Here is a 72,089-nt window from a genome sequence, read left to right as displayed (position 1 = left end):
TTCCTGGGTTAGGTAGATCCCCTGGAGAAGGAAGTAGCAACCCACTCCAGTATTCTTGCCTAGGAGGTCCTATGGACAGAGGAGCCTGGTAGGCCAGTCTATGGAGTCGCAAAGAGTTGGACATGACTGAGCAACTACCACATGGTACATTCTTGAAATAATAAAATTAGAAAGGTGGAAAGCAGATCAGCAGTCATCACGTAGTAGGGATAATGGGGGGCTTTGCAGCTGGGTCAATGGTAAACAATCAACCTGCCAATGCAGGAGACGTGGGTTCAATCCCTGGGTTGGGAAGATTCCCTGGAGAAGGATGTGGTAACCCATTCCAGTATTTTTGCCTGGGAAATCCCATGGACAGAGGAGACTGGCTAGAGTCCATGGAGTCACAAGAGTCAGACATAACTTTGTGACTAAACAACAAAAGGAATAATGGCAGATCTTCACAGTGATGTAGTGGTTCTTAATCTTAAGAAAAAAAAATTTTTTTAATGTAACTTTTTTTTTGGCTCACTGGATCTTATTTGTGGCACTTGGCATCTTCAGTCTTCACTGCTGCATGTATGATCTTAGGTGGCAGCATGCAAACTCTTAGTTCCAGCATGTGGGATCCAGTTCCCTGACCAGGGATTGCACCTGGGCCCCCTGCTTTGGGAACGAAAAGTCTTAGCCACTGGACCACTAGGGAAGTCCCCTGGTTCTTTATCTTTACTTCAGTGGTGGTTCAGTCCATTCAGTCACTCAGTCGTGTCTAACTCTTTGCGACCCCATGAATCACAGCACCCCAGGCCTCCCTGTCCATCACCAACTCCCAGAGTTCACTCAGACTCATGTCCTTCGAGTCGGTGATGCCATCCAGCCATCTCATCCTCTGTTGTCCCCTTCTCATCCTTTTTTTCGTTTCTTTTTAAAATTTTTTATTTATTTTTAATTGAAAGATAATTGCTTTACTGAATTTTATTTTCTGTCAAACCTCAACATGGATCAGCCATAGGTATAAGTATATCCCCTCCCTTTTGAAGCTCCCTCCCATCTCCCACCCCATCCTACCCCTCTAGGTTGATACAGAGCCCCTGTTTGAGTTTCCTGAGACATACAGAAAATTCCTGTTGGCTATCTATTTTGCATCTGGTAATGTAACCTTCCATGTTACTCTTTCATACATCTCTCCCTCTCCTCCCCTCTCCCCATGTCCATATGACTATTTACAATGTCTGTTTCCCCATTGCTGCCCTGTAAATAAATTATTCGGCACCATTTTTCTAGATTCCCTATATATGCATTCAGTCAGTTCAGTCGCTCAGTCGTGTCTGACTCTTTGAGACCCATGAATCACAGCATGCCAGGCCTCCCTGTCCATCACGAACTCCCAGAGTTTACCCAAACTCATGTCCATCGAGTTGGTGATGCCATCCAGCCATCTCATCCTCTGTTGTCCCCTTCTCCTCCTGCCCCCAATCCCTCCCAGCATCAGGGTCTTTTCCAAAGAGTCAACTCTTCTCATGAGGTGGCCAAAGAATTGGAGTTTCAGCTTTAGCATCAGTCCTTCCAAAGAACACCCAGGACAGATCTCCTTTAGGATGGACTGGTTGGATCTCCTTGCAGTCCAAGGGACTCTCAAGAGTCTTCTCCAACACCACAGTTCAAAAGCATCAATTCTTCAGTGCTCAGCTTCCTTCACAGTCCAACTCTCACATCCATACATGACCACTGGGAAAACCATAGCCTTGACTAGATGGACCTTTGTTGGCAAGGTAATGTCTCTGCTTTTGAATATACTATCTAGGTTGGTCATAACTTTCCTTCCAAGGAGTAAGCGTCTTTTAATTTCATGGCTGCAGTCACCATCTGCAGTGATTTTGGAGCCTCCCAAAATAAAGTCTGACACTGTTTCCCCATCTATTTGCCATGAAGTGATGGGACCAGATGCCATGATCTTAGTTTCCTGAATGTTGAGCTTTAAGCCAACTTTTTCACTCTCCTCTTTCATTTTCATCAAGAGGCTTTTTAGTTCCTCTTCACTTTCTGCCATAAGGGTGGTGTCATCTGCATATCTGAGGTTATTGATATTTCTCCTGGCAATCTTGATTCCAGCTTGTGCTTCTTCCAGCCCAGCATTTCTCATGATGTACTCTGCATAGAAGTTAAATAAGCAGGGTGACAATATACAGACTTGACGTACTCCTTTTCCTATTTGGAACCAGTGTGTTGTTCCATGTCCAGTTCTAACTGTTGCTTCCTGACCTGCATATAGGTTTCTCAAGAAGCAAGTCAGGTGGTCTGGTATTCCCATCTCTTTCAGAATTTTCCACAGTTTATTGTGATCCACATAATCAAAGGCTTTGGCATAGTCAATAAAGCCAACATAGATGTTTTTCTGGAACTCTCTTGCTTTTTTGATGATCCAGCAGATGTTGGCAATTTGATCTCTGGTTCCTCTGCCTTTTCTAAAACCAACTTGAACATCCGGAAGTTCATGGTTCACATATTGCTGAAGCCTGGCTGGAGAATTTTGAGCATTACTTTACTAGCATGTGAGATGAGTGCAATTGTGTGGTAGTTTAAGCATTCTTTGGCATTGCCTTTCTTTGGGATTGGAATGAAAACTGACCGTTTCCAGTCCTGTGGCCACTGCTGAGTTTTCCAAATTTGCTGGCATATTGAGTGCAGCACTTTCACAGCATCATCATTCAGGATTTGAAATAGCTCAACTGAAATTCCATCACCTCCACTATCTTTGTTCATGGTGATGCTTTCTAAGGCCCACTTGACTTCCATGAATCTAAATATGTGATGCACTGAACTATACACACACATTGTACCAATGTCAATTTCCTGATTTTGATATTTATACAATAATTACTTAAGACACAATCATTGGCGGAAACTAGGTGAAAGGTATGAGGGAATTCTCTATTTTCTTTGCAAAGTCCTGTGAAATTTTAATTATTTCAAAATAAAAACTTTAAAATGTACATATATAGAATGTAAAATGTCCATGCCATTCTACATTTTACAACTTCATTTTTAATGGTTACCTACTCCTGGGTCAGGAAGATCCCCTGGAGAAGGAAAGGGCAATCCACTCCAGCACTCTTGCCTGGAAAATCCCATGGACGGAGGAGTCTGGTGGGCTGCAGTCCATGGGGTCGCAAAGAGTTGGACACGACTGAGCGACTTCACTTTTTCACTTTCAGGGACTCTGACACTTCTGATCATTATTTAAAACATTCTGATTGTACTGCTATCTTTTAAATGGCTTGGTAGTAGCAGTAGCCAACAATTTATCCTAGGAAAAGTGGATTATGAGTGAGCCTCTGAGGAGGAGTCTAAGCCCTACATTTTGAGAGAGGGCTTCCCCATGGCCTCAGTAACTGTTCTTAGGGGCTCTGAATGGCTCAGACTAGCTTTTTTCCTGCCCTTTTCCAAAACTTTTGAATATACTTATTCAAGGATAAAAACTGGGGACTGCCTCCTTCTACCTGGTAATGCATTCTTTTTCAGTCTGCTGATGTCAGTTACCAGAACAGCAGTAATTCTAGAGGTATGGAGGAAAACATCTGTCTTTGTCTCTCTCTTGTCTCTTAGTGCTTTACCTTCGCTTATTCATTGAATTAATGTCCAACGTCATGGCTACTGACCAACTGTCACTGAGTCAAACCTGCTTCTCTGAGCCGAGGTGGTCTCTGTTGTCTTTGCTGCTAGAGAGAGTGGCCACTCAGCACTGTCCAAAGCAGCTGTCTCTGTCTCCACTGGCTTCTGCTGAACCAGCTGGAGGCCATTGTCTGTCTTCCTGGAAGCCAATTCCAGGAAAAGAAGATTCTGTGCAGCTTAGCAAGTACTATTGTCTTTTGTAGGGCAGAGAAGAGCTGGTTGCATTTCTCATGTTCCACACACACCTTTCCAGTTCTGTGCCATATCAGATCCCATGCCATGCTGAGGACTAGTGTTGGATGTGGGCCAGTCCCTGCTCAGCACATACTTTGGGTCACCTGTGGTAACGACTGATAGTAGCAGTCTGGTCAGATATCAGAGACACCCAATGCCATGAAAATTGTTTTTGTTTGTTTGATGGATTTAAGGCAACCCAGGTTCACATACACAAAAAACAACTGGATCAAAAAGAAGTAAGCATGCATTAATTCCCTAGCATCAAATAAGCAGGCTTAAAATACAGAATTTTCTGTATTTTTGTGATGTATTTTCTGTATTCTGTGATGATTACAACATCACAATGAATTCAGAAGCTTGTTTACCTGGATTTTCTTTTTTCTTCGGCTTTTTTTTTTTTTTTTAAACGATATGTGATAGAAAATTCAAACATATAAATTTTGTATTAGACAGCAATTTGGAATTGTAATTCCAGATATTTTTCTCTGCTTCATAAATGATATTCCCTGACAACTGTTCTGCCACATGGCCTTAGGCAAGGGGGCAAGTCAGGGACACTGGAAAAGAAGCAGCAGGGGACATCCCATCCCGACAAGAAAGAAAAGTTAGAGGAAGCACTTCCAAGCCAGCCACATGTGGGAAAAAAGAGAGGAGGAGGAGTAAGCAGGTGAGATTCCAGAGTTCTTGGAATCCCATTTCCTTCCCTTGAGGCAGATTCAGGAGGGTTGCTGAACAAGCCCCCTGATAAGCCGAGAGGACTGTGGAACATTAGTGGCTCCATCACTGCACATACACGGGATTGAGGCAGGTGCAGCAGGGGACTTGGTGAAAGCGGGGGCTTCACTAGACAACCTGGGCTACACTGACTGCTGAGGACATAGTGAGCTCCTGGGTGCTGCACCAGCGTGCCCTGTTATTGCTTTATGTTTATTAAGAGTTTTATTCTTCATAGCCACCCAGTGAGGCAGGTACCATTATTACTCCAATTGTCCAGAGGAGAGACTGCTGTCAATCAGGAGAAAAGTAATGAAGTTCTCCACACCAGCATTAGCAGGAGTGACGGGGGTGGAGGGGAGCTTCAGATCTGGAAGACAGTGAGCAGAGGAAGCTGCAGGCCTCAGTTGTGTGCAGGCCTGATTTCGTGGTGTGACGGGAAGGGAGGTGTCCTTCATGACTCCTAGGTTTCTGTCTTGAGTAACTGGATGAATAATCCTACCATGTGCTGACATGAGGACATATACTGATTTTCCCTTTGGGACTGTCTGGACTGAGGTGTCTGGGCAACACCCAACAGGAAAGTCCATGAGCGGCTGGATATATTGGTCTGGGCCTGAGCAAGATGTCAGGTGGAGAATTCAGAGTCATCATCACATAAATCTGCCTGCTTATACACACACACAAGCCAGGAAAGTTCTTTAACTCATTGTTACACAGCCAGAAATTTCAATAACAATTAGTGTCATAGGCCTATTTTTAAAATGCAAAATCTTCAGGACAAAGTTTCGATAGTGCCTACTATGGAATTCGGGAGCCAAAGGGAAGGTGTAAGAGGTGTTACATAAAAAAGCATTCTCTAGGTAAAAGGTTAGGGACATAGTTAGGTCAGAAATTCTGACCAAGAGCATATTGGAAGCTCTGGAGAATTACTAATAAAGGAATATGTCTAACTTAAAAAAATTTTTCTTGTCTATGCACTCATCCATCTCAGTGTGGATTAATTTCTGATTCAAGTGTTGAGGGAGTGGATGTTCTCATTGGCTAGGAGTACAGGCAGATAATTTTGGAATACAGGATGCATGGCTCTTATCCTGCCCCCTATACAGCACAATGCTATGGGGACAAGAGCCCAAGGAAATAGATACAGGATTTAGAGGAGGGTTGCTGCTGCTAAGTCACTTCAGTCGTGTCCGTCTCATAGACGGCAGCCCACCAAGGCTCCCCCATCCCTGGGATTCTCCAGGCAAGAACACTGGAGTGGGTTGCCATTTCCTTCTCCAATGCATGAAAGTGAAAAGTGAAAGTGAAGTCGCTCAGTCGTGTCTGACTCTTTGCGACCCCATGGACTGCAGCCTACCAGGCTCCTCTGTCCATGGGATTCTCCAGGCAAGAGTACTGGAGTGGGGTGCCATTGCCTTCTCCAAGAGGAGGGTTGCGATGATGCCAAAGAGAAGAGAAACAACACTTTGCCTAGCTTTGGCCCCATACCAGGGAAGGACAAGTTTCTTGACTTCCTCTCCTCTCTTCCCTCTGTGACAGGAAACCCAGACTAAGTATGGCCCACAGTTCAGCGGCATGCGTGTATGTTGGGTTAGCCTGCGATCCTGAACACAAAATTTCCTCCCCTTCCATCTGTAAACCCACCCAACTTCTGGGCAGATTTCTCTGTTCTATGTGGCGTGATCTTCCAGGCCAGCTATGTCTCTGCTCCAGGGCACTGAGTAGCTAGCAGAAGAGCAGGCTAGAACTTTCTGGCCATCACACCACCTATAGCACTTAAGACATTGCTTTGCACTTCCGTATTATGTGCCCTTTGTCTTAGTCTGTTCAGGCTGCCATGAAAAAACACACACACACAGGCGGCATAAATAATAGAAATTGATTTTGCACAGTTTTGGAGGCTGGCAAATCAAGATCAGAGTGCTAGCATGGTCAGTTCCTGGTGAAGACTCTCTTCCTGGCTTGCAGATGGCCACCTTCTCACTGGGTCCTCAGCCTTTTCTGGGTGTGCGCTCTTGGAGACAGAATGAGCTGCTTTTCTTATAAGGAAACCAATCCCATGGCGGACATCTCACCCTCATGACCTCATCCAAACTTAATTACTCCCCAAAGGTCCCATCTCCAAATACTATCACATTGAGGGCTAGGGCTTCAACATATAATTTTGGGGGCCACAATTCAGTACCTAACACCCTTCTCTTCACCAGGACAGAATTTAACTCTAACACTTGGTTCAGAGCCTAGCACTCATTAGGCCCCAAGTGATACTTGGACAAATAAATTAAAATGACCGAAGTATAACACTTCATGTCTGTTCCCTGTCAGAGGGGTCAGGTCAGGGCCCACATGCTCTTGAATGCCTGGAGTGGGCCCCAGAGAACTTGGCAAGGCTGAGTGAGGGAGTGAGGGCTCTTTTCCAGGCTTCTCAGAAAACTACCTCTTAGTGTTGAATGAATGGCACGGTATGAGATACAATCTCATTTCATTTCTTATCGTCAAAATGACAGAAAACAACAACATTCTGTAAAGCAATTATCCTTCAATTAAAAAATAAATGAATTTTAAAAATGTCTTTTTAATCTGCAACTTCATTACTTTAAGGAAATTTAGAATATAGATAAGCAAAAATGTACAAAATAAAAGTAAAGGCCACAATAATCCCTGAGAGGCGACACTGATCTGGTTAGGCTATTTCAGGCCTTTCTCTGAACAGAAGCATGTGTATATATGCTCACATAGTATGTATTGCTTGTAATCTGCCTATTTCCACTGAATTTCACATTTCAGGAATAACTGCACTGCTCCAGTAGACTTTTCAGCATCATTTAAAAGGGCCACTTGGTACTTGGTCTTTGTTGCTCAAGGAGAGCAGGGATGTTGCCCCAGCGTATGAAGGTCACAGCTCTCCCTTCAATCCCCTCCCAGCACTGGGTGTGTTTCTCACTTGATGAGAAACTAAGCAAGCTCTGGGGAGGCAGCCTGGGGAATACGGCAACTGACAGAGTGAGACTCTTCATCTATGGATACTTTGTCCGAACGCCCTGAGGGCCTGTGTCTAACCTCTGGCCAGTTAGAAACCCTGTGGGTGAGGGAGACACTTTCGTTTGGATTCTCCTTAAACATGAAGCGGAGGTGAGATGGTTAGGACAAACTTAAAGGTCCAGACACCTTCTGCTTATACTCAGAGGACTGTCTTCAGCTCCTACTTCTGCCAAGAAGACATTGTTTATGCATTCATTCATTTATTCCACAAACTTTTACTGAGTTCCTACGATGATGGAGGTGACACAGACTAAACACATCTCGTCTATATTTTAAGGGTCCTTGACCATCATCACGGTGTAAAGTTGGGATGCCTCAGGGATGGTGAGGGCCCTTCCCTTCATGAGATGGGATGCTTCACCTACTGCCTTTTTTTTTTTTTTAACAGTTATTTATTTGGCTGTGTCAGGTCTTAGTTTTGGCTCGTGGGCTTAGTTGCCCTACAGTGTATGGTATCTTATTTCCCTGACCAGGGATCAAACCCGTGTCCCCTGCATTGGAAGAGGGATTCTTAACCACTGGACATTCAGGGAAAGCCCGCAGCTGCCTTTTTGAACAAGATGGCCTTCAAAGCTAACACTGAAATTTAATGAGTGCTGTAAAAACCCACTCACCAGTGCTGTTCTGACCTCAGAAACTAGCCAGCTTCTTCCATAGTGTCACGACAAACTCTTGGCTTCTTTCCACAGCTGGGTGAGCAGTGAGAAGGAGTGAGGAAAGAATTTATCAGTCTGGGGCCAGTGACTTCCTGGACGGTCTGGTGGCATCACCCAGCCCTGTGGTGAGTCACCACTGGAATATCCCAGTCCTGGCTGCTGCCCTCTCATGGGCCACAGCCCTACAGCCTCTGCCTAACTACGTCCTACCCATCTTTTCAAACTGAGACTGCCATCCTTCCTTTAGTGGGCACGGCACGGCTCCCTTTGTGATACTGAACTGAGACCATGAGGACTGGTGCCATTTGGAGATGTGGATATTTTGATATGCAAATGAAAATGGATATAATCTGAGTCCTGAGCAATCTCAGAACAAAATGGTTTCACAACCACTCCATCATGCTAAATAAAAAAAGCACTGAACAACAATAACAAAAAAAAAAAACAAAAAACAAACGTTTGTTCAACAGAACTTCCAGCTGGTGTATGAATAGCAGGTAATTTCACTCCACCCTTGAGTCTCACTCTGCCCCACTGTACTTCCCCTCCTCTTCCCCAGCTTCCTTGATGCCCCATATCCCTGAACCACACCCAGCAGTGAGCCCTGGGCCTCTGCTTCCACCTGGAGCTCCAGTCCATCCCTGCTTCTGCAGCTCCACTCACTGCTCCCTGTCCTACTTTATCTCTGACCTCAGAGATGGAGGAAGAATCAAAAGTGGATAATAGCCAGTGGGAATTTGTTCTTTGGATGTCAAATGCCCATTCCAGAAGTTGCCTCAGCTAAGCCATCCACTCTGGCCAAGGGAAGCAGTGATTGGAGAGGAAGGAGGAAGGCAATGCTTGAATCAAAACTGGATTCTTTTAAGGGCCAAACTGGCCCTCCAGAACGTTCTTCTTTCTCCTGCTTTTCCTCTGTATCTGCCCATGTGGCTATGAAGCAGTCATGTTAAGAGGAAAAACAAAACAAAAAGCAAAGCATGAGATCTGGGCTTGCAAAGAGCTTCAGGGGTCTTAAAAAGAAAGGGTTATATAAACCCACAGAGTAAAATTTCCAAGGTGTTTTGCCAAGTGAAGAGCAGATTCTCATGACCACAACTGTTAGCTAAAGGAAAGGCCCAGATATGCCCTAAGGAACAGGCAGTATCAAGAAAGGCTGTGGATTGCCACGGAACCAGCAGAAAATAGATTTCAACAGGTGTAGGGCAGGGCTTGAAGGACAGGAGCATGGGATATCTTATTATGCCTAAAAAAGGGAAGGTATCAGAGAAGTAAAAGAGCACACAAGCCAATCTGAAGGGACTTGCACTCACCTAAGATTGAACAGTTTAGCACCAAAACAGATAACAGACTGAAACATATTATAACGATACAAGAAAAAAATGAAAGAACAAAAGCCCTGCGTTTGTCACCACTAAAAGTTACCAGGGCAAAATTCAGTTCTTTGCCAATTGGTAAATAAATAGACAGAATCAAACATTTATCCTTGATGAGATCAACTATGTAGCGGGAAAGGTGGTGTGTGCACAGTCGTGTCTGACTCTTTACGACCTCATGGACTATAGTTCACCAGCTTCCTCTGTCCATGGAATTTTCCAGGCAAGATTACTGGAGTGGTTGCCATTTCCTATTCCAAGGGATCTTCCTGACCCAGGGATGGGACCTGTATTTCCTGCATCATCTGCCTTGCCAGGTGGGTTCTTTATCACTGTGCCACCTGGGAAGTCCTGTAGCAGGAAAACCAAGTAGTTAATAAAGAAAAATTTCCCTTTATAGACAAATTCCAGCTAATAGAAGCAAAAAGAATGATAGAACTAGAAAAATTGCCATCTTGCGAGCATTAATGATGGAGAAGGAAATGGCAACCCACTTCAGTATTAATGATGGAGAAGGAAATGGCAATCCACTATAGTCCATGGGGTCACAAAATAGACACGACTTAGCGACTAAACAGTAACAAACAACCGGAGAAGGCGATGGCACCCCACTCCAGTACTCTTGCCTGGAAAATCCCATGGATGGAGGAGCCTGGTGGGCTGCAGTCCATGGGGTCGCTGAGGGTCGGACATGACTGAGCGACTTCACTTTCACTTTTTACTTTCATGCATTGGAGAAGGAAATGGCAACCCACTCCAGTGTTCTTGCCTGGAGAATCCCAGAGACGGAGGAGCCTTGGTGGGCTGCCGTCTATGGGGTCACACGGAATCAGACACGACTGGAGCGACTTAGCAGCAGCAGCACAGCAACAAGCATTAATGAAGCAATGAGTGTATCTTCATGTGATGAAGTGTATCTTCACATTTCACCACAATGTGAAAGTTGATAGGAAGGTTTATTTTATTTGTTTGTTTTTTGGCTGTGCTGGGTCTTTGTTGCTGAGTGTGCTACTCTCTATTTGCGATGCATGGACTTCTCATTGCAGTGGCTTCTCTTGTTGCTGAGCACAGGCCCCAGAGTGCCCTAGCTTCATCCGTTGAGGTTCCCGGGCTCTAGAGCACAGGTTGAATAGTTGTGTTGCACAGGCTTAGTTGCTCCACTGCATGAGGGTCCTTGTGGACTGGTGATAGAATCCACATTGGCAGGTGGATTCTTCACCACTGAGCCTTCAGAGAAACCCCGATAGGAAACTTCATAATGGAGGGATCAGGCCAGTACCACTTGGACCTGGTAAACAGCTTTAGCGTCACCAGAAACAGCCAGGAGCTCTGTATGATATGCCCCTGCTGGAGAGCCACAGCAAATGCACAATCCCTCCTACCTATTCTTCTCGCCTAAAAAGTTGAATCTGAATCTGAGTAAGGCTCTAGACCTGACTTCTGGTGTACAGGGAGTACAAGTAACAGGAGAGCACCATGGGCCGCAGACAGCACCGCAGGAAGCCAAAAGCCAAACTCAGAGCAAGGAACATACTGGAAGCTAATTGATCCACTCTCCTGAAGAAATCAGTGGCATTAAATCACAAAGAGCAGTAAGGTTGCCACATCCTTCAAGGGACTCAAGAGCCATACAGCCAAATGCAATGTATGAGTTTTAAAAATCCTGATTCCAATGACTAAACTACAAAGACACCTTTAATAATCAGGGAGATGAATATGGACAGGTATTAGACGATACTAAAGGAGTTATTGTTAACTTTATTGAATGTTTAATGGCATGTGTTTTTCTTTTTTAAACTATTTTTATCAGTTAGAGAAGCATGCTAGAGTAGAGTATGAGTAGAGAAAGAGTAGAGTAGAGTAGAGAAATGACATTGTATTTTGGATTTTATTTACGACAATTCAGTACAAATAGAAGAGGGGATGAATAAAGAAATATACTGGCAAAAGGTTGATGAAAGAAAGTGGAAGTGTTAGTTGCTCAGTTGTATCTGACTCTGCGACCCCATGGATGAAGCTCCTCTGTCCATGGGATTCTCCAGGTAAGAATACTGGAGTGGGTGGCCATTCCCTTCTCCAGGGGATCTTCCTGACCCTGAGATCAAACCCGAGTCTCCCACACTGCAGGCAGATTATTTACCATCTGAGCCTCCAGGGAATTTGATGGGTATATATGGAATCATTATGCTATTCTGTCTACTTTTGTATGTATTTTTAATTTTCTGTAATAAGAAGCTAAAAGAGAAGGCGGAAAAGGGAGTAAGGGCTCTGGTTCTGATTCTGTCACCACCAGTTTTAAGCTTCAGTTTCTTCAGCAAATTGGTAATTGAAATGATAAGCTTGCAGTCTGACCTCTGTGTTTTTTTATTCTCTCTTAAGCTTGGAAGCCACTTTTAAAATGCCTTCCCAGTTATGTCCATGAGGGGAGGCATCTGTAGTACAAATTGTGTGGGAAGGGGGATGGGATGCCAGTGGTGGGGGGATGCTTCCAGAAGGAAGTAGAGTGCAGAACCAATCAGGGTTAAATGGTGAAAATTAAGAGTTTTTGTTTTGTTTCAGCTAACCAAGAAGCCACAAAAGGAAAGACAGGTTTATCTGATGCAATTTCCTTCTCTTCCCCCTCCCCCACTTTTTTCTCTTCCTTCCTCCCTCTCTCTTTCTCTTCTATATGCTCTTGTTTAATTACTGTGGAGAAAGCTCTATTCTAAGGACCTGGACAGGAGAACTGCTTATTCACCAGTTGGCCTAATGCAAAGAGAATGCCTTTCATCAGCTGAGGTGATACAGCTAGTTCAGTTCAAAAGCCTCTCACCAAACATTTAATTTTTTTGTAAACAAATTTCATGGAGAAGGAAATGGCAACCCACTTCAGTTTTCTTGCCTGGAAAATCCCATGGATAGGACTGGTAGGCTACAGTCCATGGAGTTGCAAAGAGTCGGACACGACTGAGCGACTTCACTTCACTTAAACAAATTTCAGGCATGTAGGGAAACATTTGCAATGAGGTGGGAGCAACTTGTAAGCATGGTGAGCAGCAGTTAGGAAGCTCTCGAGTCAATAGTAACAGGTCCTGTTTGTTATGAAATGTAGAACACCAGTCCGGCTTCTGGACCCTTGTACCCTCTATCAGCAGGTGTTCAGTGTGATATACAATTGAGTTAAATATCAATAGGAAGATATATCAGGGGAAAAAATAAGCTAAACAATGAATTAGGGGTTATTTATTTCATAGTTATTCAGCAAACTAATGGGAAATAGCTGTAATGATCTAGAATTTTTTGACCTCAGAATTCACATTGTTGTTTTTGTCATTGTTTAATTACTAAGTCATGTCTGACTCTTTGAGGCCCCATTGACTGTAGTCCGCCAGGCTCCTCTGTCCATGAGATTTCCCAACTGGAAATCCAACTGGAGTGAGTTGGCATTTCCTTCTCCAGGGATCTTCCCAACCTAGAGATTGAACCTGCATCTCCTGTACTGGCAGGTGGATTCTTTACTGCTGTGTCACTAGGGAAGTCTCAGAATTCACGTTCCATAGCTTTAAATACAATCTAGATGTTGAAGACTCTCAGATTATCTCTAGCCTCAACTCTTCTGTGAACTGCAGACTCCTACAACTAATTGCCTCTTCAGGATCTCTCCTTGGAAGTCTAAGAGAATCTTTGAACCTAGCGTGTCCCGGTGTGAACCCATGCTGTTCATCACCACCACCCCAACTTTGATTTGCAGTCTTCCCTTTTTGATAAAAGGCAACTCCATCCTTCCAGTTGCCAGATCTTCGAGTCACCCCGACTCCTCCTTTACTTTCATACCTTGAAGAATAGGTTTCCTTCAAAAGAGTTGTTTCCCCTGCCTCCTTTGGCAGAGTGAGTCAGGGTTCCCAACTAGATCTGGTTCACCTTCTTACCTCCAGTCACGGCTTCACCACTGGTTCTTGCTTTGAGACAATCAAGACAGCTCCTTATATTTGTCTGTGTTTTCTCCAGGCACCACAAGAGGCCCAGGACTTTCTGGAGATCCCTCAGTTCCAAGACACCCACAATCATGAGTGTGCTTCTGCCTCTCTGACCCTTTCTGGCCTTTCTACTGTGCCTTTTGGAACATTTGGTCAGTTGTCAGCTAAGTGCCCATTTCTTTTCTAGGAGATTCTTTCATCATTTTTCCCTAAGCTGGTGTTGCCCAATAGAAATGTAAAGTAAGAACTTTACATTAAGTAAGAATTAAATAAGAATTACATGTAATTCTAAGTTTTTTAGCAGTCACATTAAAATAAGTGAAGGGACTTCCCTGGTTGTCCAGTGGTTAAGATTTTGTACTCCCAACTCAGGCAGCCTGGGTTCGATCCCTGGTCAGGGAACTAGATCCTACAGGCCACAATGAAGATCAAAGATCCCGTATGTTGCAGCTCAAACCTGGTGCAGCCAAATAAACAAAATTAAAAAAAAATAATAATAAGTAGAATGAAGCAGACAAAACTAATTTTCTCAAACAAAACAAATCCAACATGCAAAAACATATTTATGTAACCTGTTAATAATATACTTATCATGTGAAAGTATAAAAATATTAACTTAAAATATTTAAAATATTAATATATTTAAACTTATCTTAAATACTGTCTTTGAAATATGGTGTGTTATTTTGCACTTAGAGCATATTTCAATTTGGATTTTCAACAGTTAAGTGAAATGTAGTCCTACCAAAACAATAGATCTGTGATTAACAGAAAAAATTTTATATAGCTTCAGCTTTTAACCTGATTGAAATTAAATTCAGTTAAAGATTCGGTTCCTCAGCCACACCAGTCACATTTCAAGTGCTCATGGCCACTCGTGACTGGCAGCTGGCATGCTAAATCACCTTCCTCTGCTCTCTCAGGTGTGGATGTCTTGTGAACTTTTTGTAGCCCTGTGGACCTGAAGGTGGGGAGAAGGGGTTGTTTCCTCCCCCACCCACTGTTGCTTTCCTGGAACATGCTCCCTCCTTCTCACCAGGAGTTGTTTCTTCTACCATCATTGTGGTGACAGTTATCTACCAAATTCTGGGTGTGTGTGTGTGTGTGTGTGTGTACTCAGTCGTGTCTGACTCTTTGCAACCCTAAGGACCCTGCCAGACTCCTCTGCCCATGGAATTTTCCCGGCAAGAATACTGGAGTAGGTTGTCATTTCCTTTGCCAGGGAAAGTCTGGGTAGATGAGTTTATTCCTTGAAGTTTCACTTCCTGAATCACTGAAACTTTCTCTAACAGTCCCTAGTCATATTCCTTGGTAAGATCAATATCTTGGTAGATAGTATTAACGTTTCCAACACACTGGCCTCTCAGCTCTCCATCAATGACCTTGTCTCCTCAGCTGTGTGTTCCCACAGTCACATCTCAAAGATGTCCTGTTCAGTATTGACACCCTCATAAGCCCATGTGGGCTTAGTTACCCCATGGCATGTGGGATCTTAGTTTCCAGACCAGAGCTTGAACCCTCATTCCCTGCATTGGAAAGCAGATTCTTAACCACTGGACCACTAAGGAAGTCCCTCTGGCCATCTTGGATCTATGTATTTACCTAAAATTCTTTGTGTTTGCAACACATTGTCATAAAAGGATGCCAAAAAGGATGTCATAAAGGTTCATCATAAACCTTTAGTGTAGAGTTTTCCAGGATGGCAGGGGTATTAACAGGGGACAGTTTAATTGCACTGTTCTCTGGATGACTTCCCTGGTGGCTCAGACAGTAAAGCATCTGCCTACAATGTGGGAGACCTGGGTTTGATCCCTGGGTCAGGAAGATCCTCTGGAGAAGGAAATGGAAACCCACTCCAGTATTCTTGCCTGGAAAATCCCGTGGACGGAGGAACCTGGTGGGCTACAGTCCATGGGATTGCAAAGAATAGGACTTGACTGAGTGACTAAACTTTCACTTTTCTGGATGAAGGAACTTCAAATGTTGTGTGCATGTGCTGCCATCTTGTGGTATTTTGAGGAACAGGTCTCTGATGTAGTCTGGTGCCGTTTGCTCACTTGGCGAGGTCTAACATCACTTTTGGAGAAGGCAATGGCACCCCACTCCAGTACTCTTGCCTGGAAAATCCCATGGACAGAGGAGCCTGTTAGGCTGCAGTCCGTGAGGTCACTAAGAGTCAGACACGACTGAGCGACTTCACTTTCAATTTTCATTTTCCTGCATTGGAGAAGGAAATGGCAACCCACTCCAGTGTTCTTGCCTGGAGAATCCCAGGGACAGAGAAGCCTGGTAGGACGCTGTCTATGGGGTCACACAGAGTTGGACATGACTGAAGCGACCTAGCAGCAGCAGCAGCAGCAACATCACTTTGTGTCAAATAGACGGCGAAAAAGTGAAAGCAGTTACAGATTTTATTTTCTTGAGCTCCAAAATCACTGTGGATGGTGACTGCAGCCATGAAATTAAAAGACGCTTGCTCCTTGGAAGAAAAGCTATGACAAACCTAGACAGCATATTAAAAAGCATAGACATCACTTAGCCTGATTACACAGAGGACTGTATAGTCAAAGCTTTGGTTTTCCCAGTAGTCATGTATGGCTGTGAGAGTTGGACCGTAAAGAAAGCTGAGTGCAGAAGAATTGATGCTTTTGAACTGTGGTGTTGGAGAAGACTCTTGAGAGTCTCTTGGACTGCAAGGAGATTCAACCAGTCAATCCTAAAGGAAATCAACCCTGACTATTCACTGGGAGAACTGATGCTGAAGCTGAAGCTCCAATACTTTAGCCACTTAATGCGAAGAGCCGACTCACTGGAAAAGACCCTAATGCTGGGGAAGTTCAGTTCAGTTCAGTTGCTCAGTCGTGTCTGACTCTTTGCGATCCCATGGACTGCAGCACGCCAGGCCTACCTGTCCAACACCAGTTCCTGGAGTTTACTCAAACTTATGTCCATTGAGTCGGTGAAGCCATCCCAACATCTCATTCTCTGTTGTCCCCTTCTCCTCCCACCTTCAATCTTTCCCAGCATCAGGGTCTTTTCCAATGAGTCAGTTTTTCATATCAGGTGGCCAAAGTAGTGGAGTTTCAGTTTCAACATCAGTCCTTCCAATAAACATCCAGGACTGATCTCCTTTAGGATGAACTGGTTGGATCTCCTTGCAGTCCAAGGGATTCTCAAGAGTCTTCTCCAACACCACAGTTCAAAAGCATCAATTCTTCAGCGCTCAGCTTTCTTCACAGTCCAACTCTCACATCCATACATGACCACAGGAAAAACCATAGCCTTGACTAGATGGACCTTTGTTGGCAAAGCAGTGTCTCTGCTTTTTAATATGCTGTCTAGGTTGGTCATAACTTTTTTCCCAAGGAGCAAGTGTCTTTTAATTTCATGGCTGCAGTCACCATCTGCAGTGATTTTGAAGCCCCCAAAATAAAATCAGCCACTGTTTCCACTGTTTCCCCATCTATTTGCCATGAAGTGATGGGACCAGATGCCATGATCTTAGTTTCCTGAATGTTGAGCTTTAAGCCACTTTTCACTCTCCTCTTTCACTTTCATCAAGAGACTCTTTAGTTCTTCTTTGCTTTCTGCCATAAGAGTAGTGTCATCTGCATATCTGAGGTTATTGATATTTCTCCCAGCAATTTTGATTCCAGCTTGTGCTTCATCCAGCCCAGCGTTACTCATCACGTACTCTGCATAGAAGTTAAATAAGCAGGGTGACAATATACAGCCTTGACGTACTCTTTTTCCTATTTGGAACCAGTCTGCTGCTCTATGTCCAGTTCTAACTGTGGCTTCCTGACCTGCATACAGATTTCTCAAGAGGCAGGTCAGGTGGTCTGGTATTCCCATTTCTTTCAGAATTTCCCACAGTTTATTGGGATCCACACAGTCAAAGGCTTTGGCATAGTCAATGAAGCAGAAATAGATGTTTTTCTGGAACTCTCTTGCTTTTCTGATGATCCAGTGGATGTTGGCAATTTGATCTCTGGTTCCTCTGCCTTTTCTAAAATCAGCTTGAACATCTGGAAGTTCATGGTTCATGTATTGCTGAAGCCTAGCTTGGAGAATTTTGAGCTTTACTTTACTAGCATGTGAGATGAGTGCAATCGTGTGGTAGTTTGAGCATTCTTTGGCATTACCTAGGCCAAAGAGTAAAAAAAAAAAACAAACAAACTTTTAGGGTTTCTAGAAAGAATTTGCCAAGCTTATAGGCACTCAGTTCAGTTCAGTCGCTCAGTCGTGTCTGACTCTTTGTGACCCCATGAACTGTAGCACGCCAGGCCTCCCTGTCCATCACCAACTCCCAGAGTCCGCCCAAACCCATGTCCATTGAGTAGGTGATGCCATCCAACCATCTCATCCTCTGTTATCCCCTTCTCTTCCTGCCCTCAATCTTTCCCAGCATCAGGGTCTTTTCAAATGAGTCAGCTCTTTGCATCAGGTGGCCAAAGTATTGGAGTTGCAGCTTCAAAATCAGTCCTACCAATGAACACCCAGGACTGATCTCCTTTAAGATGGACTGGTTGGATCTCCTTGCAGTCCAAGAGACTCTCAAGAGTCTTCTCCAACACCACAGTTCAAAAGCATCAATTCTTCAGTGCTCAGCTTTCTTTATAGTCCAACTCACATCCATACATGACCACTGGAAAAACCATAGCCTTGACTAGATGGACCTTTGTAGACAAACTAATGTCTCTGCCTTTTAATATGCTGTCTAGGTTGGTCATAACTTTCCTTTCAAGGAGCTACATGGATGCAGACTCTGAGGCCCCTCAAAATATAAGGATGGTAAATATGACCTTCATTGGTGAAAGCACCAGATATAAGAAGAAAATGGCAAAAGTTATATGTTGTATTTGGGATGAACACTTCTCAATTGGTAGGTGTTGCTTTTAAAGTGTTGAACAGCAGGGAACAAAGACAGAACCAAGACGATCAAGAAGTAACACCACTTGCCTGGCAGCAGCATTGAATTCCCAGAAGGTATGTAACCTGAAGAGAGGTTAGCCATAACCACTAGGGGAGGAACAATGTGCTTACTGCAAGGAGGAAGGGCTTTGGAAAAGAGTTTGCCCTAGGCTACTATGTGGATCCCAATAAACTGTGGAAAATTCTGAAAGAAGTGGGAATACCAGACCTCCTGACCTGCCTCTTGAGAAACCTGTATGCAGGTCAGGAAGCAACAGTTAGAACTGGACATGGAACAACAGACTGGTTCCAAATAGGAAAAGGAATACGTCAAGGCTGTATATTGTCACCCTGCTTATTTAACTTCTATGCAGAGTTCACCATGAGAAATGTTGGGCTGGATGAAGCACAAGCTGGAATCAAGATTGCCAAGAGGAATATCAATAACCTCAGATATGCAGATGACACCACCCTTATGGCAGAAAGCGAAGAAGAACTAAAGAGCCTCTTGATGAAAGTGAAAGAGACGAGTGAAAAAGTTGGCTTAAAGCTCAACATTCAGGAAACTAAGATCATGGCATCTGGTCCCATCACTTCATGGCAAATAGATGGGGAAACAGTGGAAACAGTGGCTGATTTTATTTTTGGGGGCTCCAAAATCACTGCAGATGGTGACTGCTGCTGTGAAAGTAAAAGACCCTTACTCCTTGGGATAAAAGTTATGGCCAACCTAGACGCACATTAAAAAGCAGAGACATTACTTTGTCAACATAGATCTGTCTAGTCACAGCTAAGATTTCCCCAGTAGTCATGTATGCATGTGAGAGTTGGACTAGAAAGAAAGCTGAGGACTGAAGAATTGATGCTTTTGAACTGTGGTGTTGGAGAAGACTCTTGAGAGTCCCTTGGACTGCAAGGAGATCCAACCAGTCCATCCTAAAGGAAATCAGTCCTGAGTGTTCATTGGAAGGACTGATGTTGAAGCTCCAGTACTTTGGCCACCTCATGCGAAGAGTTGACTCATTGGAAAAGACTCTGATGCTGGGAGGGATTGGGGGCAGGAGGAGAAGGGGACGACAGAGGATGAGATGGTTGGGTGGCATCACTGACTCAATGGACATTAGTTTGGGTGAACTCCGGGAGCTGGTGATGGATGGGGGACCTGGCCTGCTGCAGTCCATGGGGTCACAAAGACTCGGACATGACTGAGTGACTGAACTGAACTGAAGGAATGAGAAAGAAAACAATAAAAGGAAGACAGGAGCCTCTCATACTGTAGAAAGAGAGGAACCCTCTGATGGGGCCCCAAACAGAAGCCCCAGGTAATTCTGATAGTGGCAGAAAAGTCGATTGAGTTTCTGTTAGATATGGGTGCGAAATACTCTGCGATGGGGGCTTCCCAGGTGGCGCTAATAGGAAAGAATCTGTCTGCCAATGCAGAAGATATAAGAGACATGGGTTCAGTCCCTGGATTGGAAAGATCCCCTGGAGGAGGGAATGGCAACCCACTCTAGTGTTCTTTTTTTTTTTATCAATTGAAGGATAATTAATTTAAATAATTTTTCTGTTTTCTGTCAAACCTCAACATGAATCAGCCATAGGTATACATATAACCCCTCCGTTTTGAATCTACCTCCCATCTCCCCTACTCTAGCATTCTTGCCTGAAGAATCCCATGGACAGTAGAGCCTGGCAGGCTACAGTCCATAGGGTCCCAAAGAGTTGGATACAAATGAAGAGACTTAGCACACACGCATACTCCATGGTAAATACCAAGATGGCACAGAAAGCATCTCAGTCCATCCTGGTTATGGGAATTTCTGGAGAAGTACAAAATTGCTCTTTCTTACAAACTCTAGAATCCCAATAAGGGAACCTCACCCTGAAACTCAGTGTTTTATATATACCAGTGTTGGGCTGAGATCTCCTTTGTAAATTAAACACCCAGGTAACCTTTTTGCCAGGACAGCTTAACATCAAGGTCCCAAGAGAGCATGCTGTAAGCCTGAACGTGGCATTCATGCACACTCAGACAGAGCTCTTTCCCCTGAGGTCTACAAAAAGGTAAAGCTGGAAGGGTGGGCTGATGGCATCCAGGGAAAAACACATGACCGATATAAATCCCATTTAAAAGGCACACTGGGATACCTAATCCAAAATAATATCCTCTGAGGCAAGAGGCTCAGAAGGGAATTCAGGCAATTCTCAAAAAGTTTTGAAAACAAGACTGATTAAACCTTTCAGGGTCCCCATGTAACCACCTTATCCTCCCAGTCAAAAAGCCGAACTCAATGGAGTATTGCTTTGTTTGAGACTATTAATGAGAGGACCCCCTTACAGGTACAAGATGTGCACATTCTTCTCACAGCCATTACAGGAGAATACAGCTAGTTCTCAGTCTGGGACTTGAAAATGCTTTTTTCCTGCATTCCTACTGCATAAAAATCACAGCAGCTTGTGAATGGCAAGACCCAGAAACAGAGGTAGTAAAAACTGAGAAAAGGAATTATATATTAAAGAGAAGCACTGACAAAATTTGTCAAGAGACTAATTTAACTTGGGATAAGGCGTCACCAGTTGCCCTGCTATAGATCAGAGCACTTCACAGAAGTAGACCTAAATTAATCAGAGCGCTTCACAGCAGTAGACCTAAATTAATCAGAGCGCTTCACAGAAGTAGACCTAAATTAATCAGAGCGCTTCACAGCAGTAGACCTAAATTAATCAGAGCGCTTCACAGCAGTAGACCTAAATTAATCAGAGCGCTTCACAGCAGTAGACCTAAATTAAGCCCCTTTGAACTATTGCATGGTACGCCCTTCTAGGTGTCTGCCAAGGTGGGAGAATCTATAAATGCTCTGAAATATCTAGCAGTTGCCAATTATGTTAAAACTCTGGGCACTATACTAACCTCTGTTCATGAGTTTTCCTCCAACAGGCCTGGTTAATCAAATGAGATAGCCTTACATTCTTTCCAGCCTAGAGACCAAGTCCTTCTTAAAAGCTGGAGAGAACAAGCACGTGAGCACCAGTTGATTGGAAAGTGAAAGGAACACATATGGGCCTACTTACCAGGCACTCATCTGTGAAGTTAGCTGGAGCAAAGCCACGGATTCATCACACTCGGGGTAAAGCAGCCCCAATGTCATCAGAGAAGGCAATGGCACCCCACTCCAGTCCTCTTGCCTGGAAAATCCCATGGACTGAGGAGCCTGGTAGGCTGCAGTCCGTGGGGTCGCTAGAGTCGGACACGACTGAGTGACTTCATTTTCACTTTTCACTTTCATGCATTGGAGAAGGAAATGGCAACCCACTCCAGCGTTCTTGCCTGGAGAATCCCGGGGATGCGGGTAACCCTAGTGGGCTGCTGTCTATGGGGTCACACAGAGTCGGACACGACTGAAGCAACTTAGCAGCAGCAGTGTCATCAGAAAATAACCCAACTCGTGAGAGGAAAGTGGGTTTGTGAACCTTTAGAAGGGTTAAGTTTGCTCTTCAAAAAGTATAAGTATTGAGGTTAAAATTTCATTGTAGAAGGAATTTTGTCAGATTCAAATAGTTAATAGATAAAGAAAAAGAATTGGATTACTTTCTAAAAATTTTGAGAAGTGTTCTGGACACAAAACTGACAAATTCTATTTCACAGTCACCTCTTCATTACTCCTGTTCAGTAGGATGTAGCCAGAAATACCGTTGCTCCTTTTCCCACATGATTGTGGAATGGACATTGACAGGGGGAACTGTGATATGGTCAGGGCAGGTGCACAGCTGTTATCAGTCTGGCTCAGGCATTGGTTGGAATCACAGCGGACTCCTCCCCCTCCCCTACCTCTGTATAGGAGGAGTTCAAATTTCCAATAAGAGAAGAATTTTTTTGAGACAACAGTCCATCTTCTAGGTCAGCTGCTGCTGCTGCTGCTAAGTCACTTCAGTCGTGTCCGACTCTGAGGTTGGTAGCCCAGATGTGCAAATGCAATGAGCAGAAATACAGAGAAACAAAGCCTCAAGGAGAGTGCCAAGCCTTAGGGACTCAGACAAGGAAGGGTGAGGCACTGAGGTGTGGGGCTCCGGACCTGGGAAACAGAGTGGCAGCGCCGGGAAGCAGAGCAATTCAGGGTCTCAGCAGCTCTGGGGCACACAAGTGAGGTTTGGCTGAGGGAACCCAGATATTCCTGAGTCCATGGTGGCCAGCACTAGGACCAGCCTGAAGAAGAGACACTGGGAGAGGTGGGGGATAACTCTGTCTTTGGAAGACCTTGGTGCTGATGGGGTTATCCTGGAAGGGACGGGGCAGGTGGGGCAGTGGGCGTTCTGGCTGTGTGAACAGAGGTCTGAGATTCCTCCTGCAGGGAACACCATCTGTGAATCAACCCTGGGTGATGGCCAGAAAAGAGGCTCATTTCTTTTCTTTTTCCTTTGGCCATGCTGTCTGGCTTGTAGGCTCTTAGTTCCCTCACCAGGGATTGAACCTGAGCCCTTGGCAGTGAAAGGGCAGAGTCCTAAACACGGGACAGCCAAGGAATTCCCCAAGTCTCCTTTTTATTATTTTCTATTTTTAAAATAAAATTTGTTCATTCAACATAGATTAAACAAATAACTTCTAACAGGTTTTATTTCAGGAAATAGCCACCTCCTCCCCTGGCCTGTCCCCATTGTCTGCCCCCTTTAGGAACCCATTTTTCCTATTTGAACTGAGCCACAAAGATCTTCTCTAATATTCCCTCCCTCTCCCCATGCCCCAGCTCTGCCAGCTTTAGTCCAAGGCATCCTGCTGTCTCCCATCTGCTGTGTGAGCACTTGGATCTCACAATTGCCACATTGCCATTTGTTGCAATGTTTTGGGTCATAGTGTCCTTGCTCTAAGGCCGTGTTTTTTTCTGGTGAGTGTTTTCAGTGAATTTTGATTTGTTCTTTTCCCCCCAAGTCTTCTTTCTGTAGTTTTTTATATTTCTCCCCAGCTCTTCCTTATTTTTGTATGAGGTTAAGTTTTTCCCAAATCAATTTTTAGTAGGAAGTTCATCCAGAGGAGCATTGAGTGCTGTGGCCCAGGTTCTCAGAATTTCTAGAAGCTGAGGTTTTTGTGGGTGTGTGTTTTTCTCTATTTTAAGAAATGAAATACAGTAGCTAACATGAAAAAGGGCTTCTCTACTGGCCTAGTGGTAAATAATCCACCTGCTGATGCAGGAGACGTGGGTTTGGTCCCTTGGTCAGGAAGATCCCCTGGAAAAGAAAATGGATACCCATTCCTGTATTCTTGCCTGGGGAATTCCATGGACAGAAGAGCCTGTCAGGCTACAGTCCATGGGGTTGAAAGAGTTGGACACGACTTAGCAACTAAGCAACAAAAACAACAGGGAAAAAAAAAAAAAAAAACAAATAAATTGCATATGTGAGGCATAAAGAGAACTAATTATGGAAGCATTCCCAGTGTAGCTATCTCTCAGCTCTCGAACAGTTTAGTTCAGTTCAGTTGCTCAGTCATGTCTGACTCTTTGTGACCCCATGGACTGCAGCCAGGCCTCCCTGTCCATCACTAACTCCCAGAGTTTACTCAAACTCATATCCATTAGGTCAGCAATGTCATCCAACAATCTCATTCTCTGTCATCCCTTCTTCTCTGTCGTCCCATCTTCAATCTTTCCCAACATCAGGGTCTTTTCAAATGAGTCAATTCTTCTCATCAGGTGGCCAAAGTATTGGAGTTTCAGCTTCAATATCAGCCCTTCCAATGAACACTTATGACTGATCTCCCTTAGGATGGACTGGTTGGATCTCCTTGCAGTTCAAGGGACTCTAAAGAGTCTTCTCCAACACCACAGTTCAAAAGCATCAATTCTCTGGCACTCAGCTTTCTTTATGGTCCAACTTTCATATCCATAAATGACTACTGGAAAAACCATAGCCTTGACTAGACAGACCTTTGTTGGCAAAGTAATGTCTCTGCTTTTTAATATGCTGTCTAGGTTGGTCATAAATTTCCTTCCAAGGAGTAAGTGTCTATTAATCTCATGGCTGCAGTCACCATCTGCAGTGATTTTGGGACCCAAAAAATTAAAGTCAGCCACTCTTTCCACTGTTTCCCCAAATATTTGCCATGAAGTGACGGGATCAGATGCCATGATCTTAGTTTTCTGAATGTTGAGCTTTAAGGCAACTTTTCACTCTTCTCTTTCACTTTCATCAAGAGGCTCTTTAGTTCTTCTTCGCTTTCTGCCATAAGGGTGGTGTCCTCTGCGTATCTGAGGCTATTGATATTTCTCCCAGCAATCTTGAATCCAGATTGTGTTTCATCCAGCCCAGCATTTCTCATGATGTACTCTGCATAGAAGTTAAATAAGCAGGGTGACACTATACAGCCTTGACGTACTCCTTTTCCTATTTGGAACCAGTCTGTTGTTCCATGTCCAGTTCTAACTGTTGCTTCCTGACCTGCATATAGATTTCTCAAGAGGCAGGTCAGGTGGTCTGGTATTCCCATTTCTTTCAGAATTTTCCACAGTTTGTTGTGATCCATGCAGTCAAAGGCTTTGGCATAGTCAATAAAGCCAACATAGATGTTTTTCTGGAACTCTCTTGCTTTTTTGATGATCCAGCGGATGTTGGCAATTTGATTTCTGGTTCCTCTGCCCTTTCTAAAACCAGCTTGAACATCTGGAAGTTCATCGTTCACGTATTGTTGAAGCCTGGCTTGGAGAATTTTGAGCATTACTTTACTAGCATGTGAGATGAGTGCAATTGTGCGGTAGTTTGAGCATTCTTTGGCATTGCCTTTCTTTGGGATTGGAACAAAAACTGACCTTTTCCAGTCCTGTGGCCACTGCTGAGTTTTCCAAATTTGCTGGCATATTGAGTGCAGCACTTTCACAGCATCTTTTTGGATTTGAAATAGCTCAGATCAAATTGAGCTCTTGAAAAGACCTTGTGTTAATTCTGCAGGCTCCATGCACCCACCATGAGTCACATCCTTGGAAACCACTATCTGGAATTTTACGGTTCTCAATCGATTGCCTTTCTTTGTAGTTTGATCTCAGTTCTTTGCTTGGTCTTCTAACTCACCTCTCACTCACCATGTGTGTGACTCTCCTGCATCTAGTGCTGTAGACAGGTGATTTGTACACTTTGGCATCTGTGAAGTATTCCTTGTATGCAGTGTCTCTACCACATGCAGTGTCTCTACCATAATTTATTTCTCCATTCTGTTAATGTACACTTGGATTGCTTTCCTTTTTGCTTCTTTGAACAGGATTTACCTGTCTTCTGGGACACACAGGCCAAATTTTATCTAGTCGTGGAACTGTAGGTCCAAAGTTCACATTCAACTTCATTGGCTATAAAGCCAAACTTTTTCCAAAGTGGTTGTATTGAGGTAGGAGATAGATGGGCCTCTGGTCTGGACAGCTGGTGTTTGTTGTGGAGTAAAATTGAAGCTTTGTTCTTAGCTAGATACTCCAAGGACAAAGCTAGCAGTAAAAGCTGAATTCTGCTAAAGTAGAGAGATAAGGTGCCCACTATAGAGATTAAGGAAACTTTCCCTGTCTGCATACGTGCAGGCAAGCTTCTCGGAGGTGGAAAAGGGAGGGCCCCCCACCGTATAACAAGTGTGGATGTATCCCCACAGGCCTCTGCGGTGGAATCCATCTTAGCAAAAAGTTGCACATGCATCTTTGGGGAGGGTCTGAGGAAAAGGAAATGGCAACCCACTCTAGTGTTCCTGCCTGGAGAGTCCCAGGGACAGCAGAGCCTGGTGGGCTGCCGTTAATGGGGTCTCACAGAGTCGGACATGACTGAAGCGACTTAGCTGCAGTAGCAGAGGACAATTCAGGTGTGAAAAAAGAAACAGGATAATTGGCCAAATGTAAACAAAGACGTGGAAGGACTGTCCTATGTAAGTGATTTAAATCACCTCTCTACCATGCTCCTCATTCAGGATGCCCACACTCCTGATTGTGTATTTCTGCCTTGTTTCTGTCTTCAGTAAACAAACTGTTTCTCTATGTGCTCTCCCCACATGTTATGCTGTGTTTCTAACAATAAACCTTGTACCTATTTTTACAGTTTTTCCTCCTTGAAATATCCTTGCTTTCAAACAGGGGAAAGAGCCAGGGTCACTTTGCTTCTAGCCTCTAATCCTTAGTTGTTTGATGGCTAGGATTCCTGGTTTTCATCCAGGCTACCCAGGTTTAATTCCTGGGCAGGAAATTAAGATCTCTCTTCAGGACTGCTCACTGCTGCTTCTCTGAGATCAGTACCGGATCCAGTGTAAATGAATTCCTTCTATTCTACTTCCCAGTAAATACATGAATTTTGCATTAAAATTAACCCTTCACTTTTCATCCAGCTGACAGTAACAGGTAACTGTAGGCTATTCATAAAAATAAGTCTCCACTTCCTCCTTTATCAAAATGTTTTTTAAGCTTCCCATGTGTCACTAGTGGTAAAGAACTCGCCTGCCAATGCAGGAGATATGAGAAATGCAGTTTCGATCCCCTTGGTTCGGAAGATTCCTGGAGAAGGAAATGGCAACCCACTCCAGAATTCTTGCCCAGAGAACTCCATGGACAGAGGAGCCTGGCGGCCCACAGGTTGAAGTTGAAAAGAGTTGGATATGACTGAAATGTTTTAGTCATAGCAGTTTTCACCACCCACTGTCACTATATTTATTGCTGTTTACTCCTTCCTCTAAAAATGGAAGTTCCAGGAGACAGGGATTTCATCTGCCTTTTCAAAACTGTTCTTTGGGGGCCTAGAACAGTGTAAGGTACATAGTCAGTACTCAGTAAATATCTGTTAAATGACTGAAGAAATATATGAAATGAATCAGAATTATTAAAGTAAAAACACTAAAATATGTATGACCTTAAAATTACACAAACGCTTGTGAAGAGACCCAGCATCAGAAAGGAGTCTTCATCATTACCTGAAATTATGGTAAATTGGTTTTTGAGAAAGATACCAAAGCAATTACATTGAGAACAGACAGTTTTTTCAACCAATGGTTCTGGGGCAAATGGATAGTCACAAGCAAAATATAAAGTTGGGCCCCTATCCCAAACCGTTTATGAGAATTAATTCAAAATGCATCAAAGACTTAAGTGTAGGAGCTAAACTATAAAGCTTTTAGAAGAAGACATAGGAGTAAACCTTGGAGTCCTTGGAATAGGCTATCGATTTCTTAGCTATGAGGCTGAAAGCACAAGTGACTAAACAATAGTGGACTTGATCAAAATTAAAAATTTTGTACTTCAAAGGACAACACCACAAAAGTGAGAAGATAGCTCACAGAATGGAAGTAAATGTTTGCAAATTATACATCTAATAAGATAATTTTTATCTAGAATCCATAAAAGACTCTTACAACTCAACCTAAAACCCCCCAAACCCAACTAAAATATGAGCAAAAACTTGAATAGACATATCTCCAAAGACAATATACAAAACAGTCAATAAGCATGAAAAGATGCTCAATATCATTAGTCACCAGGGAAATGCAAATTGAGAGCACAATAAGAGTCCACTCCTCCAGGATGAATGATAACATTCCACGAGGATGGCTATAGCTAGAAAGACAAACAGTAAGTGTTAGGATGGGGGAAAGGAATGCTTGAAGATTGCTGGTGAGAATCTAAAATGATGAAGGCACTTTTTAAAAAACCATTGGGTGTTTCCTCAAAAGGTTGAACATAGAGTTACACTTTGGACTTTCCAGGTGGCTGAGACAGTAAAGAATCCACCTGCAATGTGGGAGACCCAGGTTCAATACCTGGGTTGGAAAGATCCCCTGGAGAAGGGAATGGCTATCCACTCCAGTATTCGTGCCTGGAGAATTCCATGGACAAAGGAGCCTGATGGGCTACAGTCCATGGAGTTGCAGAATTGGACACAATTGAGAGACTAACACCCAGAGCCACACTTTGAGAAAGTTCACTTCTAGGTATATATGCAAGAGAAATAAAAACCTACATCCAGGCATAAGCGTTACATGAATGTTCATAGCAGTTTACTCAGCTAGACCAAGGGTGGAAACAGTCCAAATACTCAGCCATGAATTTATGGGTAAATAAAATGTGGCTTATACATAAAATGGAATTTTTCAGCGATAAGGGAGTGTGGTTCTGATACACAATTCAATAAGAACAAACTTTGATAACATATGAAATAAAAGAAGACAGCCACAAGAGGCCACATGTTGTAAAATTCTATTTATAAGAAATGTTCAAGTTGGCAAATCTATAGAGAAAGTAGATAACCTAGACAGAGGTTGTTTAGGACTGGAGCCATCATGATAAATAGAAATGACTGCTAATAGGTACAGTTTTTCTTTGGGGTGATAAAAATGTTCTAAAATTAGATTGTGATGATGGATGCGTATCTATGAATATGCTAAAAACCAGTGTACACTTTAAATGAATGATTATATGGTATATGAATTGTATCTGAATAAATCTGTAAAATGCAAAAAAAAAAAAAAAAGAGAGACAAAAGAAGTGACCAAAAGGGAGTTGCCTGGTCCCTGGGGAATGAGATGAGCTCCCCCCACCATGGTTGCTGCTGAAGATCAGAGTTACCTTGATTTTTTATTTTACCAGATTCCTCCTGGTGGGCACAGATGAAGGTGCCATGGGAACCATGCCCTGAATGAGGCGGGACCCCTGATGCTGAGTGCAAGTTTGGCCTTCAGTGCCCGTCCTCGCGCCCTGTTTTCCCTTGGAGAGTGGGCTGCAGAGACCTGAACATGACAGGCCCCATCCCAGTTCTGTGATGACCACAAGGCCACCCCGAGCAGGTGGTGTCACCTTTCTGTGCCTCTGTTTCCTCACATTTAAATGCCAGGAACAGCTCTTCCCTCAGGGGACACTGTGCATTCAGGACGGTCCCTTTCTGAGCAGCCAAGCCTGATCGTCCTGAGGGGGCTGCCTCAGGGGAGGGACACCCTCCTGCTGATCCATCGGGGCCCCATGATGCCTAAGAGTCCACCCCCTCTCCCCTGGGAGCCCTGGTGAGATGAAGGGCGGACCCAGGGCTGCCTCCTACTCCCTCCTGCTGTCAGCCAGATGCCTGGTTTCAGTTTGTTTTTACCAGAGAAAGACACATAATTTAGAAAACACTGTCACTGTGGTCACTTAAGTCATTTCTTTCAGTTGAGAGAAAAACAGAACCAGTTGGGTATTTTCGTGGTGAAATACCACCCTCCAACTCCATCTGTCCGTCTTAGCCTTTCATTCTGAACAGAAAATGAGGAAGGCAGGAAAGACCCATGGATGAAACCCAGTAGGGAGAGACTCAGTAGGGACCACAGAAGCCCTCCGGCCTCTCACATTCTCCTTTTGAAAATTCACAGGTCTCCAACCAGCTTGGATGCTGAGGGAGCTGAAGGTAGCTGCATGGCTGGCTCCTTCCTGTGGCCTCAGGTCAGGCTCCTGTGCTGAGGGAGGCTGTGGGTGCCCAGATGCTGCCTCCCACCTGGGACAGGACAGGACTTGGCTGATCCAGGGAAACTCTGCTCCTTCTGGTCTCCCCTGGAAACTTCTGCCCAGCAGGGCTGCCCTCTGCCGCCACTCTGGCCTTGGCCCTCACATCTGCCAGGAAAGCGCCTGGACTCAGAGAAACCTGGATTCTGAATGCAGCCCCTGCCGGGTCTTGCATGGTTCATTTCTGAGATCTTCAGCCTCAGCCTTCTCCTCCCCCTCCTCTGTGTCTTGAGGCCCAGGGACAGTCTGAGAGCGGGGTAGAGAGCTGACAGGGCAAGAAGCCCGAAGAACCAGCATTTACCAGATGCCGCTCATTAAATGCTGACTTCAAAGGCCAGCTGGGCCACCTGCTGGCTGTGTGCTCTTGGGCAAGTTTAACTAACCTCGTTGTGCCTCTGTTCTCCTCCCCAGAGGGTGATAATAGGGGAACTGACTCCACTAATGAAATGTGCTGTGGTCGGTTGGGGACGGGGTCTCTACTGATCTCCATGCAAAGACCCTGGGGAGCATTGGGGGTTCTGGGTGAGCTTCACTCCTCATTGCACCTTGCTGCTGGGAGAGACTTGGACCAGGATGACTTCTCAGAGCTCGGCCACCGCTGTACAGTTCATGAAGGTCAAAGGAAGTAAAGGTCAAATACCTTCTTCAACAGCCAGCCAGCAGGACATGTTTCATTCCTCCAGATTCTCCAAGTCGGAGTCCTTCTGATGTGGTCAGTGGGGCCATTTCCCAAGTGAGAATCACCAGGTGAGGTTATCGGTGTGGTTGTTTGGGTTTGTTTTAATCATATGAAACAGACTATGAATCCATTTCATGTACACTCAAGTTGTAATCAAGTTAATCATCAGCTGCATGTGAAGTGAGGCTTATCATCAAACCGGAGTTCCATTCTAAGCCCATCTCTTAAAAGGGGAGAAGGTCACCGCAGGTGGCACAGGACAGGGTGGGGGACCTTGCCAGTGTCCATCTTTGGTCCAAACAGTGAATTTGGGTTTGAAGACCTCTCTCTGGAAGGGTTTCACGACCAGATCATCCCGGAGGTGTTATTACAGGCTTTGGGCTTTGAAATATTCCTCTTGTCGAACCACAACTTTCATTTATTCTCTGTTCTTGTCCATTCCCATTGTCTTTGGAGCTCATTTGCTGGTTGTTCACAGGGTCCTACAGAGTGACTATCTCCCAGTGGCTCACCTCCCCTGAGAGCTTGTGCTCACCTCCTACCAATCTTTTCTGGAGTCTGTTTATTTGCATGAGCCACAGTGGTGTTTCAAAAGATGTCCTGCTAGTTCAACTTCTTTTTATAATTTAGTAACATTTTAACCCTTATTTGCACTCAAACATTTACTCATCAGTTTTCATTTAATACTTTTCTTTCATGATGAATTCTAGAAGAACAAATATGCAAAGAAATAGAGGAAAACAATAGAACGGGAAGACTAGCAATCTCTTCAAGAAAATTAGAGATACCAAGGGAACACTTCACTCAAAGATGGGCACAATAAAGGACAGAAATGGTATGGACCTAACAGAAGCAGAAGATATTAAGAAGAGGTGACAAGAATACACAGAAGAACTATACAAAAGAGATCTTCATGACCCAGATAACCACAATGGTGTGATTACTCACCTAGAGTCAGGCATCCTGGAATGTGAAGTCAAGTGGGCCTTAGGAAGCAGCACTACAAAGCTAGTGGAGGATGGAATTCTAGGTGAGCTATTTCAAATCCTAAAAGATGATGCTGTAAAAGTGCTGCACTCAATATGCCAGCAAGTTTGAAAAACTCAACAGTGGCCACAACTGGAAAAGTTCAGTTTTCATTCCAATCCCAAAAAATACACAATGTTAAAGAATGTTCAAACTACTGCACAATTGTGCTCATCTCACACACTGGCAAAGTAGTGGTCAAAATTCTCCAAGCCAGCCTTCAACAGTATATGAACCATGAACTTCCAGACATTCAAGCTGGATTTAGAAAAGGCCGAGTAACCAGAGATCAAATTGCCAACATCCACTGGATCATCGAAACAGCAAGAGAGTTCCAGAAAAACATCTACTTTTGCTTTATTGACTATGCAAAGCCTTTGACTGGTAGGTCACAACAAACTGTGGAAAATTCTTAAAGAGATGGGAATACCAGACTGTCTTACATGGCTCCTGAGTAACCTGTATGTAGGTCAAGGAGCAACAGTTAGAACTGGAAATGGAACAACAGACTGGTTCCAAATTGGGAAAGGAGTATCAAGGCTGTATATTGTCACCCTGCTTATTTAACTTAGATGCAGAGTACATCATGTGAAATGCCAGACTGGATGAAGCACAAGCTGGAATATAGATTGCTGGGAGAAATATCGATAACCTCAGATTCGCAGATGACACCACCCTTATGGCAGAAAGCAAAGAAAAACTACAGAACCTCTTGATGAAAGTGAAAAAGGAGAGTGAAAAAGTGGGCTTAAAGCTCAACATTCAGAAAACTAAGATCATGGCATCCTGTCCCATCACTTCATGGCAAATAGATGGGGAAACAATGGAAAATAAAGACTTTATTTTCTGGGGCTCCAAAATCACTCCAGATAGTGACTGTAGCCATGAAATTAACAGATGCTTGCTCCTTGGAAGAAAAGCTATGACTAACCTTGACAGCATATTTAAAAGCAGAGACATTACTTTGCCGACAAAGGTCCATCTAGTAAAAGCTATGGTATTTCCAATAGTCACGTATGGATGTTTGAGTTGGACCATAAAGAAAGCTGAGCACCGAAGAATTGATGCTTTTGAACTGTGGTGTTGGAAAAGACTCTTGAGAGTCCCTTGAACTGCAAGGAGATCCAACCAGTCCATCCTAAGGGAGATCAGTCATAAGTGTTCATTGGAAGGGCTGATATTGAAGCTGAAACTCCAATACTTTGGCCACCTGATGAGAAGAATTGACTCATTTGAAAAGACCCTGATGCTGGGAAAGACTGAAGGCAGGAGGAGAAGGGGATGACAGCGGATGAGATGGTTGGATGGCATTACCAACTCGATGGACATGAGTTTGAGCAAGCTTTGGGAGTTGATGATTGACAGAGAAGCCTTGCATTCTGCAGTCCATCAGGTCACAAAGAGTCAGACATGACTGAGTGACTAAACTTAACTAAAAGGTGGATAAACTGTCAGAACTTCCCACCAAAATCTGACTGAGTCTTAGGTCCTCAGGCCACATGGCCTTACTGCTCTGCCTTCTCAGGTGATTGCACTCTCAAGCCTGTGCTCAGATACACTGTAGGGCTTTGGCTTTTTTGAGCTTCAGTAACATCAGTTCAATCATTCCTTCTGTCTTGTCTGAACCTTCTCCAGCCTCTCTCACTCTTTGGTGTTCTTTTTCCTTCACTAGGTAATCATGTCATTAACTTCTCTCACTGGTAATGTTGATTCATGTGGACACTCCCTTCTTGATGAGTGGATGTCATCATGGTGTTTCATCCAAGGGCCCAGTGTTAGTAAGATATTTACCACCCAGAAAAGTTTTGTACCTGATTTCTAAGGCTTCGCACTGAGGCCCTGACCTATCATCTTCCTCAACCTTCAAGTGGTTCATCTTCCTGAAGTAGCCATTTCTTCTCTGGTTACCTGCTGTCGCCACTGCACAAGACAGGAGAGCTGGACTTGAAGAGTGTTGGGGAAAAAGGATTCAGAAGTATCAGAATTTGGAGAATCATCACTTCTGCACAGATTTCTCTCTTCTTGGTCTTAAGACTGTAGAAAGAAAGACATGAAAGAAAGAGAACTCGCTCAGTCATGTCTGACTCTTTGTGACCCCATGGACTGTAGCCTGCCAGGCTCCTTCATCCATGGGATTCTCCAGGCAAGAGTACTGGAGTGGGTTGCCATTTCCTTCTCCAGTGCTTAAGACTGTAACCCATACTTAAATCAATCCATACCTAAATCCCCCTCCCCTGACTACCTCACCAATACGCCTGCCACTTGGTGGGTCTCAGTCTGACCTTCACGTCCTTGCCATCCCAGCCATTTCATGATTCATCCTCAAAATATCCTGTAGGCTGAATGTTCTCCAACAGTCTACTCCAGGGAGAAACATCTCCACAACACTTTCCTCCTCCAAGCTCTGGCCCTTCTCTCCCCCTCCACTGCATCTCCTGGCCCACTGATCTGTGCAGAGTCAGGAGATAATTCATATGTTACAGGTGAAAGAAATGGTTGTTCACAGCAGTGATCTTCAGAGGATCACATTTTGAGTTAGAAATGAGGTAGAACTTTGAAACAGAGGCTCCATGGGGCTGTCTTTTCTCCTGGAATTCCTAACGCCCGATAGTCCCAGTGAGCTGGGATAAATAGAGAGCTTGAGGAGGGCTGTCTGATCCTGCCACCTAAGCCCCACACCCAGTGCCCATGGCCTGAAGTTTCCTTGGGGACGGTAAACAAAACTCACCTGCTGCCTCTTCCAATAATGCCATGTCCCCTCTCATCCCGCTGCATGCTGAATGTCCAGATGTGAGCAACAGAATCAAGGGGGAAATAGAGTCCTGCGGCTATAGGGCAGATCCTGGGAGTAGCAGCATTGGAATCAGAATAGGGGCTGGGGACTCTTGAGTTCTGGGACATCAAACCTTGGAAGCAGAGCACCAGTGCCCAGGGGAGCCAAATTTACACTGGGAAGTAAGGAAATAGAAATGGTTTGGAGAATGCTGGGCATGCAGAGCTAGTCTAGCTGGAGGAAAGACAGGCAGCTAGAAGGTCATATGAGAACAGGACAGACACCTGAATCAGTGGAGGGTCTCCCAGGCACAGGGACCCAAACACTGCTGTGCTGGTGCCAAGGAGACTCAAGTATGGTGTGAAAGTGGGAAAGCATATTATCACTTTATCATATATCATAATTGTACATTCACTTGGTATTGAGCATCAAATAGCTCTTTAGGAATAACTCTTTCTACTCTGTCTGTTCCCAGGAGAAACCATTTTCAACAATTTGAGCGGTCTGCCACCCTGAACCCCAATCTCCATTAATTCTTTTATGCTTCTGTGCTTGTATCTCTTCCCAGAATGATTGTATTTCTACTTTTGCCTCTTGTTTATAGTCATGATTGATTGGTTAAGAGTTTTAATCCAAAATTTTTGTTCAATTTTTGTAACTTGCCTTGTGGACTCACTTTTCTGATGAGTTTTCTTTTTCAGCCATTGTTAATTTAGTAATTTTGATTAAATCTTGTGGTCATCTTTTTTGATAACTCATACTCTCTACATCTCAATTTTAAGAATTCATATTGGAGACACTTTAGGGCTATGTCCCAGGCTCTTATACATTTTCTTATAATTTAAAGTTTTTCATGTAATTATCTCTCATTTTAAATAAAATGAAATAAATGATGGTGTTCTACAAAATAAATGAGAGGTTATATAGAATTTATATGTATAGAGAGTACTAAGAAAGTAAATACTGGTATACCCATCTCTCAGCCACATTACCATTATTTCTGAGGTCTTCTATGTGCCAGCAACAATTATGTCTAATCCTTCACGGTAAGGGTAATCACTATTCTGAATTTTGTTTGATCATTTGCTTTTCTTTATAGCTTTTAAAAAATTATTTGTGTGCTCAAAAATTATTAAGTAGTTTTACATGTTTGTAAAAATATTTATATTTTTATACTATGCACATTGCCCAGTTGTGTTGTATAACTAACAATCCCAAAATTCAGTAGCATACAATGATTAGCACTTACTTATAGTTTTTTCTCGGAGAAGGCAATGGCACCCCACTCCAGTACTCTTGCCTGGAAAATCCCATGGATGGAGGACCCTGGTAGGCTGCAGTCCAGGGGGTCACTAAGAGTCGGACACGACTGAGCGATTTCACTTTCACTTTTCACTTTCATGCATTGGAGAAGGAAATGGCAACCCACTCCAGTGTTCTTGCCTGGAGAATCCCAGGGATGGGGAAGCCTGGTGGGCTGCCGTCTATGGGGTCGCACAGAGTCAGACACGACTGAAGCGACTTAGCAGCAGCAGTAGCAGTATAGTTTTTTCTTGTTGCTGTTTTCTAGTGTTTTCTGGTTGCACCATGTGGCATGTGGAACTTCCCCAACCAGAGATCAAACCCATGTTCCCACAGTGGAAGGGCAGTTTTAACCACTGGATCATCAGGGAAACCCAGCAGTTATTTCTCATTAGGCCTGAAGGAGTTGGTTGGGTTTGACTGAGCCAGATTCAACTGGTTTGCAGTTTGGGTCCAGTCCTGCTTCATGTGTCTCCCAGACCAGTATCTTTTCCAAGCCTGCTCTTCACAAAGCAAAAGGCAAGAACACAAGAGAGCAGGCCCAGTAAGGCAAACACTTTTAGCATTAGCTTGTGTCTTGCCCACCAACAGGCCAAAGCAATCATATGACTTTGCTTGAAATTAAGAGATGAGGAATTCCTCTCTGTCTACCATGAGGCATTGGGAAAGGTTTGGCATTGTAACACAATAGCAGGGAGTCACAAATGGAGGCTGTAAATCTACCACAATGACACAATTATCCCTGTTATATAATTCCATCTAGGAACATGTATCTGTACTTTCTTAACTGAAATGTAGTGCTCATTGTAATGATTGTATTGATCTTTCCATGATCCTCTTTATGATATTTGAGTGGTGCTAACACAAACAATGCTGCTTTGAATGCTGTACATGTCTCCTTGGGCAGGTGTGTGAGAATTTCTCAATATTAAACTATTGTAAGGTAATGCTCAAAAGCTAGGCTTCAACGTTATGTGAACTGAGAACTTCCAGATGTACAAGCTGGATTTAGAAAAGGCAGAGGAACCAGAGATCAAATTGCCAACATCCATTGGCTCATAGAAAAAACAAGGGAATTCCAGAATAACATTTACTTCTGCTTCATTGACTACGCTAAAGCCTTTGACTGTGTGGATCATAACAAACTGTGGAAAATTCTGAAAGAGATGGGAATACCAGACCACCTTACCTGCCTCCTGAGAAACCTTTAAGCAGGTCAAGAAGAAACAGTTAGTACCAGACATAGAACAACAGACCAGTTCAAAATTGAGAAAGGAGTATGTCAAGGCTGTATATTGTAACCCTGCTTCGTTAACTTATATGAAGAATATGGGATGGATGAAGCACAACCTGGAATCAAGATTGCTGGGAGAAATATCAGTAAACTCAGATGGGCTTCCCTGGTGGCTCAGACTGGTAAAGAATCTGCATGCAATGTAGGAGACCCAGGTTCAATCACTGGGTCAGGAAGATCCCCTGGAGAAGGACATGGCAACCCACTCCAGTGTTCTTGCCTGGAGAATTTCATGGACAGAGGAGTGTGGTGAGCTAGTCGATGGGGTTACAAAGGGTCAAACATGGCCGAGTGACTAACACTTTCACTTTCAGATAATACCACCCTAATGGCAGAAAGCAAAGAGGAACTAAAGAGCCTCTTGATAAAGATGAAAGAGGAGAGTGAAAAAGCTGGCTTAAGAACTCAGCATTCAAACAACTAAGATCATGGCATCCAGTCCCATCACTTCATTGTAAATAGATGGGGAAACAATGGAAACAGTGACAGACTTTGTTTTCTTGGGCTCCAAAATCACTACGGTTGATGGCTGCAGTCATGAAATTAAAAGACGCTTGCTCCTTAGAAGAAAAGCTATGAAAAACCTAGACAGTGTATTAAAAAGCAGAGATAATCACTTTGCCAACAAAGGTCCAGATAGTCAAAGCTATGGTTTTTCCAGCAGTTATGTATGGCTGTGAGAGTTGGACCATAATGAAGGCTGAGCACCAAATAATTGATGCTTTCAAACTGTGGTGCTGGAGAAGACTCTTGAGAGTCCCTTGGACTGCAAGAAGGTCAAACCAGTCAATCCTAAAGGAAATCAGTCCTGATTGTTCATTGGAAGGACTGATGCTGAAGTTGAAGCTCTGATACTTTGGCCACCTGATGCAAAGGACTGACTCATTTGAAAAGACCCTGATGCTGGGAAAGATTGAAGGCAGGAGGAGAGGGGGATGACAGAGGATGAGATGGTTGGATGGCATCATCAATTCAATGGACATGAGTTTGAGCAAACTCCAGGAGATCATGAAGGACGGGGCAGCCTGGCGTGCTGCAGTCCATGGAGTCACAGAGTCGGACATGACTGAGCAACTGAACAACAACAACAGAAGAAAGTGAGGCTAAGGGAGCCCAGAGGTTCCTAGGTCTCCAGAGTCAAGAGCTAAGACTAACTGAGGGAATACTCACTGCAGTTCTGGGAAACTCCTGTTCTGGGAACAACCAGAAGACCTTTTTGCTGGTGGCATTGTCCTAAAAGGGAGCAGGCAGGTGGGGCTTGAGCTGAGTGATAATTAAGAATGAGGCTCTTTGGGGGTGGAGTCAAGATGGCAGAGTAGGAGTGCATGGAGTTCATGTCCCCTCACAAGTACAGCAAGAATGCCTCAGAGCAATTCCAGCAGAGAACTTTTTCAGCACTAGTGGGAACCTTGGACACCTAAGGGGATGGGAGGAAATCCCTGCATGACTGGGTAGGACATGGGAGGGAAGGAGGGTGAAAGAAAAGTGGAGGTGGGATGGGACTGGTACTCCTAAGGGGGTCTGGGGGAGAAGAGAGATTCTTACACTCAGAGGGGCCCACTCATGGTGAGGGAATCAGCAGGAAGAGAGAGGGACCTTTAGGGCATTGGGGGATCAGAGGGGAACATGGTAGCCAGTCTATAGAGTGGGATCTATGCACAGGGTCTGTGCCACAGCCTTGCATACCCCAGCTTGAGATGTGTGCCTTCTTGTGGAGAGAAGGGCTAAATGCTAGAGAGTAGGGTTTGGAAGGTGGGCTCTTGGCAATGGGGAGGCAACCTAGGGCAGCAGGAGGGAAGAGCTCCATGGTCGGGAAGTTTGGTGGAGGAAGCCCAGGCCACCAGGTCAGAGAGGTACCGTTGTTGAGTGGCTCGCAAATGGTGAGGCCACCATTGTGACTCATTTCCCTATCTGTTGGCCCAGACTCCTTGGGCAGTGGCAGGGACACACACCTGAGCAGGCTCACTTTCCTTCAAGCCAAGGTCTCCCCTACCTGTTTAGGCCCCAGTGAGCCTGCTAGGGTCCAAAGTATGAACCCCACCCCTACCAAAGCCTCTATGGGCCAGGCAGGTCCTGGTAGCACAGACACCACTGCTGACAGGGCCTCTTCTAGCCACATGGATTCAGGCAGGTCGAGAGAGGCCCCTCTGCAAGGTTTGTGCCCCAGCTGGCCTGCCCAGGCATGTGTGCTCTGTGCCAGCTTCAGGATCAGATGCTAGTAAAATAAAACACACAGAAGTGGGACTGACACAAGAGGGCCAGAGATCTACCTAGAGGTCTTGGAGGCCCTCATGGGGAGGCTGGAGTTAGATATAGCTCACCATGGGGGCAATAACACTGATAGCAGAGATCAGTTCAATTCAGTTGCTCAGTCATGTCTGACTCTTTGCAACCCCATGGACTGCAGCACGCCAGGCCTCCTTGTCCAGCACCAACTCCCAGAGCTTGCTCAAACTCATGTCCATTGAGTTGGTGATGCCATCCAACCATCTCATCCTCGGCCATCCCTTTCTCCTCCTGCCTTCAATCTTTCCCAGCATCAGGGTCTTTTCCAGTGAGTCAGTTCTTTGCAGCAGGTGGCCAAAATATTGGAGCTTCAGCTTCAGCATCAGTCCTTCCAATGAACAATCAGGACTGATTTCCTTTAGGATGGACTTGTTTGATGTCCTTGCAGTCCAAGGGACTCTCAAGAGTCTTCTCCAACACCACAGTTCAAAAGCATCAATTCTTTGGTGCTCAGCTTTCTTTATAGTCCAACACTAACATCTATACATGACTACTGTCATCTATACATGACATCTAGCTTGGACTAGATGGACCTTTGTTGGCAAAGTAATGTCTCTGCTTTTAAATATTCTGTCTAAGTTGGTCATAGCTTTTCTTCCAAGGAGCAAGCATCTTTTAAGCAGAGATACAAGTGTCTTTTATAGCAGAGATAGCATAGATACAAGGGAGTTATTTTTACTTTTTTTCACTCTTTTTTTTTTTGCTGTATAATTTTAATTTTTTCTAATATATTCATTTGTCTAATTTTATTTTGTGTTTTATTCTTTGTTAGTCTTCTGCTTTTTTAGCCTGTTGTCTATTTTTTATTTTTATTTCATTTCAGTTTTGTTTACTTGGTTTGGTTTATTTTGTTTGCTTGGATTTGCTTTTGTTTTCTGTGTTGGGTTATATTTGTTTCTTTTCATTTGTTTTTGTTTGTTTAGCATTGTTTTTATTATTTGCCTGGGGCTTTGTTTGTTTCTGCTTTTTTCTTTTGTTGTTATTTTGGTTTTTTTGTTTGTTTGTTTCTGCTGTACTATGCAGCTTGTGGGGCCTTGGTTCTCAGTCTAGGAGTCAGGCCTGAGCCCCTGTTGTGGGAGTGCTTAGTCCAAGTCACTGGACTAACAGAGAAATTCACCCTTCAGGGAATATGAATCAGTGTGAGCTCTCCCAGAGGTCCTCATCTCAGCACCAAGACCCAGCTCAATCCAACTGTCTGAAAATGCCAACGCTGGACACCTTAGGCCAAACAAACAGCAACACAGGAACAGTCCCACCATTAAAAACATTGAGGTAACAGAAAAATATGTTACAGCAGAAGCAGCAAAGTAAAAGCCTACAAGACCAGATAAATGAAGAGGAAATATGCAACCTACTTAAAAAAAAATTCGGAGCAATGATAGTAAAGATGATCCAAAGTCTCAGAAATAGAATGGAGGCATGGACAGGGAAAATACAAGAAATGTTTAACAAGGGCATAAAAAAAAAAACTAAAGGACAAATAAACAATGATAAACAGCACAATAATTGAAAAGAAAAATACCCTGGAAGAAATCAGTAGCAGAATAACTGAGACAGAATAATGAATATACATGAGACGGAAGATAGAATGGTGGAAAGAACTGCGAAGGAGTAAAAAGAATGAAAAGAAATGAGGAGAGTCTTAGAGACCTCTGGGACAATATTAAACATACCAACGTTCAAATTATTGGGGGGGGGGGGTCCCAGAATAAGAGAAAGAGAAAGCATCTGAGAAAATATTTTAAGAGATTATAGTCAAAAACTTTCCTAACATGGGAAAGGAAATAGCCACCCACATCCAGGACATGCAGAGTCCCACACAGCATAAACTCAAGAAAAAACATGCTGAGACAAATTTTAATCAAAATAAAAATTAAATTAAAAAAATATTAAAAGTAGCAAGGGAAAAGCAGCAGAAACTTTGCAGGCCAGAAGAGAGTGTTAGGATATATTTAAAGTGATGAAAGGGGAAAACTTAAAACCAAGATTACTCTACCCAGCAAGGATATCATTCAGATTCAACAGAGAAATCAAAAGTTTTATAGACATGGTCCAGTGGTTAGAATTCCACATTTTCACTGCCGAGAGTGCATGTTCAATCCTTGGTTGTAGAACTAAGATCCACAACTATAAACTGCACGGCATGGTTAAAAAAAGAGAGAAACCTTTACAGGTAAGCAAAATCTAAGGGAATTGAGCACCACAAAAGAAGCTTTACAACAAATCCTAAAGGAACTTCTTTAGGCAAGAAACACAAGAGAAGAAAAGACCTACAAAAATAAACCCAAAACAATTAATAAAATGGTAATAGGAACATACATATCAATAATTATCTTAAATGTAAATGGATTAAATGCTCCTACCAAAAGACACAGACTGGCTGAATGGATACAAAAACAAGACCCAAATACATGCTTTCCATGAGAGACCCACTTCAGCCCTAAGGACAATACAGACTGAAAGTGAGGATATGGAAAAAGATATTCCATGCAAATGGAAATCAAAGGAATGCTGGAGTAGCAATATTCATATCAGATAAAATAGACTTTAAAATAAAGACTGTTGCAAGAGATAAAGAAAGATACTACACAATGATCAAGGGATCAATCCATGAAGAAGATATAATAATTATAAATATTTATATTGAGAAACACCTCAATACATAAGACAAATGTTAACAGCCGTAAAAAGGGATATTGACAGTAATGCAATAATAGTAAGAAACTTTAACACCCCACTTACACCAATGGGCATATCATCCAGACAAAAAATAAGAAAACATAAGCTTTGAATGACACAATAGACCAGATCACTTAATAGATATTTATAGAACATTCCATCCAAAAGCAATAGAATGCATTTTCTACTCAAGTGCGCATGGAACATTATTCAGATAGATCACATCTTGGGTCACAAATCAAGTCTTGGTAAATTTAAGAAAACTGAAATTGTATCAGGCATCTTTCCCAACCACAACACTATGAGATAAGAAAGCAATTATGGGAGAGGGGAGCCTGGTGGGAGGCCGTCTATGGTGTCGCACAGAGTCGGACATGACTGAAGCGACTTAGCAGCAGCAGCAGCAGCAAGGGGGAAAAACTAAAAAACACAAACACCCGGAGGCTAAGCAATGTGCTGCTCAATAACCAAAGTATCACTGAAGAAATCAGAGAGAAATTTTAAAAATACATAGCAACAAATGACAACACAATGACCCTAAATCCTTGGGTTTCAGCAAAAACAATTCTAAGAGGGAGATTTATAGCGATAAAACCCTACCTCAAGAAACAAGAAAAATCTCAAATAAACAATATAATCTTACACCTAAAGCAACTAAAAAGAAGAAAAAAAAAATCCCTAAAGTTAGTAGAAGGAAAGAAATCATAAAGATCAGAACAGAAATAAATGGAATAAAAATGAAGAAAATAGCAAAGATCAATGAAACTTTAAGCTGGTTCTTTGAGAAGATAAACAAAATTGATAAGCCTTTCACCAGACTCATAAAGGGAAAAAAAAAAAAAAAAAAAGGGAAGGACTCAAATAAATAAAATTAGAAGTGGAAAAGGAGGAGGTACAACGAACACCACAGAAATAAAAGGATCATATGAGACTACTACAAGCAAATAAATGCCAATAAAATAGACAATCTAGAAGAAATGGATAAATTTCTTGTATATAAATTTGTTGTATAGAAAGACACAACCTTCCAAGACTGAACCAGGAAGAAATAGAAAATATAAACAAACCAATCACAAGTAATGAAATTGAAAGAGTGATTTAAAATCTTCCAACAAATGAAAGTCCCAGACCAGATGTCTTCACAGGAAAATTCTATCAAACATTTAAAGAAGAGCTAACATTCATTTTTTTCAAACTTTTCCAAAAAATTTCAGAAGAAGGAACACTCCCAAGCTCACCATCACCCTGATACCAAAACTAGACAAAGGTATCACAAAAAAAGAAAATTATAGACCAATATCACTGATAAACACATATGCAAATATCTCCAAAAAAATACTAGCAAACAGAATTCAACAGCACACTGAAAGGATCATATACCAAGATCAAGTGGGATTGATCCCAGGAATGCAAGGATTCTTCACTATACACAAGTCAATCAATGTGATACATCATATTTATAAATTGAAGGATAAAAACCACATGATCATCTCAATAGATGCAGAAAAGTTTTTGACATCTAGTTATGATAAAAAAAAAAAAAAAAAACTCTCCAGAAAGTGGGAATAGAGTACATATACTCAACATGAAGTAAAGTGTTCGTTGCTCAGTCATGTCTGACTCTTTGTGACCCCATCGACTGTAGCCTGCCAGGGTCCTCTGTCCATGGGATATTCCAGGCAAGAATACTGGAGTGGGTTGTCACTTCCTTCTCTAGGGGACCTTCCTGGCCCAGGAATCGAAGCTGGGTCTCCTGCACTGCAGGCAGATTCTTTACTGTTTGAGCCACTGCATAATACCTCAACATGATAGAAGCCATATATAATAAACCTACATCTAACATCATACTAAATGGTGAAAAGCAGAAAGCATTTCCTCTAGGATCAGGAACAAGACAAGGGTGTCCACTCTAAACACTATTATTCAACATAGTTTTGGAAGTTCTAGCCACAATAATCAGAGAAGAAAAAGAAAAGGAATCCAAATTGGAAAAGAAAAAGTTAAATTGTCACTGCAGATGACATGATATTTTATATAGAAAATCTTAAAGATGCCACCAGAAAACTACCAGTGCTAATCAATGAATTTGGTAAGGTTGTAGGATACAAAATTAATGCACAGAAATCTCTTTCACTGCTATAAACTAACAATGAAAGGTAAGAAAGAGAAATTAAGGAAACAATCCCATTTCCTCTGCAACAAAAAATAAATAAAATGCTTAGGAATAAACCTACGAAGGAAGAAAAAGACCTATACTCAGAAAACTATAAGATGCTGATGAAGAAAATTAGAGATTACACAAACAGATGGAAGGACATATGTTCTTGGATTGGAAAAATCAATTTTGTGAAAATGACTATACTATTCAAAGCTATCCACAGATTCAATGCAATCCTTATCAAATTACTGATAGCATGGTTTTCACAGAATTAGAACAGAAAATTTTATAATTTTTATGGAAACACAAAAGACCCCAAATAGCTAAAGTGATCTTGAGAAAGTAAAATGGAGTTGGAGGAATCAGGCTCCCTGACTTCAGATTATATTGTGGAAATACGGGCATAAAAACAGTATTGGCACAAAAACAGAAATACAGATGAAAGGAACAGGATAGAGAGCCCAGAGATAAACCCACACATCTATGGTCACCTAATCTATGGAAAAGTAGGCAAGAACATACGATGGAAAAAAGACCATCTCTTCAATAAGTGGTACTGGAACACTGGACAGCTTTAATGTGAAAGAATAAAATTAGAACACTTTCTAACACCATACACAAAAATAAATTCAAAATGGGTTAAAGACCTCAGTGTAAGATCAGACACTATAAAACATTTGGGGAGGGGGGAAACCTCTTGGGGGAAAATATAGGCAGAACATTTGTTGACATAAATCACATCAAGATCTTTTTTGCCTCATCTCTTAGAGTAATGAAAATAAAAACAAAAATAAACAAATAGGATCTAATTAAACTTCAAAGCTTTTGCACAGCAAAGAAAACCATAAACAAGATGAAAAGACAACCCTCAGAATGGGAGAAAATGTTTGCAAATGAAGCAATTGACAAGGGCTTAATCTCCAAAATAAACAAACAGCTCATGCAGCTCAGCAACAAACAAGTAAACAAATAACCCAATAAAAAATGGGCAGAAGACCTAAAAAGACATTTCTTCAAAGAAGACAAATGACCAAGAGGCACATGAAAATATGCTCAACATCACTAATTATTCAGTTTAGTTTAGTTCAGTTCAGTTGCTCAGTTGTGTCCGACTCTTTGCGATCCCATGAATCACAGCATGCCAGGCCTCCCTGTCCATCACCAACTCCCGGAGTTTACCCAGACTCAGGTCCATTGAGTCGGTAATGTCATCCAGCCATGTCATCCTCTGTCGTTCCCTTCTGCTTCTGCCCCCAATCCCTCCCAGCATCAGGGTCTTTTTCAGTGAGGCAACTCTTAGCATGAGGTGGCCAAAATATTGGAGTTTCAGCTTCAACATCAGTCCTTCCAATGAATACCCAGGATTGGTCTCCTTTAGGATGGACTGGTTGGATCTCCTTGCAGTCCAAGGGACTCTCAAGAGTCTTCTCCAACACCACAGTTCAAAAGCATAAATTCTTCAGTGCTCAGCTTCCTTCACAGTCCAACTCTCACATCCATACATGACCACTGGAAAAACCATAGCCTTGACTAGACGGACCTTTGTTGGCAAAGTAGTGTCTCTGCTCCTCAATATGCTATCTAGGTTGGTCATAACTTTCCTTCCAAGGAGTAAGCGTCTTTTAATTTCATGGCTGCAGTCACCATCTGCAGTGATTTTGGAGCCCAAGAAAATAAAGTCTGACACTGTTTCCATTGTTTCCCCATCTATTTCCCATGAAGTGATGGGACCAGATGCCATGATCTTCGTTTTCTGAATGTTGAGCTTTAAGCCAACTTTTTCACTCTCCTCTTTCACTTTCATCAAGAGGCTTTTTAGTTCCTCTTCTCTTTCTGCCATAAGGGTGGTGTCATCTGCATATCTGAGGTTATTGATATTTCTCCCAGTAATCTACAGATTCAGTGCAATTCCTATCAAATTACCAATGGCATTTTTCACAGAACTAGAACAAAAAATTTCACAATTCACATGGAAACACAAAAGACCTCAAACAGCCAAAGCAGTCTTGCCAAAGAAGAATTGAGCTGGAGGAGTCAACCTTCCTGACTTCAGGTTATACTCCAAAGCTACAGGCATCAGGACAGTATGGTACTGGCAGGAAAACAGAAATATAGACCAATGGAACAAGATAGAAAGCCCAGAAATAAACCCATGCACCTATGGGTACCTTATTTTTGACGAAGGAGGCAAGAATATACAATGGGGCAAAGACAGCCTCTTCAATAAATGGTGCTGGGAAAACTGGACAGCTACGTGTAAAAGAATGAAATTAGAACACTTCCTAACACCATAGAAAGTGAAAGTGAAGTCACTCAGTCATGTCCGACTCTTTGCGACCCTGTGGACTGTAGCCCTCCAGGCTCCTCTGTCCATGGGATTCTCCAGGCAAGAATACTGGAGTGGGTTAAACTCAAAATGGATTAAAGACCTAAATGTAAGACCAGAAACTATAAAACTCTTAGAGGAAAACATGGGCAGAACCCTCAATGACATAAATCAAAGCAAGATCCTCTATGACCCACCTCCTAGAGTAATGAAAATAAAAACAAAAGTAAACAGGTGGGAACTAATTAAACTTAAAAGCTTTTGCACAGCAAAGGAAAGTGTCAGATCAAATCAGTCGCTCAGTCGTGTCTGACTCTTTGCGACTCCATGAATCGCAGCATGCCAGGCCTCCCTGTCAATCACCAATTCTTGGAGTTCACTGAGACTCACATCCATTGAGTCAGTGATGCCATCCAGCCATCTCATCCTCTGTCGTCCCCTTCTCCTCCTGCCCCCAATCCCTCCCAGCATCAGAGTCTTTTCCAATGAGTCAACTCTTTGCATCAGGTGGCCAAAGTACTGGAGTTTCAGATTTTACTGGAGTTTCAGCTTTAGCATCATTCCTTCCAAAGAAATCCCAGGGCTGATCTCCTTCAGAATGGACTGGTTGGATCTCCTTGCAGTTCAAGGGACTCTCAACAGTCTTCTCCAACACCACAGTTCAAAAGCATCAATTCTTCGGTGCTCAACCTTCTTCACAGTCCAACTCTCACATCCATACATAATCACAGGAAAATCCATAGCCTTGACTAGATGAACCTTTGTTGGCAAAGTAATGTCTCTGCTTTTGAATATACTATCTAGGTTGGTCATAACCTTCCTTCCAAGGAGTAAGCGTCTTTTAATTTCATGGCTGCAGTCACCATCTGCAGTGATTTTGGAGCCCAGAAAAATAAAGTCTGACACTGTTTCCACTGTTTCCCCATCTATTTGCCATGAAGTGATGGGACTGGATGCCATGATCTTCGTTTTCTGAATGTTGAACTTTAAGCCAACTTTGTCGCTCTCCACTTTCACTTTCATCAAGAGGCTTTTTAGTTCCTCTTCACTTTCTGCCATAAGGATGGTGTCATCTGCATATCTGAGGTGATTGATATTTCTCCTGGCAATCTTGATTCCAGCTTGTGTTTCTTCCAGTCCAGCGTTTCTCATGATGTACTCTGCATATAAGTTAAATAAACAGGGTGACAATATACAGCCTTCACGAACTCCTTTTCCTATTTGGAACCAGTCTGTTGTTGCATGTCCAGTTCTAACTGTTGCTTCCTGACCTGCATACAAATTTCTCAAGAAGCAGATCAGGTGGTCTGGTATTCCCATCTCTTTCAGAATTTTGCACAGTTTATTGTGACCCACACAGTCAAAGGCTTTGGTATAGTCAATAAAGCAGAAATAGATGCTTTTCTGGAACTCTCTTGCTTTTTCCATGATCCAGCGGATGTTGGCAATTTGATCTCTGGTTCCTCTGCCTTTTCTAAAACCAGCTTGAACATCAGGAAGTTCACGGTTCACATATTGCTGAAGCCTAGCTTGGAGAATTTTGAGCATTACTTTACTAGCATGTGAGATTAGTGCAATTGTGCAGTAGTTTGAGCATAAGCAAGGTGAAAAGACAACTCTCTGAATGGGAGAAAATAATAGCGACTGAAACAACTGACAAAGGATTAATTTCCAAAATATACAAGCAACTCATACAACTTAATACCAGAAAAACAAACAACCCAATCAAAAAATGGGAAAAAGACCTAAACAAACATTTCTCCAAAGAAGACATACAGAAGGCTAACAAACACATGAAAAGATGCTCAGCATTGCTCATTATTAGAGAAGTGCAAATCAAAACTTCAATGAGACGTCACCTCACACCAGTCAGAATGGCCCTCATCAAAAAGTCTACAAACAATAAATGCTGGAAAGGGTGTGGAGAAAAGGGAATTCTCTTGCACTGTTAGTGGGAATATAAATTGATACAGCCACTATGGATGACAGTATGGAGATTCCTTTAAAAACTAGGAATAAAACCACCATATGACCCAGCAATCCCACTCCTAGGCATATACCCTGAGGAAACCAAAATTGAAAGAGACACATGCATCCCTTTGTTCATTGCAGCAGTATTTATAATAGCTAGTACATGGAAGCAACCTAGATGGCCGTTGACAGATGAATGGATAAAGAAATCATGATATATATACACAATGGAATATTACTCAGCCATTAAAAAAGAACTTATTTGAGTCAGTTCTGATGAGGTGGATGAACTGAGAACCCATTATACAGAGTGAAGTGAGTTAGAAAGAGAAAGCTAAATATCATATTCTAACACATATATATTGAATCTAGAAAAATGGTACTAAAGAATTTATTTACAGGGCAGCAATGCAGAAACACATAGAGATAGACTTATGAACATAGGGAGAGAGGAGGAGAGGGTGAGATGTATGGAAAGAGTAACATGAAAACTTACATTACCATATGTAAAATAGTTAGCCAACAGGAATTTTCTGTATGGCTCAGGAAACACTAACAGGGGCTCTGTATCAACCTAGAGGGGTGGGATGGGGAGCGAGATGGGAGAGAGTTTCAAAAAGGAGGGTATATAAGTATACCTATAGCTGGTTCATGTTGAGGTTTGACAGAAAACAGGAAAATTCTGTAAAGTAATTATCCTTCAATAAAAAATTAATTAATTTGAAAAAACAGACACAGAGAAATCACTTTGATGACAAGGGCCTGGATAGTCAAAGCTATGATTGTTCCAGGAGTCACATATGGATGTGAGTTGAGTTCAGTTCAGTTGCTCAGTCATGTCTGGTTCTTTGTGATCCCAGGGCTGCAGCACGCAGGCTCCCCTGTCCATCACCAACTCCTGGAGCTTGCTCAAACTCATGTCCATAGAGTTGGTGATTCCATCCAGCCTCTCATCCTCTGTTGTCTCCTTCTCCTCCTGCCTTCAATCTTTCCCAGCATCACGGTCTTTTCTAATGAATCAATTCTTGGCATCAGGTGGCCAAAGTATTGGAGCTTCAGCTTTAGCACCAGTCCTTCTAATGAATATTCAGGACTGATTTCCGTTAGGATTGACTGGTTTGATGTCCTTGCAGTCCAAGGAACTCTTAAGAGCCTTCTCCAAGACCACAGTTCAAAAGCATCAATTCTTTGGCGCTCAGCTTTCTTTATGGTCCAACTCTCACATCCATACATGACTACTGGAAATACCATAGCTTTGACTATATGGACCTTGTCGGCAAAGTAATATCTCTGCTTTTTTAATACACTAAGTTTGTTACAGCTTTTCTTCCAAGGAACAAGCATCTTTTAATTTCATGGCTGCAATCACCATCTGCAGTGATTTTGGAGCCCAAGAAAATAAAGTATCTCACTGTTTCCATTCTTTCCCCATCTATATGCCATAAAGTGATGGGACCAAATACCATGATCTTAGTTTTCTGAATGTTGAGTTTTAAGCCAGCTTTTTCACTCTCCTCTTTCACTTTCATCAAGAGGCTCTTAAGTTCCTCTTCTCTTTCTGCCATAAGGGTGGTGTCATCTGCATATCTGAGGTTATTGATATTTCTCCCAGCAATCTTGATTCCAGCTTGTGCTTCATCCAGCTTGGCATTTCATATGCTGTACTCTTCATATAAGTTAAACAAGCAGGATGACAATATACAGCCTTGACGTACTCTTTTCCCAATTTAGAACCAGTCCATTGTTCCATGTCTGGTTCACTGTTGCTTCTTGACTTGCATACAGATATCTCAGGAGACAGGTAAGGTGGTCTGGTAGTCCCATCTCTTTAAGAATTTTCCACAGTTTGTTGTGACCCACACAGTCAAACACTTTAGTGTGGTCAATAAGACAGAAGTAGATGTTTTTCTGGAATTCCCTCACTTTTTCTAGGATCCAACGAATTTTGGAAATTTGATTTCTGATTGCTCTGCCTTTTCTAAATCCAACTTGTATATCTGGAGTTTCCTGGTTCACATACTGTTGAAGCCTTGCTTGAAGGATTTTTAGTGTTACCTTGCTAGCATGTGAAATGAAGGCAATTGTACAGTAGTTTGAACATTCTTTGGCATTGCCCTTCTTTAGGATTGGAATAAAAACCGGCCTTTTCCAGTTGTGGCTACCACTGAGTTTTTCAAATTTGCTGGCATATTGAGTGCAACACTTTCACAGCATCATTTTTTAGGATTTGAAATGGCTCAACTGGAATTCTATAACCTCCGCTAACTTTGTTCGTAGTAATGCTTCCTAAGGCCTACTTGACTTCACATTTCAGGATGTCTGTCTCTAGGTGAGTGATCACACTATTGTAGTTATCCGGGTCATGAAGATCTTTTTTGTATAGTTCTTCTGTGTGTTCTTGCCACCTCTTCTTAATATCTTCTGCTTCTGTTATGTCCATACCATTTCTGTCCTTTATCGAGCCCATCTTTGCATGAAGTGTTCCCTTGGTATCTCTAATTTTCTTGAAGAGATCTCTAGTCTTTCCCAATATATTCTTTTCATCTATTTCTTTGCAGTGTTCAATTAAGAAGCCTTTCTTCTCTCTCCTTGCTATTCTTTGGAACTCTGCATTCAGTTGGGTATATCTTTCCCTTTCTCCTTTGCCTTTTGCTTCTCTTCTTTTCTCAGCTATTTGTAAGGCCTCCTCAGAGAGTCTTTTTGACTTGTTGCATTTCTTTTTCTTGGGGATGGTTTTGGTGACCACCTCCTGTACAATGTTATGAACCTGTATGAATCTCAGTTGTTCAGGCTCTATGTTAAGGATTTATTATGGATAATCTTGTTCAGTCTTCACAATCACCATATGAAGTGGTACAACTGATTTCAAAGAGGCAAAATGATTTTCCCAAGTTGACTTGTTATGGAGAACTAGAGTCAAAATGAAATTCAAGACTGTTGGCTTTAAAGACTACCATATTCTGGTTCTCTTTTTGCATAGACACTAGATATCAACTACAAACAATTGTGATTTGCTCCCTGAGCAAATGAATTCCTCCAAGAAGAGAGACTGGTATTACTTATCAAACACTGCTTCAGCTTACTCCCAGCTCCCCATTCCCACTTCAAATACTTAAGATAAACTGAGCCCACCTCTCCATTGAACTCTATCTGAAGTCAACCCAGGGTTGAACTTGGTCCTTAGTTATTTTCTGATCTTGCTTTAGCTACGGCATTACTTATCCAGGAAGGTGTGAACCCAGATTGCAGCAGCAGGAGAGTCAGTGGATCTTTGTACCTGAGAAGCTATAGGTATGGACACATACAGAACTCAGCCTGGGCTGAGCTGTAGTGGAGGCTTGCTGGCTGCAGAGGGGTATTGCCCAAGGGCCCTGCAAGCCTTGGGGAATTGTGGAGCCCAGCACAGTGCTCTCAGACTTGGGTCACTTGCCTTGTAACACATTATCTCAAGTTTTGTGGTTTAACACAACTGCCAGGTATTATCTTTCACAGTTTCTGGGGTCAGAGAGCCAAACTTGTGGGTCAAGGCACATTGGGGTCAGTTTGCCTCTGCTTCACAATGCCTGAGGCTTCAGCCAGAGGCTTGAAGGCTGGGGAACTGGGATCATCCAAAGGCTCAGTCATGCATATGCCTGGTGGTTGATTCTGGTTGAAATCTTACCTGGGGCGTTTAGCTGTAACACTCACACAGGGCCTGTGTAGTCTGGACTTTCTCATAACATGGTGACTGGGTTTCAGAGGCGAGCACAGAGACAGGGAGAGCACAAGAGCTCCCGAAAGCACCAGGCAGAAGCTGTATCCTCTTGATGAGCTAACCTCAACAGTTACATAACATCACTTCCACAGGACTTCACAGCTTGGAGAAACCACAAGACCTCATCAAAATTTAAGGGGAGGGAACCTAGATCCCTACCTCATGAGGGAAGAGTGTCAGTTACCTCACAAGAAAAGCAGGTGGACTGGAGTAAGAGTATAGATGTGTCTTTCTTTGGAAAATGATATCTGTCCCAGTTGTGTAGTGAATCTCCATGCCAGAGAGTAGGGCTGCAGGTCCCAGGCCCCAGCCCTAGACAGCCTGATTCAGTCAGCTTGGGTTTGGGGCTGGGAACTTGTACTTTTGCAGTGGGTTCTAATGTGGATGACCCTTAAGAATCACTGCCACATGGGTTTAGGACTTGGGTTCTGAAGTCAAATCCCAATTTGGGGACTTTCTTGGGCAACTCACTTTGTCTTAATTAGCCTCCTCATCCCCACCTCTGGAGGAGAAGGGGACGATAGAGGATGAGATGATTGGATGGTATCACCGACTCAATGACATGAGTTTGAGCAAGCTCTGCGAGATGATGAAGGACAGGGAAGCCTGGCATGCTGCAGTCTATGGGGTAGCAAAGAGTCAGACATGACTGAGCAACTGAACAACAACCCCATCTCTGTGACCTAATGGCAGCGGCAGCCTGCATGGGTCACAGTTTGTGAGACCTGGCCCCTGCTGTTTGGAAGGCTTGAGGAGGCAGAGGGCAGTTGGGTCCTGGGCACCTGGCTCCCTCAGTGATGATGGCTGGGTAGGGTCTGGGACCTGGCCTTGAGGGCACTGCCAGCTGAGATCTGCCTCTTTAAATGGGTCTGGGCCATGGCAAGAGGAGCCAAATGGGGTGCTGGACAAATGCTCCCAGGCAGGGTAACCTGTATCCTTTTAGCCAGGACTTGGACTTCAGAGAGTAAAAGTTGTGCCTTAGGACCTTGCCCCTTCTTGTCAGAAAAGACAGTAATATTCGTGTGGTAGAGATTTATAAGAACATCGTTACCTGACCATGACGACCTCAAGAACGAAAGATCTGATGCCAAGAAGTTTGCAACAACTAACCACAACCCTCCTTCATCTTTCCTATAAAAGTGATTTGCTGAAAGTTTTCAGGGAGTTTGGGATTTTTAAGGCATGAGCCATTCATCTCCTTGCACGGCCCTGCAATAAACCTTTCTCTGTTCCAAACTCTGATGTATTGCTTGGTCTCACTGTGTGTTGGGAACACAGACTTGCGTTCTGTAACACCGGGAGAGCTCGTGCCTTGTCACAGAAACCAGTGTGGAAAGGAAACAATTATTTATGGAATGTGCAAAGATACCCTTCATCATGCCACCCTCTGGCTCCCTAAACCCTCATTGGCTCCCCGGGGCCTTAAGAAAACCATCTTTACATCTCATAAAAGACAAATATACCTAAGCCCTCAATCCAGGTAAAATAAGCCAAGTGCCCTCCTTTGAACTTCCTCCAAGCACTCCGGTCTTTGCTCTCAGCTTCTCCCCACCATCCTTCTTGCCTAGATGCTTGCCGTTGTCACTGGAGTTCCAGTTCCTCCTTTCTCCAGCTGCCACCAGCCACCTGGCCCCAGAGTGAACTTCCCACACCCTCGGGTTCTCCAAGGGTAATCCTGTCTGTAGGTCTCACTTGATCCATAGGCAAGGCCCCATTTTGCCTTCCAGGACTTTTCTGTCAGGTATCCTTGCTGCTGCTGCTGCTGCTGCTGCTGCTGCTAAGTTGCTTCAGTCATGTCCAACTCTGTGCGACCCCATAGACAGCAGCCCACCAGGCCCCGCCGTCCCTGGGATTCTCTAGGCAAGAACACTGGCGTGGGTTGATTTTTCTAATTTCCTTCATCTCCTGTTTAAGTACCCTCTTCCCCTTATTGAGCCACAGGGTGCCTAATCTGTACACAGGCCACTGCAGGATTCAGGAACCCCGCTGTTCGCAACCTAGTGGAAAACGTGAGGCATGCACAGCCAGGAGGAATCACAGGAGACATGGAGGGCAACAGAGTGGAGGGCTATTGGAGGAGGATGCTGGACGGGCCCAGATCTCTCCTGGAAAGTGGACGTTTGGGTAGTAGTGATTTGGAGAGTTATTAGGTCTTGGTGAGTGAGGAGGGAGGAAAAGAGATAAGGACTTAAAGGAGGGGAAGAGAGGAGGGCTTAGAGGAGGGCCATGGGCTTCCCTGACAGCCCAGTTGGTAAAGAATCCGCCTGCAATGTAGAAGACCCCATTCGATTCCTGGGTCAGGAAGATTGCCTGGAGAAGGGATAGGCTACCCACTCCAGTATTCTGGCCTGGAGAATTCCATGGGGTCGCAAAGAGTGGAACACGACTGAGCGACTTTCATTATGAGGAGGGAGGAATTGGCCACGCCCTGTCCCCCACCCCCCAGCCCTCCCCTCCCCAACATCAGAAATCCAGTTTCTCCTGGAAAACTCCTACCCTGGCTTTCTCAGAAAGGCCTCCTAGATCTCTGTGGCTGACACTCTTTCCTGCTTGCTCTGCATACCCAGCCCTTTGCCTGCTTCGGTAGATCTTGGCCTCTCTGGCTCTGAAGACTCATCAGCATACCTATTCCTGAGTGGCGTCAACAATGCCTTCTTTTGGATTCTTTTAGCTTCAGTCACACAGAAACGATATTGGCCAGGAGTCAGTTAGTCCAGGGATGCAATAAGAAGTGTCTCGTACAGAGTAGGCAGCACAGTGCATAAATGAGGGAGGAGCAAAGTCCCAAGAGAAGCGACGAAAAAACTTTGGCCGTAAAGACTTCGCATTTATATGGTAAATGAAAATGGTTCCTACCCGATCGGCCACCAGAGGGCGCTTCAGGCAAGAAGCTCTCTGGCCGAGCTTCAGTTCTTTGACTTTTTCCAAACTCTCAAATCAGGGCTGTTCTCCAGAATCAGGGGGCTTCTCTGGTGGCTCAGATAGTAAAGAATCCACCTGCAATGTGGGAGAGTTGGGTTCGATCCCTGGGTTGGGACGATCCCCTGGAGGAGGGCATGGCAACCCGCTCCAGTATTCTTGCCTGGAGAATCCCCATGGGCAGAGGAGCCTGGTGGGCTACAATCCATGGGTTTGCAAAGAGTTGGACACGGCTGAGGGGCACTTGGGGGATAAAGAGCAAGACTGGTAAAACGCTATTTGGTTAGTGTAAATGTACCTTTAGTTGGTCCCTGCTTTACTAATCTCTGAAAGTATCACATGAAGGAAATCATTCTTCCTTTGGGCCTAGTTCACTCTGTAAAGTGGCTGGGCTCCAGTTCCAGCCTGGACACGGGCCTCTTATAATCCTTCTGGGCAGTGCCCATGCTGTTCAGTTCACTTGGGAAATGAGTGCCCTGCTTTTTGCCTCTCTTAGGGAAGGATAGGTGTGGAAATCAGCACTTGCTGCAGTGGAAACAGTTAATGTCCTGGATGGTCTCCACCTTCTTCCTGAGATGAACCATCACTCCAGAGGAGTGAGAGATTCAGAGAAGCAAACCAGCTTGGGCACTGTTCAGAAAGTGAGCCGAAAATGGGTTTATGAAGTGGAAAACTATTTGTGTAAATTCTTCCAAAATACAAAGACAATGGCATAGGATGTATGATTCACTCTTATGTATAATGGGAGAGCAACGTGCAATGGAAAGAGGCACCATTCAAGATGGGGGCAGCCTTGGGAGAGAGACTAGGATGAATGAGGAAGGGGAGAATAAGCTGTTTCTGAACATTTTATTTCATAAGAAATGGACGGATTTCAACCATCTATAGCGAAATGTCAACTCCAGTAATTCTACTTGGTTCTTAAATTGTTTTCTGTAATCCTGTCTCTATTGATCCTTTCTTTTAATTAAAAAGGAAAATGAATTTAATTTTTTTGGAGAAAGAAATGGCAAACCCCTCCAGTATTCTTGCCTAGAAAATCCCATGGACAGAGGAGCCTGGCAGGCTGCAGTCCAAGGGGCAATAAAAGAGTCAGAAATGACTTAGCAACTGAGGACTCAAGGAGGTCTTATTTCTTCTTTGGGTAACCACTAGTTTACACTCAAAAGAATCACAGTTTATAATTATTTTGACCTGTATTTGTATTAAGTTATTTAAATTTTTTTTTAGCAAACCAGTTATTTTGTAATAATAAATGTTCACATTTGAAAACTATGCTACTTGATATCAGTTTTGGTTGTCACTATTTATACAAGCAAACAGAACATTACTAAGCTTGATATTTTCTTTGAAACTTTGCAATAAATGACTGTAATAATCTATTGAAAGTGTTCCAGTTACTATAAATCTCCAGTTTTAGTCTTCAGCATTAATTTATGAGAGTTGGACTATAAAGAAAGCTGAGTGCCGAAGAACTGATGCTTTTGAACTGTGGTATTGGAGAAGACTCTTGAGAGTCCCTTGGACTGCAAGGAGATCCAACCAATCTATCCTAAAGGAGATCAGTCCTGGGTGTTCATTGGAAGGACTGATGTTGAAGCTGAAACTCCAATACTTTGGCCACCTGATGCGAAGAGTTGACTCATTGGAAAAGACCCTGATGCTGGGAAAGATTGAAGGCAGGAGGAGAAGTGGAAGACAGAGGATGAGATGGTTGGATGGCACCACCAACTTGATGGACCTGAGTTTGGGTAAACTCTGGGAGTTGGTGACGGACAGGGAGGCCTGGCGTGCTGTGGTTCATGGGGTCACAAAGAGTTGGACATGACTGAGCAACTGAATTGAACTGAACTGATTAATTTACTTTATATTTAAAATTCATAGGTGGACTTATTTAAGAAAGTAATTTTGAGGGACAGTTTGCTTTTACTACAACTACTCCTACTAAGTTGCTTCAGTCGTGTCTGACTCTGTGTGACCCCATGGACTGCAGCCCACTAGGCTTCTCCGTGGGATTCTCCAGGCAAGAACACTGGAGTGGGTTGCTATTTCCTTCTCCAATGCATGAAAGTGGAAAGTGAAAGTGAAGTCGCTCAGTCATGTCCGACTCCCAGCGACCCCATGGACTGCAGCCTACCAGGCTCCTCCATAAGCTCCCCCTAAATTTGTTGTGTGCTTTCTTTAATGTTACTTTAAAATTTTCTTTCTTTTTCAGTGTAAGTATACTGCTGTTGGTCTTTATCTTGGAAATTAAATTTTTTACAGTATTTGGTATAAAAATTCAGATTACAGCTGTCAACAGTGGCAAAAGAAGTTCCATTTTTTTCTTTCCAAAAGAAATCTTAATGAACTGATACTCAGGGTAGGGTAATGGAAGTAATAAATATATTTATAGTTTAAAAAAAATAATTTTTTATTGACTGTGCCATGGGGCTTGCAGGATCTCAGTTCCCTGACCAGGAACTGAACCTGGGCCATGGCTGTGAAAGCACTGAATCCTAACCACTAGACCATGCAGGAACTCCCTAAAGTAATTTTTGGAAGAGAGCCCACCAACTCCTCAGAGCACCTCTTGGTTTCCTTTTTTTTTTCCTAGCACAACTTTCCATAGATGAAGACATGTTCATAAAGTGTCTTAGGTTTCCCAGGCCCAGGTTAGGCAGGCCAATCCTAAAGGAGGGAAACTTTCTGTGGGGGTGGAGGACCTGCTGAGTCTGAGCAGCCCTACAGTGCCTCAGATCTATAGGGATTTGTTTTCCTCAACCTTAAAATGGGGATGAAGTCTGTCCTATCTACTTTATTAAAATATAATGTGCATTAAATGACATATTTGTGAAAATACCTTGAAAATAATGATACAAGCAGGTAAACAATAATTATTTACTTGTTGAGCAACAAATCCTAGGATCTCGCTTACTGGCAATGTTAGCATCAACAACAAAAAGGGAAGAAATGAAGAGAGGATGTATAAGTGAGTATGAAGGGAAGGAAGTGTGAAGAAGAAAAGCTTACTGATGAAAGCTAAGACCTCCGAGGAAACAGCTGCTCTTGCAAGACCCTGACTTAAGGCCCGCTTTTCAAAATAATGGAAATTATATATTGTGAAAAATTATTTCAGTGGTCATTGTCATTAGAACTTAGAATAATATTTGTGTATCTCATCACAGAGAGTCAGTGGTTATTTCCCATGAAAGCTACAAGGCTTCAATTTTCAGAGTTTAACTAGTAAGCATTGAGATACCCCCAAAGAAATACTTATTAGATATCAATGTAGAATAAATCAGGAGAAAATTAGAAAAACATCAAGCCACTCCCTGCAGGGTTTTCAACCGAGGCTCTGTTCTGCAAATCCCGGAGTTACCACTGTGCTTTGGATTATTTCTTGAGGCTTTGGTTAAACCCAGTAGGTTGAAGGCTTTCTGGTCAGGAACAAGTCAGTTTCTATTCCAAAAAGATGGCACTACCTAAGGAAATCCAAACCTGTAAGTGGGAGCTTTGTAGGATTGTTTACTAGTCTAAAATAGTGCTCAGAGATTTACCCACAGAGACTTTCTGATAGCTGACGCCAGAAGCAAGATGCACAGTGGGCAGCAGTTAATTGGACCCTCCCAGTTTTTCTTCTTGGACCCATCCTCTTCTCAGTTTCCCCCATGTCTCTTACTTTATACCTTGCCCAAGTACCTGGCTTCTCTGCCTCTGTCACAACCTGGTTAATATAATCCATGTATCTGCTGCATGAAGATGCAGGCTTAAAGTGATATCTATTTCAGAAGGACCCCAAAAGTCGAAGAGGCTGCTTGGTAAGGGCAGTATGAGGAGGTACAAGGGCTTTGCCATAGACAGGTTTGAATTTGAGTCCTACCTTCTGTATGTGGTGGTCACTCTCCACAGCAGCCTCCAATGGTCCATGCCTCTTGGCATTCACAGCCGTGTTACTTCCTCATATTGAATGAGGGCTGGCCCTGGCTGACCAAAAGAATAAGGGAAAGGTGACGGCGTATGAATTTTGGGGCTAGGTCACAAAAGGCATTGCAGTTTTCTCATGGATCACTCTTTCTGGGGAATCCACCCACTACCCTGTGATTTCACTCAAGCCAGGCTCTAGAGGGACACATATGGAAACGAAGGAAGGTCTCCTGCAATGACCAGCATCAACTTGCCATATGACATCTGACTGCAGCATCATGAGAGACCTTGAATTTGAACCTCCTGGCTGAGCTCTTTCTGAATTCCTGAATCACTCAGCTGAAACCATGAGAGATAATAAATAATTGTTGTCTCAAATCCTAAACATAACCACGTTAACAAAAGCTGAAACTTTCTAAGTATTAGAACCATTCATATGGGAGATGTCTGTACACCTATATCAATTGTTAAAATATTTAACTATTTCTGTTAAATATTTCCAGATGGCACTAGTGGTAAAGAACACTCCTGCCAATGTAGGAGTCATAAGAGATGCAAGTTCGACTCCTGGGTCAGGAATATCCCTCGGAGGAGGGCATGACAACCCACTCCAGTATTCTTGCCTGGAGAATCCCATGGACAGAGGAACCTGGCAGCTACAGTCCACAGGGTCACAAAGAGTCAAACATGACTGAAATGACTTAGCATACATGCATGTTGGTTTGTAAGTTCAGTTCAGTTGCTCAGTCCAACATTTTGCAACCCCAGGACTGCAGCATGCCAGCTTCCCAGTCTATCACCAACTCTCGGAGCTTGCTCAAACTCATGTCCGTAAAGTAGGTGATGCCATCCAACCATCTCATCCTCTGTTGTCCGCTTTTCCTCCTGTTGTCAATCTTTCTCAGTATCAGGGTCTTTTCAAAAGAGTCAGTTCTTCGCATCAGGTGGCCAAAGTATTTGAGCTTCAACTTCAGCACCAGTCCTTCCAATGAATACGAAGGACCAATTTCCTTTAGTGATTTCCTTTAGGACTGACTAATTTGATCTCCTTGCAGTCCAAGGGACTCTCAAGAGTCTTCTCCAACACCACAGTTCAAAAGTATCAATTCTTTGGCACTCAGCTTTTTTTATGGTCCAACTCTCACATCCATACATGACTAATGGAAAAATCATAGCTTTGACTGTATGGACCTTTGTTGGCAAAGTAATATCTCTGCTTTTTAATATTCTGTCTAGATTGCTCATAGCTTTTCTTCCAAGGAGCAAGCATCTTTTAATTTCATGGCTAGCATCACCATCTTCAGTGATTTTGGAGCCCAAGAAAATTTGTCACGGTTTCCATTGTTTCCCCATCTACCTGCCATGAAGTTTTGGGACCAGATGCCATGATCTTAGTTTATTTAACGTTGAGTTTTAAGCCAGCTTTTTCACTCTCCTCTTTCACTTTCATCAAGAGGCTCTTTAATTCTTCTTCACTTTCTGACATAAGGGTGGTGTCATCTGTGAATCTGAGGTTATTGATATTTCTCCTGGCAATCTTGATTCCAGCTTGTACTTCATCCAGCCCGGCATTTCACTCCACATGTAAGTCAAATAAGCAAGGTGACAATATATAGCCTTTATGTACTCCTTTGGAACCAGTCTGTTGATCCATAGTGAAGTCATTATTCGTGTCTGACTCTTTGCAACCCCATGGACTGTAGCCCACCAGGCTCCTCCATCCATGGAATTTTCCAGGCAAGAGTACTGGAGTGGGTTGCCATTTCCTTCTCCAGGAGATCTTCCTGACCCAGGGATTGAACCCAGGTCTCCCGCATTGCATGCAGACTCTTTTACCATCTGAGCCACCAGGGAAGCTCCTGTTGATCCACGTCTGGTTCTAACTGTTGCTTCTTGACCTGCATACAGATTTCTCAGGAAGCAGGTAAGATGATCTGGTATTCCCATCTCTTGAAGAATTTTCCACAGTTTGTGATGATCCACAGAGTCAAAGGCTTTGCATAGTCAATAAAGCAGAAATAGATGTTTTTCTGGAACTCTCTTGCTTTTTCAATAATCCAATGGATGTTGGCAATTTGATCTCTGGTTCCTCTGCCTTTTCTAAATACAAGTTGAACATCTGGAAGTTCATGGTTCACATACTGTTGAAGCCTAGCTTGGAGAATTTTGAGCATTACTTTGCTAGTGTGTGCAATTGTGCAGTAGTTTGAATATTCTTTGGCATTGCCTTTCTTTGGGATTGAAATGTAAACTGACCTTTTCCAGTCCTGTGGCCACAAGGAGGAAAGGGCAAACTTTTTTTTTTCTACATTCCTTAGTTTTAATCACATAAAATGTTTTTTTTTTTTTTCCTTAAGCCCAGAACTGATGTTTACACAAGAAACAACTCAGTTTAAACTCTGTATTAGGGATTATATAAAAACAATTTAAAGAACAGTTTCTCCTTCCTGAAAACCTTCTGACTAATTTTGATATCTTAGAATGTATATTATAGGAGTGGGTCTGGTAGGATCTTTCTATTGTTAAGTTCTAATCCTGTTATCCTAAAATGTAAATTGTGGGAGTGGGTCTGGTAAAATTTTTACAATCTTGAGACATTCTTTTGATTTATTGTAATAACTAATTTTAAATGTATATAATTCCCTTGCTAAAGACTAGCTAATGGGGCACTGTCTGTCCCCCTTCTGATGTCTATGACAGAAACTTTCTTTGTCCCTTTTTCACTTTAATAAAACTCTGCTACACAAAAGCTCTTGAGTGATCAAGCCTGGTCCCTGGTCCTGAAGCTAAATATTCTTCTTCGGAGATCATGAATCTGACAACTTTCACTGTAAGCTAACAATTGGAAGTGGTCAAACAGGAGATGGCAAGAGTGAACATGGACATTTTAGGAATCAGTGAACTAAAATAGACCAGAAGGGGCAAATTTAATTCAGATGACCATTATATCTACTGGGCAAGAACCCCTTAGAAGAAACGGAGTAGCACTCATAGTCAACAAAACAGTCCAAAATGCGCTACTTGGGTGCAATCTCAAAAATAAGAGAATGATCTCTATTTATTTCCAAGGCAAACCATTCAATATCACAGTAATCCAAGTCTATTCCCCAATCAGTAATGCTGAAGAAGCTGGAGTTGAACGGTTCTGCGAAGACCTACAAGACCTTCTAGAATTACCACCAAAAAAAAGATGTCATTTTCTTTATAGGGGACTGGAATACAAAAGTAGGAAGTCAAGAGATACCTGGAGTAACAGATAAATTTGGCCTTGGAGTACAAAATGAATCAGGTCAAAGGCTAACAGAGTTTTGCCAAGAGAAGGCACTGGTCATTGCAAACACCCTCTTCCAACAACACGAGAGAAGACTGTACACATGGACATCACCAGATTGATTATATTCTTTGCAGCCAAAAACGGAGAAGCTCTATACAGTCAGCAAAAACAAGATAAGGAGCTGACTGTGGCTCAGATCATAAACTCCTAACTGTAAAATTCAGTTGCCTTGTAAAGAGCCCAGCATTTGAATTAATGTGAATTAATGTGAACTTGGATTGCTAGTTCCCCAAGGTCCTTTGCAAAGGGAAATCAAATCCTCTTCAGAGGAAAGTAACATTATTTTTGACATCAAATTATTTCAACAAATACTTTACAAATGCCATGTCCAGCATTCAGCCAAAGATAAACAAAAGCTGAAATTTTTAGCTGCCCAGAAGCCATCCTTTACCCAAGGCTCATGTGATGGAAAAACTAAGGATTTATGAAGGCAATGGATTCAGTATATGATGTGGAGGGAGAAATCAAAAGTTGGGAGGGGTGTATTTATTTTTATTTATTTCTTAGTATTTGTTGGCTGCACCAGGTCTTAGTTGTAACATGTAAGATCTAGTTCCCTGACTGGGGCTGAGCCCAGGCCCCCCACTTTGAGAGCATGAGTCTTAGCCACTGGACCACCAGGGAAGTCCAGGAAGGGTATAAATGGGCCTAGTGAAAGAGGCTTCCGTTGCTGGGACTGAGCTCTGGGAATGGCAGAGAGCAAAGCCTTCTTCTTGTCCCTCTACTTGCAGTGGGTAGCTAGCTGGACCCTCAGATAAGGTAGCCAGGGACTCGTAGAGCCCAGATTCTCATTTATCTAAAAAACCCTCTCCCTAATTCTAGTTAAACCATGGCCAAGTTGCCTCTTCAAGGTGGCCTGAACCATGGACATATGAAAGAGACCAAAATGTTTTGAAGAAGCATCCTCTTCTGGATCTTCTAATGACACCCAGAGACTCCTAGAAAACAGGACTAAAGGAAATGTTCCTTCATACAGAAGGGTGAAAATTGAAACAGCTGTATCAGATTTAGAGAGAAAATGGTAATTTTTGCTCTAAATAATATAAAATAAAATTAAAGTTCACTATGTTTTTCCAGTAGTCATGTATGGATGTGAAAGTTGAACCATAAAGAAACCTGAGCACCAAAGAAGGGATGCTTTTGAACTGTGGTGTTGGATAAGACTCTTGAGAGGCGATCAAACCAGTCAATCCTAAAGGAAATCAGTCCTTCGTATTCATTGGAAGGACTAATGCTGAAGCTGAAGCTCCAATGCTTTGGCCACCTGATGCAAAGAACTGATTCATTGGAAAATATCCTGATGCTGGGAAAGATTGAAGGCAAGAGGAGAAAGGAACAACAGAGGATAAGATGGTTGGATGGCATCACCAACTCAATGAACATGAGTTTGAGCAAGCTCTGAGAGTTGGTGGTGGACAGGGAAGCCTGTGTGCTGCAGTCCATGGGATGGCAGAGTCAGACATGACTGAGTGACTGAACTGAACTGATAAGATAGTAGCAAGATCTTCAGCAAGTTGCTCACTATACTGATGAGGAAATTGAGAACCAGCAGAGTAGAAAGTGAGGCCTAGCCTGCTTGCCCACACTGGGGTGGGTGGCCCTTCCTTACATCCCTCTTCCCAAATGTATTTTGTCAAATTCCATTTTTACCTTACTCTCATGATATTGGTGCCCTGAATTTTACAGGCCAGGTGGCACTTTTTTTTTCGACAAGCTAACCGAAAACTTCAATTTGACATCATTTCTAGTATCCCTTTACTTTTATTTTTCAACAGTAATTCCAACATCCACTGCTTTCTTCCAGGCAAGTGTCCATAAAAGTTCTTTATTCTGACCCTGCCAATTCATCATGGTGTGTGGTTTTGAGTAGTATCATCCAGAATATCTTATTTCTCTGTGCCTTTGTTGAGTTTTATATACTTACATACACTGGCAACTATGCTTTTCCTACTTTTACTTTATAAAGCAATATTGAGAGTTGGACTGTGAAGAAGGCTGAGTGCTGAAGAATTGATGCTTTTGAACTGTGGTGTTGGAGAAGACTCTTGAGAGATCCTTGGACTGCAAGGAGATACAACCAGTCCATTCTGAAGGAGATCAGCCCTGGGATTTCTTTGGAAGGAATGATGCTAAAGCTGAAACTCCAGTACTTTGGCCACCTCATGCGAAGAGTTGACTCATTGGAAAAGACTCTGATGCTGGGAGGGATTGGGGGCAGGAGGAGAAGGGGACGACAGAGGATGAGATGGCTGGATGGCATCACTGACTCGATGGACATGAGTCTCAGTGAACTCCGGGAGTTGGTGATGGACAGGGAGGCCTGGCGTGCTGCGATTCATGGGGTGGCAAAGAGTCGGACACGACTGAGCGACTGATCTGATCTGATCTGATCTGATTGATTAGTGATTTCCTAGTGGAGCAGATGATGTGGTCAGAATTTGTCAAGGGCTACCAGTTCCATGAAGGGATAAGCTCTGTCTCCCTGGAGGTGTTCAAGGAGGGTCTGAATGGCCCTCTACCCAGTCTTGTGAATCAAGGAAGTTGATTCAGGTAACTTTGAAGATTCCTTCCAGTGCTAATCACTATAAATAAAATCTTTTGATTTGTCATTATTTCTGAGGTGCCTTACAAACTCCCCTCCCACCTCCATCCACAGACTGCCACTCTCTCCTCTGCACCTCCATGACAACCTCTGCCGTGGCCTGGAGAGATAGAACTTTCAATCCCAACTCAACCACCAGCTAGGTGGGAAACTTGAGCAAGTTCATTAATTCCTCTGAACCTTAGTCTCTTCCTCTCTCCTCGTATCATGGAATTGCTGTGAGAAAGAGTGGGAATGACTATGGAAGACAAGCCATTATCCAGCACAAAGTTCTCAATAAACAAATGCCTCTGTAGCCTGGTTTCTCTGTCATATGATCACTGATTCACATCTTCCTTTTCCTCAGCCTCCTGGGAGGGAAGGGTCTGTCTTCTGTCTGTATCCCCAGCCCCTAGCCTGGAGGCTTATGGCTGGTAGACTGTGAATTCATTACTCAAACATTAATGAGGTAGAGAAACAGATGCTGTGGATATAGAGCAGCTCAGACAAGATTTAGACTCTCAAGGAAGCCTGAATAAAAACACAGACAAATAAATGCTGAGTTCTTAGAACTAAATTGTAATTTTTAATTTTCCTTGATCTTATAATATGACTGCTACTGCTGTAGCATATGTCAAAATTATTGACCTAGAAGGGCAAAAGCTTATTAAGTACGGAAGCACTTCAATTAAGGGATTTTTTCTTTTCCATGGGGTCTTTGTGGGCTTAGAGAGAAATAGAAGCAATAGTTAAATAATCACAAGCAGACTGCTACAATTAAAAGTGATTTACCAAAAGTATCATTTGCAGATAGTGTCAAATTAAAGCATTTAAGAGGATTGCTGTAAAAGATCTTTTTCTTCTCTAAGTGAAATGCCGGCTTAGGGGGCCTCCAAAGGGAAACTGCCAGATGCTGTTTTATGTGCTCGTCATGTTTGAGCATAATATCTCCTTAGTGTTTTGAATTCTAATTGTCTGCAAAATTGCCACCTCATTAAAACTGACTCAGAAGTTGTTTCTTAAATGACGCAGGTAGCTATCACTTCACACCTCTCGCCTAGTTAGCATTTTAGAAATGCAAGAGTTATTTTCAAGAATATCTTTGCTTAACCTCAAGTTCCCTGTGTTTTCAGGCAAAATGCTAGTTGTTCAATGAAACCACAGAGATTATATTTTTACATTGACGTATTTAATGTATATCTCTATTTAAATTCCTAGGAGCTTAAGAGTCCTCAAGTCTGACCTTGTTGTTGCTATATGCTCTAAATCCTCAAAATAATTTTGGTTTAGACAATAGTCTTTTACCACTTGGGGCTCAATATGCCTTGCATAAGTGTGGGTTATAGAGCTAGAACTGGAGATAGAGATGGCAAGGTAGGAGAAGTATAGTTTAATTTGTAAATTTAAAAAGTGATATACATACACAAACAGAGAGAGGAGAGAGCTTAATAAACTAACATAGTTTGTTCTAGCCTGGAGTCAAGGATTAGTGTAGTTCACTTGCCTAAAATGTATTTCTCGGGAGAAAATAATATGGAGAATCAAAAACAGTGATAGAAGGAGAAAATTTTCCCAGATGGTAGAAGCCCAGGTGAACTAACAGTTGCTGGATTGCATGGGACAGTACTGGACAATCTTGATACAAATAGGTTAAGAAAATCTGTGACCTATGGAAAGTTTAATTATGGTAATTTATATTAGATCTTTAATTTATATAAAAATTTCATCTTTTTCTACAACTTGTTTTTTTCGAAGAAAGCAAAATGTGTATCTATATGTTTAATTATATGAAGTTCCTTTATAATTGATATAGTTCCAATTATTTGTTTCTTGGTTAAAAATTTTAAATATCCAACCTCACTAATGCATGTGGGAGGAAAGATGCTGACCTAAGTAACCCTGGAGATGAGTAGAATCCACAACATTAAATGTGAAAGAAACTGCGTGCCAGCGCTGTACTCCTCTGCAGTTGTTTCCCGGGAGTTGTTTAGTCGCTGTGTTGCATCCAGTTCTTTGGCAGCTCCATGGACTGTTGGAGAAGGAAATGGTAACCCACTCCAGTATTTCTGTTCATGGGAAAATCCCATGGACAGAGGAGCCTGTTGGGCTACAGTTCATGGGGTTGCAAAGAGTCGGACACGACTGAGCGACTGAGCACATGGACTGCAGCCTGCCCGGCTCCTCTGTCCAGTGGATTTCCCAGGCAAGAATATTGGGGTGGGTTGCCATTTCCTTCTCCACGGGATCTTCCTGACCCAAGGATAGAACCCACATCTCCTTCACTGGCAGGCAGATTCACCATGGAAGCCGCTTCCTGCGGATATAGGTTAACAATTCTGATATTGCTATTCACGTATATTGGAACTGAACAATTAAGAAAACGGATGGCAAATAGTGGGAGCTAGATTTCTCACTTTTGTAGTGAAAATTATAGGGAAGCAAGGGTGTTAGGCAGATAGAATGGTTCAAAACTATGAATTCATGTTTAGCTTAATATGGGTACTGATGGTCACGTGTAGAAATACATATAGATATGTATATATAAGCAGGTTAATATAATATAAACACTGATGCTGCTGCTAAGTCACTTCAGTCATGTCCGACTCTGTGCAACCCCATAGACGGCAGCCCACCAGGCTCCCCAGTCCCTGGGATTCTCCAGGCAAGAACACTGGAGTGGGTTGCCATTTCCTTCTCCAACACATGAAAGTGAAAAGTGAAAGGGAAGTCGCTCAGTCGTCTCCAACTCGTAGCGACCCCGTGGACTGCAACCTACCAGGCTCCTCCGTCCATGGATTTTCCAGGCAAGAGTACTGGAGTGGGGTGCCATTGCCTTCTCTGAATATAAACACATATATATGTAAAAGAAATGATACCCAGGAGCAACTAGCACACCTAGCCCCCAGGTCTTGGTTTCTACAGCCATTCTCCAATAAAGAAAAAAGGGTTTCTTGGAGAAATGACAGATAGAACTGGGGCAGGAAATATAAAAGATGACTCTGGATCATCTTGTAATACCTGATTGTAAGGAAGTGCTAAAAAAACAAAACAAGATAAGAACAACAACAACAAATCAATGGGAGCGTTTTGAAGGTTTATAGGAACCAACTGAAAGGTCTCCCAATTTAAAGCTGGAACAATGTAAGCAACAACATAAATAAAGTAGTATTGGATTATAACCCAAAGTGTAACATAAATATCCATAGGTCCATGCTTACATGAATAAATTATTGAACAAATTAATAAATAATTGGGAGAGAAGAGGCAATACAGAAGAATTCCACATAATTCATGTAGATATGTGCCTTCAAAGAGGGGAGCATAAATCCCACTTTTTAAGGGTAGATCGCACAGAGTGACTTCCTTCCAAAGAACACAGTGTGAAAGAAGAGGGAGCAGGGAGAGTAACTTTACAGTGGAGAAATCCGATGAACAGTGCCTCAGTCACGTGATCAAGGTTACCATCAACAGTGAAAGGTCATATTGATGATACATTTCCTTTATCTGGTGGGTTGAAAATGGTGCTTTATCTCATACTTTTCCTCACAAAACCCATCAGTCCAGTCTAATTATGAGAGAAACAAAATTCCAGTAGAAGGACATCCTGCAAAACACTCTTGAAAACTGCCAGGGTCAACAAAAACAAGGAATGCCTGAGAAACTGTCAGTCAAGAGGAGCCTAAGGAGACATGATGACTAATGTAATGTGTCCTGACTGGGAGCGTGGAACAGGAAAAGGACATTACTAAAGAAATCTTAATAACACAAGGACTTCAGCTAAAAGAGACATATTATTGTAATGCAAGATGTTAGCCCCAGGGGGAAACTGAGTGCAGGGCATGTGGGAACTCTGTGTAGGATCTTCTCCATTTTTCTGTAAGCCTGAAACTTTCCTGAAAAATAAAGACTGGTTTCAAAAAAATTAAGCCAAAGTATTATGTGTGTATGTGCATTTGGTTGTGTCTAACTCTCTGTGGCCTCATGGACTGTGGCCCCACCAGGCTCTTCTGTCCATGGAATTTTCCAGGCAAGAATACTGGAGCAGGTTGCGCCTTCCTACTCCAGGGGATCTTCCTGACCCAGAGATCGAACCTGCATCTCTTGTGTCTCCTGCACTGGGGGGCAGATTCTTTACCATTAGAGCCACCTGGGAAACTCAAAAGTATTATGGGCTAGATGCAAACCCAAGGCTATGGAAGTACACGGGAAGAATCACTAACATTGATTTGCCTTATTGGTAGCTGATGACTCAGTGGGTGAAGAATCTGCCTGCAGTGTAGATCCCCTAGAGAAGGAAATGGCAATCCATTCCAGTATTCTTGCCTGGGAAAACCGATGGATGGAGAGCCTGGTGGGCTACCATCCAAAGGGTTGCAAAGAATCAAACACAACTGAGTGATCGAGCACACACATAATTTAATTTCTGAACATTTTACAATTGACTAACTTAAAAACTTTTCATTCTCCAAGTATAATTTAGTCAGTTTGAAAACCATAATAGTAATTAACAACATTTTTTCAGGATTGCAATAATCATCTTCACAACAACTCTATAAGTAATGTGCTGTTAATATTCCCATTTTAAAATAAGGAAACTAAAAAAAAAATAATAAAAATAAAATGAGGAAACTGATTAAGTAAGGTTTGAGGTATTGTCCAAGTTTGGACGATTACTAAGTCGTGAACAAAGGTTTGTCTTGGGAAATATGAATCTTGCACCGTATAGTCCTGTACCCTGTGCTGTACCCACCAACATTAACAGCTGAAAATAATGACTTTGGTTTTTAGACAAGTTGATTTGTAGAACTGTTTTTAGGGGCAGAAATTTGAAATTAGAGACTGTTGACTATTGAACATTCTATAGATCTGTGATTTTAAAAAACTCATAAAACTTCCCCAAAACTTATCATGTCAGTAAAAATTTTCTCCATACTGGAATCTGACATAGTGTTAAAACTGGTTATTGGCTTAAAATATCACATTTTTGCCTGACAAGCTATTTCTACTTATCGAAAGATGCTCTTCAGTGGAAGTGAACATTATGTCTGAGGCACTGACTTCTCATAAAAGGAATTTGGAGAGAAATATCTTTTTTCCCACGGGGAAGTAAAATTAGTAAAGTAAAGTAAAATATCTGTATTCCCACAGGGAGTAAAATTCAGATTAAGATATGATAACACTTCCAAGGAGCTACTTATCCTAACACACACTCCCAAGATACAATCCTTAACTGAGAAAGATTCAGTCTTGCAAATGCTCTTCTCTTCTCCATCATGTGACTATGACTTTCAGAACATGATGGTATCATTAGCTTTTTGCCCTAAAAAGCTTAAGAACTTAATTTTAAAATATTAATTATTCCTTTTAAGGTAAAATGAACCATTTCTAAACTTAATAGAGCATGGCAAGACCTGAGGAAGACGAAAGCGCCCCATGAATTGTGCTTTGAATTCTACAATTATAGAAGAAACATGAGCCCTACTCCTGTAACTGTGACAGCGAGGCTTGGGAAGGAACCCAGGGCTCCAGCTCTGGGCTCCATGTTTCGGTCCTTCAGGATATATCCCTCGGTACTGGGTATATATAGGAGGGGCTCTACGAAGCCGGTGCTGGATCTCCCTGGGTCTGACTTCACCACCTCGTATCTCATTGTTATTTCCATCGTCTCCCCTTTGAGTCTTCCTTTGGCCCTATTCTTCCTCCACTTTGTTCAGAGGGAAAATGCTAGAAGATATATGATGTAAAGTTCATTCTGCCATTATTTTCCTTCTTTTGACAGCAGACAGTTGACAGCTGTGATGAAGAGAAGACTATGGAATGGGGCATGGTTGGCAGAGGTCACTAAGCCACTGGTACAGAGGATGGAGGGGGCCCCGTGACATCTTCTACCAGGAGTGCCAAGTGCTTTCCTCATAATTTTCTGGGTAGTCACGTGGGGGGATAAGCCAGCAGGGGTGACAGGCCTGGCAAGGCCAGAGATAGATGACAACCCGGGTAAGAGCAGTAATTTTCTTAGCACTTGATCCGTTTTATTCCAGGCCAGTATATCACTGTACATATTCTGACCCAGGTGAGTATCAAGACAGGAGGACAAGAGTTTCATGAAGTCCATTCTAAACCTTGGCTCTTTTTACCTTCAACAAGACATGTCACCTCTTTGTCGCACCAAGTAGAACCTGGCCTGCCTTGCTCTTGAGAATCACAGGTCACACACAGTGGGTGGCCTCTTCCCCACAGAGCTGTCAGGGACCCTGTCCCAAGTTCCTCAAACTGCTCTACCTTTTTATCTGATGCTTTTAAATACAGTTTGGGGAAAGGGAATCACTTTGATAGTCAGCAAGTGTCAAGAAGTTGAGGACGCTGTAAAGGCATGTTGGAAAATCAGGGAAAGGAGGCACAAGTCTAATTTCTATTCTGTCTTTCTTTGGCCTCCAGCAAACCCTCCCCTTGTATTAGAGAGGCCTGCTGCAGATAAATGCGGGCTGCCAACAGTGAGATGCAGCTTGGGCAAAACGCCCAACAGATGGCTCAGCTCCATAAGTACCAGCCAAGGCCTGACAAGGCTGAGAGTGGCTTCTTAAGTCAGTTTGTGTCTTTTCAGAGATGTGGGTATGGGATAATTGTGGGGTGGCAAGAATCCTGGTATAGTCCCACCCAAGGTAAACTTGAAACAGAGCCTCCTCTGCTGTCCCCTCAAAGTCTTGGGCACCCAAGCTCACTGGAGAGAGAGATCAGGGCTCTGAGCAGGAGGGCAGACGCATTCCTTCATGGTTCAAGGGGTGGCAACAAACTCTGGACCCCTGTATTCTAGCCAAGAACTTGGTCATTTGGTTTGTAGGCAGCACCAGAGGCCAGCCCAGGGACTGGGACAGTGCTTCGCACAGGGGGTTCTTGCTTCCATCGGGCCCCTGAAGTGAAACAAGGAAGGGGCATGGTGGAGGATAGTCTTCAGGAGGTGGGATTCAAACACTAGCTCTGCATCTTAACTGGTTACTTAACTTCCCTGAGCTTTTCATTCCCATCTGTAAAATGGGCATGATGTTCAGCTCACAGGGTTGCCTTGAAGAAAGTGTTTACCTTGCACTTA

This window comes from Bos taurus, chromosome 13 (assembly GCF_002263795.3).
Source record: "Bos taurus isolate L1 Dominette 01449 registration number 42190680 breed Hereford chromosome 13, ARS-UCD2.0, whole genome shotgun sequence".
In the NCBI taxonomy this organism is placed as follows: domain Eukaryota; kingdom Metazoa; phylum Chordata; class Mammalia; order Artiodactyla; family Bovidae; genus Bos; species Bos taurus.
The sequence above is the reverse complement of the archived record's forward strand: the minus strand, read 5'-3'. Positions refer to the sequence as shown.